This window comes from Musa acuminata, chromosome BXJ2-11 (assembly GCF_036884655.1).
Source record: "Musa acuminata AAA Group cultivar baxijiao chromosome BXJ2-11, Cavendish_Baxijiao_AAA, whole genome shotgun sequence".
Classification (NCBI taxonomy): Eukaryota; Viridiplantae; Streptophyta; class Magnoliopsida; order Zingiberales; family Musaceae; genus Musa; species Musa acuminata.
In genome coordinates, this window is record NC_088348.1 from 9,719,567 (window position 1) to 9,788,096 (window position 68,530).

A 68,530-nucleotide genomic window follows, 5' to 3' on the forward strand; every position below is an offset into this window, starting at 1 on the left:
ACAATATTTGATTCTAATATAATTTAAATAGAACAAAGCATAAATATTATGTGGAAGTAAACAACTTCATTTATGCATTCATTTTTAGGCCTTCCAAAATATCTTTTTAAAATTTTAACAAAAAAATAAACTATTTCATATTATCACCTGTTCTCAAAGCAGTAAACTGTAATTAAGCCGGAGTTTTATTTTTGGTGATTTTAAAAGATAAGGGGAAAAAACACAAAACCAATTATTATTATTATTATTATTATTATTATTATTATTATTATTATTATTATTATTATTATTCCGGCAATCTCTCCTTATCATACGTATTATATGAAGCTAATATTTCTAATTGTTGAAAGAGAATTAAAAGACTGGGCATTCATTAGCAGCCACCACCACAAGCTTCCCTCTCCAACCCAATTTATGTGTGTCAATAAACATACCTACAAGGACTGGTCTGCAACTTGTCCACGTTACATGGTCGGGTTTTGATCCCCTCAGCATGAGCATTCCGATAATATCTTCTCTCCTGCCTTCTTCCTCTCCCCACCTTCTCTCCTGAGTCCTCCATCGACATATATGATTATGATATGGTCACGAAATCGACCCGGGTAAAGTATCGATGAGACTATTAAACGTGAGGAATCACAAGTGACGCGAACGCGGCGCGCTTTGTCTGCTGCGGGTATCGTACTCGATGCTCCCGAGGGGTGGAGGGGCTCGAGGGGCCAGGCCTATTTCCCTTTAAGGCAAGTTCCCCTGTGCCGTGGCTCTTCCGGTTCTTGCTGGTGTCGTGCGGTTCTTGACCCGGCCTTTTACTTGTTAGAGTATTTTAACTGGTGCTTCTGGGTTAGAGGTGGAGACATGATTTCTTATTCGGTTTGGTGTTATCAAGTTTGGATTTTGATTGCTTGTCGACGAGAAAGTTTGGGTTTTGCTTTGCTTTGCTTTTTTTGATTTAGATGTCTGCGATTTGTAGGTTTTGTTTGGTTTACTGATCTAGAGATGAAATGTGGATGGAGACATTTCGTCCGATGTTGGAAACCTGATAATGCCTTCTGTTTGTGGATGGTAATATCGTCTGATAATGCCTTCTGTTTCCAATTGGATCCTTTGTGGTGATGCCCGTTGTCGGAAACCCAAATAAATCTTATTGTTTTAGATTGCTATCTAGCGGTGTTTGTTGTTTATCGATCATAGTTTGCTGAAAGAAGGTCCAAAATGAGATATTCGTGAACAAAATGTTGTTCTTTTCTATCTATGTTGTTTTTTCTTCGGAAAAGAAAAGATCTGTTACTTCAAAAATCTAAAACAGGATTACCATGCTCCTCGGAGCACAAGAAGTAGCCAGATCCGCTGGCCAGTCATGCCAACAAACACAGGAGGATTTAGAAACCATAGTGCCAGCAAACCAGTTGGCACTATGGTTTCCCTCACGAAAGACGTGACAAAATTTGCAAGCTTGGAAACATTGAGCTAAGCCAAAAATTCATTTTACACACATGATCAGATTCCAAGGAGGTTCTTCCTTTAAATTCAGAATTTTGATAAGAGTCTTTGCGTCTGATTTAACCACTAGATTAGAGATTCCTTCTTGTAGAGCATGATCCATTCCTTCTTTGATTACCAGTATACCCAGCTTTGAGATTATTGATTCCAGGAAGAAAGGTGCAAGGTGCATCCTGCCAGCTTACAAACTCTAATCTCAAAACCAGCTCCTCCATCTCCATCCTGCACAGCAAAAGAATCATCAGTGTTAAGTTTATACCATCCTAACTCAGGCTTAGACCCAGTTACAAGGATCTGATTTCTCACTAAACAACCTTCAGACAGATTAAAGGGTTTACAGCATGTAGCATAAGATGCAGTTCTGATGATAATAGAGATTGGGTGACTCTTAGCAACTTTAAGGGCGTCTCACTTTGGGCCAACCAGATAAACCAAAGACAGTAGACAATAAGTGCTATAAGATTCCAGCAGCTAGAATTGGTAAGGTCCTCTCCCTCATCCAACCAATCCCCCCTGATTGTTTTCATTGAGACTCTTGATTGTTAAGAGTGGACTATGCTGAATGAACCTACTCACTATGTAGAACTTGTTGAGGTCACCTGTGATTTCTTGGTATGCTTGGTCTGACTGTTTAAAATAGGACCTTGGAACAGGTTCAGAAACTAATATAAAACATACATTGTGGATGAAGGTCGACTGATGTTCACTTTACTGTTTATTTCTGTGTTGTGGATGAAGCTGTACATTTCAAGATACTGTTTGCAATTGAACTGTGCTTCTGTAAGTAAGCAAATCTTCTTTTTTATTTTAGGGAGCCAATTGGCTTACAACTTTTTTGACTGGAAGAAGCATATTTGGACCGATGGAGGGCACGACTGACATTAACTACTCTATGGATAGTTTAGAAGTAGATCCTCTGCAGTTCAAAGAAAATGATCACCTATCAGAGCAAACCAGAAGTTACAATTTACTTGAATCACCTCCTCCGGCAACTATTCCGGTGATCAATTGGTCTGAGCACATTTCTCGTTTGAGGTCTACTGAGTTTAACTTGGAATCGTTGGTTAGTCAAAGTGTTCACTGTGATTCGGAATCACTATATAGGTATGAATCATCATACAACAACCCACCTTCAAACTACCATCGAGACATGGTCAAAGAATTGACCCTGAGAAACTACAAGAGCCGAAGCCTGTCTGTAGTTGGTTGCTACCACAGTGAGGAAGATTTCCCACAAGAGGACTCGAAAGAAATGTTGTATAGAACAAGATCTTTGTTATCTGAAAATTCACCAACATTCACTAAACAAGTGGATGCTGGCAATTCCTTTTTGCCCCAAGTCAGCATCCAGACGCCTCCTTTAAGCAGACAATTTGGTCAGAATTTTTCAGAATTATCTGGTCTCGGTGACAAATACATTCTCTCAGACAATCATGCATTTATAGACTATACTGGTGCTGCACAAGATTGCAACCCGCAAGACTCTGGATTTGAACTGTTCTCAGTCACGAATGCATTGAAAGGGAAGGGAGTTGCATCGAGATGTCCAGATGATGTTAATTTTCAAACTTATGCTGATCAAAATGATCAATTGACAGCACAGACAGCTCCTGTTGGTTTCCAAAGATCCTGTGTTAAATCTTATTGCTTGTCTCCACTTGCTACCATCGGTGAGAGTTTATTGGGAATTCATGAAGAAGGAATTAGCTTAAGAAGTTTCCTTAAACCTCAAAGCAGCTTAAATAAAGTGGAGAGACTGCACATGTTCAAGCTGATCGTGGATCTCATTAGTAGCTTGCATTCTCAAGGATTTATTCTGAAGCATTTATGTCCATCACATTTTGTTATGTTGCAATCAAAACAAGTTAAATATGTAGGCCCACTCATTCCCCAAGGTCAAATGGAACTGTTAGAAGGCAAAAGAGAGCCAGATGTGGATCATTTGAATTTGAAGAACTCTTTAAAAAGGAGATGGAACTTGGTAGACGGAAGAGAGTTCAATGAAACTCTATTAACTAAGCATCAGAAAGTGTGTGAGCAATTCATATCTCCAAGCCATACTGGTGTCTTAAAAGGAGAAGTCGGTAAAGAGTTTGACCCACAAAATTTTCAAATTGAAAATTCTATCTGTGAAGTTTCGGGCAGGCTGCAAACTGGTGGAGCATCCAAGTCCCATAATTTTCCTGTAATTTTGGAGTTATCTTCTGGTGGCCATTATGCAGTGTCCGATGTTCTGAAATTGGAGGAGAGGTGGTATGCTAGTCCTGAGGAGCTAAATGAGGGTTCCTGCTCTTCTTCATCAAATATCTACAGTCTTGGGGTTCTTCTTTTTGAGGTAAGACAGGCGTTTTACTAGACTACTATATAGAAATTTTTTGACCATTTCTATCTTTATCATTGGTCAAATGGCTGACCAGCATATACTGAAGGGCAGGTTTTCCTTATAATACATAAATGCAGCAGAAATTGGATCATTACCATGTATTTTGAATTACATAGTTCAATTATGTTTATAGACAACGAGAACTTCTGATGCATGTTGTGCTTATGAATCTGCAAGGCCAGGATTTTTTTAATCTTTACTGCAATATTCATTTATGACTTGTCCACATATTGATTACACATTTGCATGCCTAGAGGACATAGTAATAGGTCATTTGGCAGCTAAGAAAATGACATTTGTGCTATAAGAAGCTAAATTTTCCTTCTAAAGTGAGGGTCATATATAGTCACATTCTCAAATATGTTTATAGACAGTGAGAACTTCTGAAGCATATTGTCTTATGAATCACAAGGCCTTTTTTAATCTTTACTGCAAGATTCATTTATGACTTGTCCATGTATTGATTACACATTTGCATGCATAGAAGACATTGTAATACGTGAATAAATCATTTGGCAGGTAAGAAAATGACCTTTCATCCTATAAGGTGCTAAATTTGAATTGTAAAGTGAGGATCATAGATAGTCACATTATCAAAGTAATATCTGAGTCAACAAAGATCAGTTTCACCTTCCACTTAGGGTTTGACAACATCTAGTTCAAAGATCATCTTTAATCAAGAAGGTATTAAAATTCCTAATAAATACCTATTCACAACCAAATTATTATGCATAACTCTAATTTTCATATTTTTCACTTTTTAAATAGTTGGGTCCAATTTTTTTTAGAGGAGGAAAAGTATCTGTCATTTGATATATAGGTGTATACATAATTAATATGACAGCATCATGTAATGTGTATGGAAAAACAAACCATACCTATAAGTCAAGAATTAGAATCTTTGAGATTTGTCAAATGGGAGTTCTCAAGTGCATTCTTTGGGAGTGTCTGCAAAATATGTTTCACACTAATGCTATGCTGGTGCTAGAAAGTGGGAAAAAGATAAAAAGGGAGAAGTGGGGGAAAGATCTTATCTTGTTTTGCTTATTCTACTATTTATTTCCTATTCCGCCATACATTTATAAAAGGACCATTTTTAGGCAACCGGGAGGGTTGCAATGAATGATGATATATATTGAAGGGCTTCATTATTGAGAGAAAACCCCTGAAATTAGTTCAATGTTCCACAAGATCTGAAAAGACAAAGGAAAACAATATCATCAAATTCATCCATACTCAAACTCCACATTTGGAGGGCAACGGTATTGTTACTATGTTAGCGCAAAACATGCCAACTAGTAGGGTTCACACTTCACACAAGTTAGCATGACAGTCTTTTCATTGGTTTATTTTCTTCGTAGCATTTAATTAGGTTGTCCGAATTGATTTGAGGCTTAGTAAGAAAACCTATGCTCAGTAAGAAGCCAAGCTGACGTATTATCATATCAAGTTTTTTAGGAAATAATTTATACAACAAGCATGTGGGGCAGGATTGAATTCCTTTGTTTTTGAGAAAAATATAGGTTGGGTTATATTTTGATCCAAGTTGAATCTGCCCTTGTAGAGAGCACTATGCTTGAAAAATGTGACCCCTCCATATATTTAGACTTGAAAAGCAACTAGAATAATCTGGCCTTCTATTAATTTTTTTATTCTTAAATTGATTTGTCAACAATTGCCAATTTGCAGCAACTGGCTGCAGCACAATAGTGTGACTCTCTGCTACTGTGATGCCTTCTACCTTACTTTTTGGTGTTGCCTGCTACCTAGCACATACTATACTAACATATGCTATAATACTCTTCAGCTCTTCTGCCATTTTGAATCACAGAAAGCCCATTGTGTTGCAATGTCTAATCTGCATCATCGAATTCTTCCACCAAGTTTTTTATCAGAACATCCCAAGGAGGCTGGCATCTGTCTCTGGATGCTTCATCCAGACCCTTCTTCCAGGCCAAAAATAAGGTAATCATTTGCCAGTAATATATCCTATGGAATGTGCTTCTTCGTATCTGTAGGCCCTGGATATTGTGTCAAGAATTCTAACAAATTCCTCAAGAGGAATTCTATCTTCTAGAAATGCCCTTGTTTGGTTTATTTTTCTGTTAGGTTTTTATGTAGGGAGCAATTTACTAGTCTATTTTGGAAGTCTTTATTGCAAGCATGCCTATTCTTTAAGGCTCATACTCATATTTGGTTAACATTGGAGAGTAATGGGTGTAAAAAGCTTAGGCTGTTCCCGGTTACAGGGTAGCTACTTGCTGGAGATCATAATTGGAAGTTCTGTGACTATTGATGAAATTCTTGTGACATCATTTTGCTTTCACTTTGATAACATCCTAACTCTCATAAAGTTTAATAATATTCTTTCACTTTTGGGAAGAGCTATCAAAGTTTTTGATGATTTAGGTAACGGAAATTGTATTTTTGTCATTGTTGAGATCATGAACCCCTGAAGGGCTTAACAGAAAATATCTATTAAGAACTATCTTAAAGGGTTTTGTTCTTGTATGTTCTTCATTTTTTTTCCACCGGTAGTGTTTGATCATCAAGCCTTTGGCAGACTGGAACAACAGGACATTCTAAAGACAGTAATTGTTAAGATCTTCAGATTAATTTTATCCACATACTTTACCCTTAATGAAGGAAATATTATACTTTTGTTATATGTTTCTATTAGCATTCCTGTGTAGACTGTTGACATACATTAGGACAGTATTACCATGCAGCTTACTGACTGACATCGGTTGCGTGGTGTCAACATATCTTTTTGTTCCATGCGTAAGATTTCCACCTTCCTTCATCCAGGCATATCCTAGTTTCTTTAATGATCACCTGAAATACATTTAGCCCAAAAGGTTTTATGTACCTTTTTTCCAATGCTTTTGGTGTAGTACCAAACAGAGTTGGGTCTTTTCCTGTTGGGGAAGTATTCTAGGGTTCATCTACCTGATGGAACATCGTTGCATGACCAACAGATATTGGTAGTATTGACACACAAATTCTATCAAATCTGACCTATTTGCCTCATCTACACCAACTTTCATACTTGCAATCAAGACTCTCCAAGTAATCTTCTCTATTGTACTCGTTTGCACATCTGCCCACAGTACTGCATCAAGTCTCAACATTAGCATGTTGAATCTCTCAGATGCCTGCAAATGTCTATTACAATCTTTATAGAAGGTTGTGGTGGTCTTCTAGTAGGCTATAGAGCAATAGTAATAAGAAACCATGACCTCAAATCTATATAAGAAACACTAGCCTCACTAGTCATAATAGACATCATTATTTTAAGTCATTATATGTATTTCATATTCTGCTGGTGCTTGATTTGGTTTTGCTTATTCTTATAATTTATTCATGAAAGAATATATGATTGTTAATTTGAAATATTTCTTCTCTGCTATAATAATAAGTATCTTTATCCATTGGAGAAACTTATACAGGACAATGTTCAAGAAGCAACTTTTTTATAAAGCTTTTTTTAATGTGGATGACAGTGATATTCTGCTATGTGACATATTTCGTAAAGATAGAGAAGCATCAATTATGGAGCAATTATCCACATCTGTTGATTGCGAACTTTCAAAAGCAGATTTGTTGTTGCATTTTCTATTAGCATTAAAAGAAAAGAAAGACAAGCAGACTGCCAAGCTGATGGAAGACCTTGGTTGCGTCAAAGCAGACCTAGAAGAAATAAAAAGCAGGCACTTCTCAACAGAACATGTTCATAAAGATTGGTTCTTGCAGACAAATTCTGCTGATATGTTAGGTGCATACACTTGCAAAGAACCACTACATATGAATTTAAGATCTGGATTGTCCGCAATGAGCACAGATGGAATAATCTCAACAATGAAGAACTTTGGTCTACTTGAAACTGCATACTTTTCCATGAGCTCTAAATCTGAGCATCCTGATATCAGCTCAATAGTTCGCCAAGATATAGATGTTCTAAGGCTCAAAAATCAATTATGTTCAGCTAAAAATGATGCAAGTCCCTCGTATATGGAAAAGGAGCCTTCTGACCAACGAGGATCCTTCTTTGAAGGTTTACGCAAGTATGCTCGTTATAAAAGATTTGAAGTTCATGGAAGTTTAAGATATACAAATATTCTCAACTCTGCAAATGTCATCTGCTCTTTGAGCTTTGACCAGAACGAAGAATACTTTGCTGCTGCTGGAGCGTCAAAAAAAATTAAAGTATTTGAGTTTGGTGCTCTTATAAATTCTACTGTTGACATTCATTATCCAGTAATTGAGATGCCGAGTAAATCAAAGCACAGTTGTGTTTGTTGGAATGGCTACATCAGGAACTATTTAGCCTCAACAGATTATGGTGGTGTGGTTCAGGTGTGTATTCACAGTGCATTTGTTTTCTCGTTGTACTCTCCTCATCACATCGAATACTGTGATCAATCACTCTTTTGATCACTATTTTTTTCCGAACTGCTTATTCTGATTGATGTTGTTGTATTTGGTTGCCTTTACAATTGAACATTGGCTGTATGAATCGGTTAATGTGGAATTTAGATTAAAAGGGTCATCCGTAGAGGATCAGGTTATAATTAGATTGATTAAATTTAGATAAACCTATGTATTACAATCTTGCACCAGTGCAAGGTTTGATGATGGTGATTTTGGCATCTGGTAAGGTTACTCCTTTGCAACGTAAATGTAAAGGGTTTGAATCATGGAAATAACCTCTTTATTGTAATGGTAAAATTCCATAAATATTAATTCTCTCTAGACTCTACATTAGTGAGCACCCCGTGACTCGTGTATTGGGCTGCTCTTTTTTGCCTTACATTCCAATGAGAATATTGACTTATTTTCAATGTTCTTGCTTAGTTATTCAATGTTGGTCTCATAGGTTAGTATAAGATAATTAATTATACTGAAATTGTATGTGCAATTGGTGCTTTTTAAGGATCAACGTTTTGGGTACTGGATCCATTTCAGTGATCTGGTTGGACCGGTACATACCAATCGTTACTGGTCAGTACATACGGGTATATGCTAATGTTTTAGAGAGGAGGAAAAAGGAGAAAAGGAAGGGATGGTGGAAGAAGAGGAAGGAAGAAGGGAAGCAATGGAGGAAGAGGTGGAAGAAGCAAGATTAGGATGGAGAAGGAAGCAGAAGGAAAAAGGGGAAGCAGTGGAGAAGGAGAAGGAAGAAGAAAAAAGAGGAAGCAGTGGAGGAGAAAAGGAAGAAGAAGAAGAACGAAAAGGAGATGAAGGAGAAGAGGTGCGGCAACGTCAAACAGCAGTGGTGGCGGCAGCGACATCACAAGAAGAGGACAGCGGCAAGAAGAGGGCTCATATTCGTGAACCCTAATTGCTATGTTTTTTAAATACTGAGTTAGACCGGGCCTAATGATGTTTTAGGTTTTTTTCCCTTAGTTGGACCGGATCGCCTAACATGAGGGCGGTTCATGTACCGGCCCACTCTCGGACCGGTGCATACCACTCGTTTCATACCGTTTCAAATGGTATGGTAGCCAATGGTTTATTGACCTTCTTGATTCCACAGTTTTTCTGTTTCTTTCTTCTTTTTATTTGATATGTTCATTTTATATTGTACAAAATTTCTTTCTCCTTTTTATTAGTTACGGACCCTTATGTTCATCTCATTGTTTTCATGAGTATGACATATACATAGTGGATATTGCATAATTTAGCCTCCTACATTTTGCAAATACTTAGGTTCTTCATTTAAATATTGCTCAATTTTTCCATCTCACCTGCCACACTTCATATCCAAAACCATGAAATTGAAGTCTCATGTTTCCTTAGAGAATCAATATACTTTCATTTAAAATCATGTCAACTCATAAAAGATTAAGTATGCACATAAGGATTTCATGCTTTCTGATATGACTAGCTTTTCTTGTAATTTTTTTAAAATTGACTCCAGTGTTTTTTTGAAGTTATGGGATGCTAGCACTGGTCAAGGATTTCATCGGTACTCTGAGCACCAAAAAAGGGCATGGTCTGTTGATTTTTCATCAGAAGCTCCAACTAAGCTCGCAAGTGGAAGTGATGATTGCTCTGTGAAACTTTGGAGCATTCATGAAGTGCGATCTCTTAATCACATTTTTATATTTAAGTATTCTTTAGCTTTGTTTAATTGAATATTAAATACTTCTTCTAATGGAATAAAACAAAACCAAAATTATGTTTAGCATGCCATAAAATTGATTGTTGCTTGTCCAAGATCCTTTTGTTAACATCCTTCTAAACTAGTCAGTGATATGGTGACATGATCTGTCCTGTTTTTATCTCATGATGTGTGTAAATCATACTTGTTATTCAAAATAAGCTAAGTTTGCAAAGTAGTGTGATAAATTAATAATGCTCCAGCACATTCTATTGTTTTTAAAATCAGCATGTCATGGCTGTTTTCTCTGTTCTTCAAGTGAAAATTGATGTAATATATCCAACTTGCAGAAAAATTGCATCAAGACTATCAAGAATGTTGCCAATGTATGCTGTGTACAGTTCTCATCACATTCGTCTCATCTACTGGGCTTTGGTTCTGCTGATTACCGAATTTACTGCTATGATCTACGTAATACCAGGATTCCCTGGTGTACTTTGGCTGGCCATGGAAAGACTGTAAGCTACATCAAATTTCTAGATTGTGATACCATTGTATCTGCATCTACTGATAATACCTTAAAGCTTTGGGATCTCAAGAAGACAACTGCATCTGGTTTGTCCACAAATGCCTGTAGCTTGACCATGACTGGTCATACTAATGAGAAGGTTTTCAGCTTGCTTTCTAGTTTTTACCTACCAAATACCACTTACATTTCCTACTGTTTAATTACTTTTGGGGTGTAATTAACTTTTTATTTGTCTGCAGCTTTTTTATATTTAGTTATAATGTACTGTTCTCTTGAAATGCAGAACTTTGTAGGCTTATCTGTTTGTGATGGGTACGTTTTATGTGGTTCCGAAACTAATGAAGTGAGTATACAATTTCATATTCATTTGGTACCTTGAACTTTTTATAACTTTCACAGATGATCTAGCATCATGCAGACATTTAAATGTCTCAGTGTGTCTACCGGCAACTCATACAAAAGACCATTATAGTTTTTGCCAGCAACTAATTGTCGAATTTACTAAAATTGCTCATACATAGAACTAAATATTGTGCAACAGAATGTGTGTTTCCTAACAACCTCTTCTAACTTTTTGATTTTGTTAATGTAGGTGTATGCATATCAGAAAACTTTTCCAATGCCAATAACATCACACAAGTTTGGGTATATTGACCCTATTACTGGCCATGAAATTGCTGATGATAACGGACAGTTTGTTTCGAGTGTCTGCTGGAAAAGAACATCAAATATGGCTCTTGCTGCAAATTCCAGTGGCTGCATAAAGTTGTTGCAAATGGTCTAGAATAAGAGAAACTTGGAGAAAGCAAGATCACTTCATTGTTTCTTCAAAATTCAGTAGCAGATGCTGATTTGAAATCCCTGGATCAGCCAAAATTGCTGCAAATCTTGGTGTTAACCTTGCTTCAAGCAGCCTCTACCTTGTGACCAATCAAAATCGGGCATTGACATAATGAGGTTATCAGTATATGTGAATGTTGCAGTTCTCACCATGTCTCAATAGCTTTTTGAGCTTATAGAAGCCGGAATGTCTTACTCAGAAATTGTCGGTTTTGTGTCATCTTTTTTACATCAGCAAGCTGGTCTATTAACTTAAACTGTGAACTGGAGCCCCTACTCCATCTTTTAGGAGCAGCTAGCTAGCTTCCCCAACTACAAAGATATGCTACGAATTGGTGTGCTCTGAGCTAAACAAAGTACTGTTGGACAGTGCAATTACGGAAGCAAGCAGACAAAGTAAAAGGCCATTTGCTTGGCTTTTTCCCTTGTGGCTCTACCCCTGTTTAAAAGGAAGTGTTCCTAAGTAACAGGACTTCAATCATCAAAGTTTTTGTCAATCAAGAACAAGTACATGAAAGCTCAGTTGGTTTGTTTCTGGTGAATGTAAAGCTTTTGACATCTGGATGGTGAGGCAGATGCAAGATCTGCAGTTTTACAGGTTGTGTGTATATTCAGCAATGAAAACAACATGAATTTTCATCGAAATCAGTTGGAGAAAATTTACAGGAAAGTTTTGCATGTTTTGTACAATTATCCTCATGGAGATTATGCTTGCATGAATGAACTGTTTTTTCTCTCTTTTTCATACTTTTCACCACAAACCACCCTTCCTCAGCCTCCACCAGCAGCTGCAGTTACTGAAAGCATAGTCAAGGTTAGTACTGTGTCTGGGGATCAAACAAGGGTTTGCTTCCATGCTCACTAATGTTATGAACAAGAAGAAGGCTATATATGCTTTGAACAAGATTTTTCCGGCACATCGTTCATTGCGACACCGACCAGTGCAGATCCAATCAAGGTGCAACAGCAATATTTCGTGGGTGTGATTGTGCATCAAGAAATGTGTTTATGATGAACTGGTTATTAGTTTCACATCAGAATCACATCATCCTCAACTTGATTGTATGATAGAGTTGGAACCTGCAGGGCAGCCAAACTTCAGTCATCTTGAATCATTACATTCTATCAGGGAGTGGAAGGAGACATCACCAGAACTTGCCATTGCAAGATGAGAAAGACAGGGCTGGCCTCACTCTCTTTTTCACTTTGCTTTTATGGATAAAATTTCTGACATTAATTCTTCTCAAAACTCTCATGGAAGGAATCTCATGCAGTGGATCAGCCTTTTTTTTTTTTTTTTAAATCTTATCTTTAACCTCCAAAAATGTTATCTTTGCTCCCAAATGTTGATTGTGGTGTCAACTTAGCTGAGGAAAGCATTCCAAGGAGAGGTAGGAATTCTAAGAACCCTAGAATGAACAACTGACTTATGACATGTAAAGCATCAAAAGAGAAGTATATGCCCTCTTCATTCCTTTCAGTCTATGGTCTGATGTGTGTTTTAGTTGAACAAACACCGCTCACCAGTGTAAAATTAAAAAGATATATGATAATACAAAGGAAAGATTAGCTCTTTTAGGGTTGTGGCAAATATGTTCTTTGGCCTACTTAATATAAATATGAAAATATTTTTGTTTTAGTATGCTTTTAATTGTTTGAACCAAATTGATCGGACTTATGCTTATTAAAGGAGATTATTTTTTGTAATCCTTTTTTATTATTTACACTCATATTTACACTCATTATTATTTACACTCATATTATTTACACTCATATTAAAATTTGGTAATAAATTTGGTAAAAAGGGGGGGGGGGGGGGGGGGGGGGGGGGGGGGAGGAAAAGAATAATAATAAAATTGATAATAAAGTAGTTGTAAATAGTAAAATAATATTTTATTTATTTTTTAAAGAGTTATTAATAATAAAAAAGAAACTATGAATAGTGAGCTTCCTATTAAATTATGGATTTATTCAAATATGTCTGTCATCTGATTTTATCCATACTTAGGAATTTCAGATTATTCTTTTATTTTTTTTGAACTTTAATGTTTATTTCTCTCGTATACGAATATTTTCTTAACAAAGGAGACGTCAAATGTCTCAATAAGATAATGATGTGACAGCCACATGACGATGATATGGTAGCGGTAACTTGACACTGTGGCAACCATACGCTTAATATAATGTGACGCGCACATTACACGGTTGCCACATCACTAACATACGGATGTTGTTGCACCATCATCGATATGACATCTCATAAAAATACTGTGACATCCTAATGATAAAGATGTAGTGGCAGTGTGATGACTGTCATGACATGGACACCAATGTCAATGTGACACTCTACTGGCATTAGGACAATGGCGTGTCAGCCACGTACCAATGGTGTGATAAGATTGGGTCACGTGGTTATCCAATCATTTTCATGCATGCGAGTCGTACCATCACCATATGATTGACTCTATAGTTACCATGTACTCATCACATTCATTGTTGTTTACGTAAAAGCAATTTAATTTTTATTGTTATTTGATAGACATTTAACTGGATTTAGACGAGACTAAATTGTAAGATATTTCATCATACAAATACTTATAATTTTACATAACATATGATTAATACATTGGGAATTATCTTTCTTTTATTAGCATTGATCATGTTTTGATTCTCAAAACTGATGGTTCCGATTCAATTCCAAAGACACAGTTGTAGTGGTTAGCACTTCAACCTCAAACCCTAATGATCATTTTGATAATGATCGGAGTCTAACCCTTACAGAATCCTGAGCGAGAAATCTGTGAATGATATTTAGGAGCAGAGTCTACAGAAGTCAACTACAAAAAACATGATCATTATACCATGATTCTATAGTACACACTATTCTAATAGTAGTAGTAGTAGCAGACATTTTTCTTCACACACAACTCCCACAAGGTAGTCTCAGATGGTCAGTCAGTGATCATACATCCATGATTCACATACCAACATGTATCCAAATAATTTTGCTGTTCATGTAAATCTTATTTTTCTTGGATAATCATATACTCAAATGTACCTCCAGAAACAATTGCCATCAGCTGCTTATTAGGAACACAAATTCATTAAAACTATATATAAAAAAAAAGTCCCAAATGTCCCATACAAGTAAACAAAAAAAATTAGTATTTCATAATCATTTGTGTAAATACAAGCTTTATGCGAAGCAAGTCGAAGCCGAACTCGAAGATCGATCCCTTCCAAATGCTTATATATGGGAAAACAAATACAAATCTGCTATACAGCAACAGCAAATGTCATCATCTCCTTTAGACGTACACCTAGAAAACCCTCTCAATGCAAATTAATCCTGAAATCGACAGGTAGAGGAACAAATTATAACTCTAGTATAAGACTGATCCATGACTAAAATTTTAATTGTACCCACAAAACACATCAGAGGACATTGTGAAGCTGAATATTTAGATTGACAACACAAACAAAAGGGAGCGCACCCACAATAGATGATATCGTCTAAAAAGTAATAGATGTTATCAATCATTAAATGTACCATAAGTAGTTATGAAAGTGATCCTTCTTCAACAGTACAGGACACACCCAGTAAGACTGGACTTCATTCATCATAAAATATATGGAACTTCAGAATATTATATATAATGTCACGCATCTTACAACTTGCCTACTTCATTATTTGGCACACATTTTTTAATAATCAAGAGAAGAAAAAATCATATAAGCTAGAAAACTATTTTGTACATTAGTACTTAATATGTTGATTTCCAACTGATTTGAGGCATAATCAATTAGACCCGGCATAATCAATTAGGCATAATCAATACCCAATACTATCCAATCTCAGTTTGATGTTCTCTTGATGAGAAAAAAATTGTGTATAAGTCAGCATCAGTTGAGATTGTTAAAAGGTTGTCCATAAGCATCAGTCCATCCACAGGTTCCATGGTTGCAGCTAATGAAACCTCAGAAACTAACAGACCACCACAGAAAATGCATACTTCGATCAACCAACGCTTCGTACCTACCTTTTCTAACTCCTATCCAACGAACGAGCCGAACAACCCTACCGAGTCATTTTCCAATTAGTAGAATTGTATCTTTGCTGTACGTTTCTAGGTAACCAGTTGATGACAGTATTCCTATTCTTAACAAAAAACACATCATATACCATATAAAGTAATTTTCTATGGGTACAAACTCCTTGAATGTAAAGGTTTGTTCAGTTGCTTGGAAAAGAAGAGTGATCTATTTTACTTTATACTTTTCTTAAGAAGCTTGTGACATAGCTACATCCAATAGCTGTATTACCCTTAGCTTTAACCTGGAATATAACTCCTATATTCCAAAATGAAATCTCAAAAGGAGTTCCTACATGTATCTGTAGCCTGTACAAAGGGTTTTGGAAGAGGGAGACATCCATCAGCGTTATAACAAGCGGTTATCATGACAGAATACCTAAATCCATAAAGACTTGCTTTCTTTATCTTCGTATCCGTACCCTACATTTTACAAGCAATGCTCCTTATATAATTAATGAAAATGGCCAACCATTGGCAGCTATGTTATCGGATTGAGTTCGAGCCCAAGTATCACCTCTCTCAGGGATAAGGGTAGTAGAGGACTAATAAAAAACAGCTCGAGCATCGCCAAACCTATGACATGATCCAGTCCTAGTTCGGTAGAGACACAATGAATAAACATCCAGTCATTCAGACTAATGGGAAGAATAAGGACATGGAAACCATTAAAGTTCCAAGAAAATCTTAAGATTCTGGACTTAAGCTATCAATTAAAACAAAAGTCAAAGGTTCAGCTGCTGGAACCAGCTCGACCCAAGGGACATAGGATCCAATAGAGTTTAGATCCAGATCAGATTGAGTCAATGTCAAGTCCAAGTAATCAGATCCAAGTGACAACGGTAGTCTGCCAATCAAACAAAACTTTTCTATATTTTCTATTAAAATACCATGCAACTGATTTAGCTAGAAATTATTGACGGATCAATCAGACCTAAATGCCAAGCCCAAGTTTCAAGCTATCTGGGAATTGCAAGTTCACATGTCAAGCAAAGCAATGAAAATGATGCCAATGGAGACCTTAAATTCTCCAATGATTTTAATTACTAATTCACATTTTCTCAAGTCTTTATGCCACAGCTCTTTAAAACAAAGAATATTTTCCTTATATCTTAAGCCGACACTGTGACATGGCAGGACAAACTCCTAAGTTTTACATGTTAATCAGTAGAACTAATCAAACCAACTAATTATGATGAAATGAGCTTGAATCAAACCACTATTAGGAATGCAGAACAAAGAATTTCATAACAAGCATATAAATAGAAGGCAGATGGATTTAGCAAAGAGTGATGACCGCAGAAAGTGACGAGAACTAGTAAATAGGAGAGGAGCGGCAGCTGACCATCTAAGCAAGTAGAAGCGGCACTTGGGCGGCGTCGCACCGCTCACCCCCTGCTTTAAGCTCACCGGGCCGCACCCCACCCGGATCGGCACCTTACCGGTACTCATACCGCCCACCCGGATCCCCACCTTCGTCCTCACTTCCACCACGAACCGCACTTCCTTGCTCCTGAAGCCGGCCCGGATCCTCTCCCCGGCCACCTCGTCCACCGCCACCCCCTTCGCCGCCGCCGCGAACCGCACCACCGTCCGATTCCTCCTCGCCTGCTCGAACCCCGCGATCGCCGCTTCCCCAACCGCCACGTCGCCGTCGTCATCCGCCACCGACATCCGCGCCTTCCCGTCACCGTACTCCACCACGATCCTCCCGTTCGGGTTCGACACCAGGATCCCGACCTTGGTGACGGCGTCGAGGAAGGTCCCGTCGGGCCTGACGGCGACGCGAAGCTGGGTGGCGTTGAGGGACTCGAGGCGGAAGGAGGGCAGCCGCGGCTGGAACCAGAGGTACGCGAGTCCGGCGACCACGGCGAGTATCGCAGCTGCGACGAGGGCCACCGCGGATGCCCAACAGCAGATGCGGCAGCAGGAGCAGCGCCGCGAGCGGCGGTAGCGCTGGCGGGGGAGCGGCTTCCCGGGCTGGCGGAACGCCGGGGGCAGCGGCTGCCGCCTGGGCGGCGGCCTCGGCGTGGCGGGGGCCGCCGCTGCCGGGTCACGGTACCCCGGTGGCTTCTGGAGCACCGGCTTCGAGGTAGGCTTCTCTTCCGCCATTTCCGTCAAAAATCTATTTCGATCCTCAATTCAAAGAATACATTCACATTCCTCCATAAATCCACATAATTTCTTGGAATTTACTTTCCCTCAAAATTTAAGATCATATCCAATAATATATAATTCAGATGCAGAAAAAGAGAAATAAAAAGGGAGAAATTTAGGGACGAAGGAACAATCCAACGGTGAAGATCTCATTACACGGTGCGTTGAGATGAGAGAGGGAACCCCAACCCCCACAGAACAGAAGGAAAGCGGAGGGCAGCGGCGACAATGGAAGAGAAGCGAAGCGAGGCGAAGGCGGAGGAGGAGAGTGCGCGGCGTGTCTCCCGTGGCATGCGAACGTAGCGAGGCAGGTGCCTCAAGATTCGCGCGATCCGGCGTGATCGCCCGGCGGTAGGCGGAGGACCAGTCTCAGGCGATATCGGGGAGAAGGGGAAGTTGGGGAGGGTGTGGTCTTAAATGCCAGGGTCGACGTAGGAGGAGGTGACGTGGAGTTGGCGGATGGGTCCCACGCAGCTTGTCGGTGATGCCGACGACTAATGAGGACCTTAATTCCCGTCCATAAACGTTAATCCAGTGCTACTACTGCCACCGTCCGCTCTTAGTTAATAAGATTAGGGACTTAATGATATCTAGTAAACTGGGATAAACTGAGTGACACGTCAGCAAACAGCTGTTGCAGAGACAAAGAGCACGCAGGCAAGGCAGATGAACATCCCCGTTTTGTCCCACACCGTCTCAGGTCGAACCAGGTGGTGCTGTAGCAGATACATGTAACTCTGCCTGTGCAGGTCTTACGTATCACGTCAAGAGTAGTGTCCAGCGAGCACGGGAGACGCTCCACGTTCGCCCACATGGTGGCGTCCCCTCCTCCTTTGTTCTCTTCCACCAGCCCCGGCAGCGGCGCGGAGAACCAACGACAAAGTACAGTAGAAGGAGGTGGACCACCAGGTGTTTGTTGTTATGGCGAGGCTGTGGAGTATGTGGTTTCACGTCCAAATCCGCGGCTAGGGGAGGATGGGATCTCGTTGTTACGGCAGATGGCAGGTCCGTTCCTTCCCCCTCCCTCGTTCGTGTTTCTCCTTCAGCCGATGGACCACACCAACGCACAGACGCTGAGAGAGAAGAGAAATAGGCATCGTGGGGACACATATTAGTGCTTCTTTACCATTCTTTGTTCGAAGAATGTTAATTTCTATTACATGTGTAAGATCAACAGGGCGAGAGACTGGTGCAGTCCATGTTTAGCATGCAATCTCCTGCTTGAACTTGGCCAACTTGGCGAGCTCATCGGCGGCCTCCACCAGGTGGTCGAGGCGAGCCACGAACTCGATGAGCAGCGACGTGAAAGTGGCGAGGGACAGCGCGGCCGTGCTCTCCAGCGCATGCATCCGGGGAATCGACTCCCCGCTCATGTCCTCCTCGAAGTCGTCCACCTCCCTCGACGGCCATGAATGGAGCCGCCTCTGCTGCTTCTTCATCGTCTCGTGGTACGTCTCCGCCTCGGCCTTCTTCCCGTCCGCGTCGGTGCCGTTCAAGGACGAGACGTGGGAGAGTTTAGCGGGTGGTTTGGTCGAGCAATCACAGACGTCGTGGCTCAAGGTGAGGAGGTAGGAGTGGAGGTCGATGGAGCGCTGAAGGCGTTCGGTCGAGGCGTGGACACGCTTGAGTAGGCTGGTGTGGAGGCTGTGCTTCATGTTGCTGAGGTCTTTGGCCAAGCTCCGCAGTAGCTCCGCCGCCTGGTTCGTGGCATCGAGGATCTCGGTCCGGAATGTGTACCTGAGGTTGTAGGGCGCCTGACGAAGAAGACACTCAGTGTAAGTGGCCTCATTATTAGAATACTTTTCACCCCATCTATTCTTACATCTATTATCAATTTAGCCTCAAGCTTTCTTTTTCTTTTCCGAAGGAGAATTAGTCCACTTAAATTATTTTGAATCATAGTCTTATTTTTTTCTATAATAATAAAGGATTTTTTTTTTATTTTTTGAGTTCAAATCTAATTTTATTTTGTTTTTTTTTTGTTGAAATAGATGTATTTATTATCTCTATTGATAAATATGTCGAGTGATCAATGGACCATTATTCCACTTCGGTTTCACATTCACATCGGATCAGGTTCTGATGCCAATTAGAGAGGATACGAATCTATTCTCGGGCACAGCGGTTGCTGGTGTCATGGAAACATATTACGCCTATGATTTGGACATCCAACCACAATCCACTGAACTGCATATTTCTCTAAAAATTTATGAGTAGAAGAATTAAGAGTATGAAAATAAAATTTTCTTAATCCAAAAATAAAGATAAGGTGATGTACATCGATCATTCTATGATCTTTTATATATAGCCAATTATTAGGAATTTTTTTATTTTAAAAAAAAACATCATTAACAATTAGATGTATAATAAAATAATTATTTAAAGAAATTTATATGTTATGATTAAACAAGATGAGTTGATTGATATTATGATAGGAGGAGAAATAAAGAGAGACACAAGAAGATTTTTGCTATGAGATGATCTTTAATTTAATGAGAGATATTATGTGCATGATGAAAGTTGATTCTTATAGAGGATGTCAGATAGTTGGCAGGCAGATCATCATCTTACTGGTGAATCAAGAGATTAATAAAAGCATGTAAAAACCAGATTGGATGTCACCGTGTGATACCTGTATCTCCGAGTGAAGGCAGCCATGCAGTGCCATCACCTCGTAAGCGCAGTGCCGAAGCACGGCGCCGACCTTGACGTACTCTGCCCACGGGTAGAACATCTGCATGAATCTCCCGTGTGGAGGTTCCCATTTTGCAGAATTGGCCTGCGAGATGGACCACTCATCACGCATCTGCTTCAGTTTCTTGGAAGATTGGTTGGCGTATCAATGACAGAACTGCGTACCAAGGAATCGAGCTTCGCCGAGGAGTTCAACGTCGACCGGCATTTCCGAAACGCCGGCTCGTCCTGGAAGTCGTCCATCACCGTCTTCGCGAACTCCGGGTGGTCCGACCCATCGTCGCTCAGATACTTCTTCACGCACTCTATACACAGGAGGAGGAATGAGATCGAGGAGTCATCGGATGCGCGAAGAATCAAGAGAAGAAGAGCAGTCGACCTTCGAGGGAGTCGGCGACGGAGTCGAAGTGGCCGACGAGCTCCCTGTGAAGCTGCTCCCCGGCCCATATCGGGAAGATGAGGACGTTGACGAGGACGGCGACGATAGCGCCTATGGCGATCGAGTAGAGCCGATCCATGGCGGTCCTGATCGGGTTACCCATGCGGTATCCCGACACGATGATCAAGCAGTAGGTGAAGAGGATCACCCTGAAGCCGTACTCGTAAGGCACCAACGACGGCCACAGCTTCATGAACGACGTAATAGATCCTGCGTACATGCATGGTATGGTATATTGCAAGACGTGACGGAGCTAAGCACGGTATGCGTAAGAAGGGCGTGGGATTCGAACTCACCGACGAGGAAGATGCTGAGGCCAATGACGTAAGGCTCTGCGACGTGGCCACTGGACATGGCCACTTGGATCACCACGACGGCGAAGACCCCTGCCAGTAAACTCCCTAGTGCTCGATTGAACCCTCGATTGAAGGTTGCACCTGCGAGCCAGTAACGTTCACTTCGTTAGATCATCCTTAGCATGAGTTTTGTTTACAGCTCGAAGGCGTGCGTGCATGGACGAGGCAGTACCGACGGTGTACTCGAACATGATGGCGACTGTGAGGATGGACCAGATGATGTTGGCGCCGAAGACTTGGTAGGGAGCTCGGAGGAGGATGAGCAGCGATACGAGGAGACAGGCCAAACCTACCTTGAGCGAGAAGGTCACCCTGTTGGTGTCCTCCCTGGCGAACTGCCACACCTCCATCATCCATTTCCTCAGGGGGATGGTGATGGCCTCGTCGCCTTCTCCGCTCCCGGATTTCCTCGCAGTTTCTCGTGGCACTGCACTCGACGGCAAGCCGATATCGATGCGAATGCTGTTGCCCTTCTTTCCGTTCATCTTCTGACGACAAAACCTATCTATTGCTGTGTGCTGCCTCCTGAAATGAGTGGAGTGATGGAGCTGAGCTGAGATGAGAATATAAAGGATGTTTGCTGATGAGATGGTGGTGCAAGTAGATAGAACAGTGGTGTCGTGGCACACCTGTAACGTGATATGGAGAATTATACCTATAAATAATACAAGGAAAGATGCATAGGAAACATGAGGGATTAGAGGGAGATAGATGCTCGAGCACAAAAATGCTGTTTTGGTTGATGGATAATTGGAATCTAAACATTTGCTGTTTCCCATCGACAACACATTCTTCTTTCTTGCTTTCTCATCCTGTTTTGCAACAATAAACTATTCTCTCATACTTCAAAAGAAGAATGCTAAACAGGTGACACTACAGTTTCATTCTATTTAGCATACCCGGATGCTTAAACACATGACATACGACATAGCAGTCAAATGAAATAGATAGATATCAAGGGCAAAAGAAGAGGAAGGGTTAGTGATTGAATGGTAGCACAGCATAACAAATGGAATCAACCTCGTCATATCTAGTAATATAATTCCTAGGATTAAAAGTCACAAGAGACACCATACCGAGAGATGATTGTTGGGAAGAATATTAGCTGTCTTCATTTCATGGCATCTGGTTCTGAAAGTACCCTGTTGTTATTTATTTTCAAGTACTCTCACCTCAGCTGCCAAAAAATGCTTTACACATAAAACAAGAAACCAAGGAGACAAGAAACGTTAACTGGTGCAGGTGGTTCGTTTCTGATGAGAATGTTCAAAGTTGGGTATATACCTCCCAGAAAAATGGGAATTAATTGCCCCAACACTGCAAATTGCTGGGAATTAACATAAACATGGGGAAATGGCAATGACAGCTTTCTTAGTGGAGCTATCTTTTGCATTATTAGCAATTTGCAAACGGAGAATAATGTTGGGTGCACATGAAACCTGAGAGGATTTAAGATAGGAGGACTAACTAAACCATCTTCCTTCACTCTCATCTACTACTGCATCAACCCACATTTTGTTAGTGCAGTCACAAACATCAGCCAATGACAACAAATTACACTGTTAAGCTAAACCTAGCAATGAGAGAACAAAAGAAGAAAGATTAGCAAGAAATAGTGACAAACAACCGATGTTAGTGCATGTCTTAAAAGCCTTCACGTTTTATTCTATTGCCAAAGATGCCCACTGTCATGTAGCAGCAGCAGTTTCTGAGAGGAATTTTAACATCAACAAGTGAAGCAAGCAATTCAAAAGCTGCATAAAACTCGCAAAAACTACATACATGTTGCAGGTCCCCACAACCAGCTTTCAAGAGGATATACAAAGCTTGGACCAATAAGTTCCACCTTTGGCTGCAAGAGGAAGTCCACAGAAAATTCCGACAGAAATCACTATGCAACTATCTCATTCTGTCAGTAATATGTAGCCAGAAAGTCTTGAAAATGCAGAAGACCAAACTGCAACTGATTTCTTTTGTTTCCACTAAACAAATCCTTTTCCAGTTAACCAAGATCCAACAAGACACAAATTGCTTAGTACCAAACAGTTCTAACACGTAAAACCTCTCCTTTTGTTGCATATTCTGTTCTTCATGTCTGAAAATGGGAGGATAACCTCAGAAAGGACCAAATTCCCCCCACCCTTGTTTTTTAAGTGCCAAGATAAAGCTTCATTTCATAGGTTCAAGTGAGATGTTTGCACATTCTTATGTTATATATTAATCCAATTTTAAAGAATGCCATAGAAGATTATGGGCGAGGTATCCTATTCCTCTATGCAGGGACCTAAAAATGGGACTTGATCCTCCCAGAAGTTATTACCAAGTCTATCCAGAAAAATAAGCAATATAGCTCAAAGCCATCAAACTTCTAAATGGATGACTTGATATATGATCACTTTATTGTGTACTCTACTTTAGATGAAGAGTTCCCAGTTGTAAAAATAAAACAACAAGAAGCCGCAATGCCCAAACTATTTCTGATCCGCTATTTATGGGCATTCAAGTTCTATCCAATTCAACAACTATAAGTTCTGAAACACTTATTTCTGTTCTGGAGAAATAGAAAAGCCATCTGAGTGATAGTGGATTACCTGATGTGAGCAATGATTGCTGCTCTGGACTGGTCAAACGTACTATTACTGAGAGACAATGATGGCTGCTTTGGGCTGGTCAAACCTACTATTACTGAGAGACAGGAGACTCGCCAGAAATAATATCATTGTTAGCCTCTCCTTGCTTCCAACATCGGAAGAGCTCGAGACGTCGAGTATCCCTCTGAACGATCTGTTGATCAAGGATTGAAATATTATATAATACTAAAGTTTTGATATTCATTCGATATAATAAAATATTATATATCAAGCGATATATTGTGATATATCATATTTCTCTTTTTTAACGATGTCCCATCTTTTTTTTCTTATGTCATATATATATATATATATATATATATATATATATATATATATAATATCATCTGATAACGAATGATTTATATACCGATTTATTGATGAACCAATACGTATTGTACCATTCGTTACAGAAGATATTATTCGAAATTGAAGATCTAGTGATTGACTTGTTTACTGAAACGATATTATAAAATGACACATATTTACTGCTAAAATAAGGTCAAGCCCGAGAGTAAGTACATGTTAATTAGTAAAATATAATGGCTTCTTTCTTATGACAGTACCAAACTCAAGTCCTTTTCCGCCGCCAACTTTAGTTACAGAAACAATGTGAACTTTTTTCTGTAAATGTGGTAGAACCAACTTCTGTGGCTCAGAGTGCAGCCAAGACACTACAGAAGAAGACAAAGAAGCTATGAACTTTACAACTTGAGAAGAAGACAAAGAAGCCTTTTTGCCTTATGATGAGAAAAATTGTGTCAGGAATAATCACTAAATCAGTGAGCCCTATTAATTCATAATTATACTAAGCCAAAATCCATCTGATAGGATTCCAAATATTATCTCTTAACAATATATGACGAGTACCTGATAGACAGGAACAACAAAATTTGATGAAAATTTGCAAGTCAACTTACATCAATGTAGGACAAACTAACTGCTTTGTGTACTAACAGCCTTATTACCGTAAGTAAATGTATACAATTTTGTTGCAAAGTTTGAAGTCAGACTAATGCATTCAATGAGATGTAACAAATTGCCAGAAATTTACAAGAGAAAGGTTTGACTATATGTCTGTACATTTCCAAATGCACAATAAATTTTTGATAAGCATGACAAAAACTAATATTAACGTCAATTTTGGCTGTCAACCCAGATATGCTGACTCTGACTCCACTTAACTCGTTCACCAAAAGCTCATTGTCAAGTAATAGCAGCAGTTTTTGGAGAGACTAAACATCAGTAAGTAAAGCAAGCATTTAAAAACTGCTTAAATCTCACTGAAGTGATGTACAAAGTGAGATCATTTCTTTTTTCTCTTTTCCCGATAGAGGTTTACTTTTCTGAAGCTATACTTCTAAATGGTCTACTGAGCAGAGCGGTGGAATCATACATCTGATCAAACAAATCCACACCGTTGTAGTATTGCCGCAATCCAATCACCTTATATGCATAAAAGAAACTACATGGCTCATGAGTATGAATTATTGAACAAATAGGAAATTTTGATAGATTATCCTACATGGCTCATGAGTATGAATTATTGAACAAATAGGAAAATTTGATAGATTATCGGTCAGCTCACTATCACGGACAAAGATCAGTCTCTCCGAAACCTCCTATGGTCCGTTAATACATACAAAAGAGAAAACGAGTTAGATAAAACACCTCATTCGGGATCCACAAGCAATCATTTTAGAAAACACTTTATGACCAATCAAATTACAAACAAACTTTACAAGCTCTGAATGATCGCACAACAAAGGATCCAAAATGGTCCACTACAGACCGAAAGAAAATGGGGCTACTAAGCCTACTACCAACCCTTTACATATTGTGCAAAGCATAAACAAACCAAAAGACACAGACATACATAAGCATTAAGTCGAACACCCCATTTACAATTTTGTCTGTGACATTCTCCCCCACTTATTCCTTCGACGTCCTCGTCGACGCCTTTGTCGACATTGCAACTCCTCGCCTTTACTGAGTCTTCAATCTTCTGTTTTAGCTACAATGCGCCTCTTGGCTCCTAGCTGCTCTCCGCTGCTGTTGTTGAGTAGTCAAACTTTTAATCTGCCATGATGCTTCAACTCGCCAATGACTAACTCTAGTATGAGGTTGGATGAGTTGTGTTGATCATTATTGGTTCTTGCGAATCCTTCATATGAAGGAAAAGATCATCCTTAGTATGCGCTAGTGTCTCAATTACCTAATATCGTTTGAACTAGATAGATGCCTGTTAGAACTTTAACGAGTATCGCCTCGCAAACTTTTGAAGTTTTTGGATCCTTCCTCCATAAAATTTACCATTCGACTCTTCTTTCACTTAGTTGTCACTGTTAGGAACGAGCCGGTACTAAGAGGGGGGGGTGAATTAGTGCAGCGGTAAAATACGTCTTCAAAATGGTTCCGAAAAATCTCTTCGTACGATAAAACCAATTTCGGAAATGCTTAACTTTAAAAGCAAAGTAAGAGCGTATTGAATGTAAAGTAAGTACGGAGGTAAAGTGGTTTGCAGTAAAGATAAATTGCTTAAAGTAAAATGTAAACAAGATTTATAGTGGTTCGGTCGTCGTGACCTATATCCACTCCTCTGATTCCTCTTCCGTCGAGGCCACTAGCTTTAATAGGCGAAGATCAACCTCCTTCTTATACCCCTCTTCTCCTTTTACCGGGTTTAGGAGAAAACCCTTACAAGCACACACACTCCTCTCTAAACAGAATTCTAACACTTAGACTAGAGGAGGATTCTCACAAGAGATTTCTATAGTGTTTTTCCCTTTTTAAATTCTCTGTGCTTGTGTTTGTTAACCAGGGATGAGAGGGGCACTTATAGGTTTCAAGTTGATTCAAACTTGGAGCCTAAAAAGGTCTCATCCCAGGTTTCCTGAGTACTGGCGGTACCACCGTCGTTCTTGGGCGGTACTACCGCCGCAGGATCTAGTACTAGGCGATACCACCGCCGAACAAGGGCGGTACCACGACCCAGATTTTCTGGGGTGATGTTCCCCAGGCGGTGCCACCGTCGGCCAGGGTTCAACACCATGGTTGGGCCTTGAATCCAGCCCAAACCAGCCCACCTTCATGCCCAGTTGGCCCCTAACAGAGTTGATGGGATTACCTCCCAATCACAACTCTAATTATGTGCTAGCTACGATTCCTAAGACATAATCTAAGCAAGATAAGTCCGTTTTCTTCCGGCGAGCTTCCGACGATCTTCCAGCGATCTTCCGACGATCTCTAGGTAATGTTCCGGTGGACTCCCGGCAAGCTCCTGGACTTCACAACGATCTTCTTGGTGAGTTTCAACGATCTTCTTTAGCAAGCTCCAGGACTTCTCAATCAATTTCGGCAGAACTTCTGACGAACGTCCGGACTTCCGACGAACTCTCGAACTCCCAACGAAATCACGTTCTTGACTCCGGACTTCATTTTGCTTTATGCCTTGCTATCGTAGTTAATCTTGCAGACATAAAAAATACACTTCGATCTAGACAATTATTACTAAGCATGAATAATGTCGTCCGACATGTCATTGGTCCATCGACGCTTCGTCCAATTCTTCGGCGCATCGTCCTCTCTTGTGGCCTATTGCCCAATCGGCCAGTTGACCTCCGCAACTTCAATATCCTTGGCGCAATATCTGCTCTTCTTAGCCCAATGCCCGAATCCATGGCCCGAAGCCTTCTGTCGATACGTCGACCGATCCTTCGGCCCGACATCTAATCTTTTGACATTTTTCTCTGCCCAACATGATTCTTCCTGCTTTAGTTGTCGCTCCTTGATCAAAGCACCATGCTGTCACGGACAAACTTCGAAACAGGGTGTTTGATGTAATGCTTATGTATGTCCGTGTCGTTTGGCATGTTCATGCCTTGTACAACAGGTAGAGGGGCGGCCGAAGGCTTAATAGCCCCATGTTAGTTGGGTTGGTGGCCTCTTTAGGCTTGTAAATAAAGGTTGTGTCATGTGGACACGCACGAGAGCTTTTCGGTCTGTAATGGACCATTTTACCCTTTGTTGTGCCACTGTTCAGAGCTTGTAAAGTTTGTTTGTATTTTGCATTGTCTATGAAGTGTTTTTCTGACAAAAAAAAAATTAAGGGAGTGCCCACAGAAACAGGCACTCAATGCATTAACGGCTTCCATCCACCCCCCCCGATCGGACAAGGGCAAAGCTGTTGCTCTTAGTTCGAGCAGTTCAACAAACGCATTGCTCCCATTCAGGGTCCTTGCGACTCCTCATCGTCGCTGCTGGATTCTGAACTGCTCGAACTAAGAGCAACAGCTTTGCCCTTGTCCGATCGGGGGTGGGTGGATGGAAGCCGTTAATGCATTGAGTGCCTGTTTCTGTGGGCACTCCCTTACCATGTGCGATCCTCCGCACAAGAAGCATCCTCCAGGTTTTGAGGCCATGCCTTTCGGGTTCGGCCCTTTGTGGGAGCTCTTCTTCTTCTGTTCGCCCCCAAGCTCCATCCCTCGAGAATGTTTTGGAGGGCGATTGCCTGAAGATTGTTTCCTTCTCGCTGGGTCTTCAGAGGAAACAAAGTCGGTGAGCCTTTCTGCAGCTGCAATTGCCCCGACCACATCGGTAACATTCCTTCGATTCAGCTCCTGTTGAGCCCATGGTTTCAAACCATCAAAGAAGCTGAACAACTTGTCCTTCTCGGACATGTCCTGTATGTCCAACATTAGTGCAGAAAACTGCTTCACATAGTCTCGGATGGTGGTACTTTGGCGGAGTTGTCTCAACTTCCTTCTTGCGACGAACTCGGTGTTCTCCGGTAGGAACTGAGTTCTCAACTCCCGCTTCAAGTCTTCCCATGTGTCGACTCGACACCGACCTTGTTGGATTTCCTCCCAACGAGTTCGCCACCAAAGTTTCGCATCTCCATTCAGATACATTGTTGCTATAGAAACTTTGGTATCTTCAGAATCGGGCCTCGTAGCTCGGAAGTATTGCTCCATGTCGAACAGAAAGTTCTCGAGCTCCTTGGCATCTCTGGCCCCTCCGTATCCATGGGGCTCAGGTGCCCTCAAGTTTTGTGGCGGTGCAACGCGGGTGTTGCCTCCTCCCGTATTTAGCGTTCTTGTGAGCATAGCCACCTTTGCCGTGAGTTCCGCCACAACGTCCTGTAAGTGCTGCACGGAGTCCTTGGTGTCATCGGACAGTCGGTCGACTAGGGCCTCGACCTTGTCGATCCTGGACTCCGCTTCCTCTTGCGATCTCTCTACCCCAACAAGTCTTTGTTGGCCATGGTAGAGTTCTTCCATGCTCGCTTCCAGAACATCCAGGCGGGTTTCCGCCGTCGTGAGTCTCTCCTTATGACTCTTTTTCCCAGTTAGCGCACCAGATTGCGCTTCCTCCACTCGCGGAGAGTTGCCAACTTCTCGCTCATCCTGTTCGCTGCCGCGATCCTCGTGAGCGGCTCCAACAGCATGAGAGCGAGTGTGCACATGCAGCCCACCTGCGGCTGCTTGGGGCAAGGTTCCGGCATGCCCCGTCTTGCTTGATTCGCCACGATGCTTTGCCATGGTGAAGTTGCGAAGTTCGTTCGCTGTTCGATCGAAGAGCTTGCCCGCTCTGATACCACAATGTCACGACCTTAGCTGGAATTGCCTAAGGCGTGCGGCACCCTTGCGGCCAAAGACGCGAACTTAGCTTGCGTTGCCTTCAGCAATGCGCACCTGCCAATATCCCGACCGAAGGTCGAGTTTTGAGAAATACTTCGCCTTGCCCAATTGATCGAACAAGTCCGCAATGAGCAGGATGGGATACTTGTTCTTCACTGTTCCTTTGTTGAGGGCTCGGTAGTCGACGCATAATCGGAGGCTCCCATCTTGTTTCTTCTGAAAGAGAACTGGAGCTCCGAAAGGTGCTTTTGAGCTGCGGATGAGACCACCGCTTAGAAGTTCACCTAACTGCTTCCTGAGTTCGGCCAACTCTGGTGGAGGCATGCGGTAGGGTGGTCTTGCTGGAGGCTTCACTCCTGGCTCCAGCTCGATATTATGATCCACGCCTCTGCGTGGAGGGAGAGTCTTCGGCAACTCGGGCGGCATAACGTCTTTGAACTCTTTTAGAACGTTCGCCACCATAGCAGGTTCTTGAATGGCCTCTTCGTTGAGTGGCTCTAGCTTCATAGCAGCCACGAATGTCAGTTCGCCCTTTCGCACCCGTTTCTTCCATTGTAATGCCGAGATGTGTTGGGGCTCCTTGGTTCCTCTCCGAGAGACGGGAACCACGCAGGGGTCATCGCCTCCCATCATACATAGGGAATTCAAGAACGGCATCGGCACCAACTTCGCCGCGTGCATAAACTCCATTCCAAGAATCACTTGGAAGTCGTCCAGTGGCACGGCCATCATGTTGGTGTTCCCGCTCCATGTTCCGATTTTGATGGGAACTCCCTTCGCTAACCCGGAGATTCGCCTGGCCTCCGAGTTCACCGCTTTCATTCGGCTTGGGCTCTTCTCCAATGTCAACCCAAGTCGCTGTGCTTCACGATCGGCTATGAAGTTGTGGGTAGCGCCCGTGTCCACCATTGCACGGGTCGTTTGGCCATTCAGCTTGATGTCCACGTACATCAGTTCACTGCTTCCTGCTTTTTGTGCCTTTGTCTTCATGTTCTCCCCCACTTGACCCCACATAGCGTTCAACAAACGCATTGCTCCCATTCGGGGTCCTTGCGACTCCTCATCGTCGCTGCTGGATTCTGAACTGCTCGAACTAAGAGCAACAGCTTTGCCCTTGTCCGATCGGGGGGGGTGGATGGAAGCCGTTAATGCATTGAGTGCCTGTTTCTGTGGGCACTCCCTTACCATGTGCGGTCCTCCGCACAAGAAGCATCCTCCAATTTTTGAGGCCTTGCCTTTCGGGTTCGGCCATTTGTGGGAGCTCTTCTTCTTCTGTTCGCCCCCAAGCTCCATCCCTCAAGAATGTTTTGGAGGGCGATTGCCTGAAGATTGTTTCCTTCTCGCTGGGGCTTCAGAGGAAACAAAGTCGGTGAGCCTTTCTGCAGCTGCAATTGCCCCGACTACATCGGTAACATTCCTTCGATTCAGCTCCTGTTGAGCCCATGGTTTCAAACCATCAAGGAAGCTGAACAACTTGTCCTTCTCGGACATGTCCTGTATGTCCAGCATTAGTGCAGAAAACTGCTTCACATAGTCTCGGATGGTGGTACTTTGGCGGAGTTGTCTCAACTTCCTTCTTGCGACGAACTCGGTGTTCTCCGGTAGGAACTGAGTTCTCAACTCCCGCTTCAAGTCTTCCCATGTGTCGACTCGACACCGACCTTGTTGGATTTCCTCCCAACGAGTTCGCCACCAAAGTTTCACATCTCCATTCAGATACATTGTTGCTATAGAAACTTTGGTATCTTCAGAATCGGGCCTCGTAGCTCGGAAGTATTGCTCCATGTCGAACAGAAAGTTCTTGAGCTCCTTGGCATCTCTGGCCCCTCCGTATCCATGGGGCTCAGGTGCCCTCAAGTTTTGTGGCGGTGCAACGCGGGTGTTGCCTCCTCCCGTATTTAGCGTTCTTGTGAGCATAGCCACCTTTGCCGTGAGTTCCGCCACAACGTCCTGTAAGTGCTGCACGGAGTCCTTGGTGTCATCGGACAGTCGGTCGACTAGGGCCTCTACCTTGTCGATCATGGACTCCGCTTCCTCTTGCGAGCTCTCTACCCCAACAAGTCTTTGTTGGCCATGGTAGAGTTCTTCCATGCTCGCTTCCAGAACATCCAGGCGGGTTTCCGCCGTCGTGAGTCTCTCCTTATGACTCTTTTTCCCAGTTAGCGCACCAGATTGCGCTTCCTCCGCTCGCGGAGAGTTGCCAACTTCTCGCTCATCCTGTTCGCTGCCGCGATCCTCGTGAGCGGCTCCAACAGCATGAGAGCGAGTGTGCACATGCAGCCCACCTGCGGCTGCTTGGGGCATGGTTCCGGCTTGCCCCGTCTTGCTTGATTCGCCACGATGCTTTGCCATGGCGATGTTGTGAAGTTCGTTCGCTGTTCGATCGAAGAGCTTGCCCGCTCTAATACCACAATGTCACGACTTTAGCTGGAATTGCCTAAGGCGTGCGGCACCCTTGCGGCCAAAGACGCGAACTTAGCTTGCGTTGCCTTCAGCAATGCGCACCTGCCAATATCCCGACCGAAGGTCGAGTTTTGAGAAATACTTCGCCTTGCCCAATTGATCGAACAAGTCCGCAATGAGCGGGATGGGATACTTGTTCTTCACTGTTACTTTGTTGAGGGCTCGGTAGTCGACGCATAATCGGAGGCACCCATCTTGTTTCTTCTGAAAGAGAACTGGAGCTCCGAAAGGTGCTTTTGAGCTGCGGATGAGACCACCGCTTAGCAGTTCACCTAACTGCTTCCTGAGTTCGGCCAACTCTGGTGGAGGCATGCGGTAGGGTGGTCTTGCTGGAGGCTTCACTCCTGGCTCCAGCTCGATATTGTGATCCATGCCTCTGCGTGGAGGGAGAGTCTTCGGCAACTCGGGCGGCATAACGTCTTTGAACTCTTTTAGGACGTTCGCCACCATAGCAGGTTCTTGAATGGCCTCTTCGTTGAGTGGCTCTAGCTTCATAGCAGCCACGAATGTCAGATCGCCCTTTCGCACCCGTTTCTTCAATTGTAATGCCGAGATGTGTTGGGGCTCCTTGGTTCCTCTCCGAGAGACGGGAACCACGCAGGGGTCATCGCCTCCCATCATACATAGGGAATTCAAGAACGGCATCGGCACCAACTTCGCCGCGTGCATAAACTCCATTCCAAGAATCACTTGGAAGTCGTCCAGTGGCACGACCATCATGTTGGTGTTCCCGCTCCATGTTCTGATTTTGATGGGAACTCCCTTCGCTAACCCGGAGATTCGCCTGGCCTCCGAGTTCACCGCTTTCATTCGGCTTGGGCTCTTCTCCAATGTCAACCCAAGTCGCTGTGCTTCATGATCGGCTATGAAGTTGTGGGTAGCGCCCGTGTCCACCATTGCACGGGTCGTTTGGCCATTCAGCTTGATGTCCACGTACATCAGTTCACTGCTTCCTGCTTTTTGTGCCTTTGTCTTCATGTTCTCCCCCACTTGACCCCGCATAGCGTTCAACAAACGCATTGCTCCCATTCGGGGTCCTTGCGACTCCTCATCGTCGCTGCTGGATTCTGAACTGCTCGAACTAAGAGCAACAGCTTTGCCCTTGTCCGATCGGGGGGGGTGGATGGAAGCCGTTAATGCATTGAGTGCCTGTTTCTGTGGGCACTCCCTTACCATGAGCGGTCCTCCGCACAAGAAGCATCCTCCAGGTTTTGAGGCCTTGCCTTTCGGGTTCGGCCCTTTGTGGGAGCTCTTCTTCTTCTGTTCGCCCCCAAGCTCCATCCCTCGAGAATGTTTTGGAGGGCGATTGCCTGAAGATTGTTTCCTTCTCGCTGGGTCTTCAGAGGAAACAAAGTCGGTGAGCCTTTCTGCAGCTGCAATTGCCCCGACTACATCGGTAACATTCCTTCGATTCAGCTCCTGTTGAGCCCATGGTTTCAAACCATCAAGGAAGCTGAACAACTTGTCCTTCTCGGACATGTCCTGTATGTCCAGCATTAGTGCAGAAAACTGCTTCACATAGTCTCGGATGGTGGTACTTTGGCGGAGTTGTCTCAACTTCCTTCTCGCGACGAACTCGGTGTTCTCCGGTAGGAACTGAGTTCTCAACTCCCGCTTCAAGTCTTCCCATGTGTCGACTCGACACCGACCTTGTTGGATTTCCTCCCAACGAGTTCGCCACCAAAGTTTCGCATCTCCATTCAGATACATTGTTGCTATAGAAACTTTGGTATCTTCAGAATCGGGCCTCGTAGCTCGGAAGTATTGCTCCATGTCGAACAGAAAGTTCTCGAGCTCCTTGGCATCTCTGGCCCCTCCGTATCTATGGGGCTCAGGTGCCCTCAAGTTTTGTGGCGGTGCAACGCGGGTGTTTCCTCCTCCCACATTTAGCGTTCTTGTGAGCATAGCCACCTTTGCCGTGAGTTCCGCCACAACGTCCTGGAAGTGCTGCACGGAGTCCTTGGTGTCATCGGACAGTCGGTCGACTAGGGCCTCGACCTTGTCAATCCTGGACTCCGCTTCCTCTTGCGAGCTCTCTACCCGTACAAGTCTTTGTTGGCCATGGTAGAGTTCTTCCATGCTCGCTTCCAGAACATCCAGGCGGGTTTCCGCCGTCGTGAGTCTCTCCTTATGACTCTTTTTCCCAGTTAGCGCACCAGATTGCGCTTCCTCCGCTCGCGGAGAGTTGCCAACTTCTCGCTCATCCTGTTCGCTGTCGCGATCCTCGTGAGCGGCTCCAACAGCATGAGAGCGAGTGTGCACATGCAGCCCACCTGCGGCTGCTTGGGGCAAGGTTCCGGCTTGCCCCGTCTTGCTTGATTCGCCACGATGCTTTGCCATGGCGAAGTTGCGAAGTTCGTTCGCTGTTCGATCGAAGAGCTTGCCCGCTCTGATACCACAATGTCACGACCTTAGCTGGAATTGCCTAAGGCGTGCGGCACCCTTGCGGCCAAAGACGCGAACTTAGCTTGCGTTGCCTTTAGCAATGCGCACCTGCCAATATCCCGACCGAAGGTCGAGTTTTGAGAAATACTTCGCCTTGCCCAATTGATCGAACAAGTCCGCAATGAGCGGGATGGGATACTTGTTCTTCACTGTTACTTTGTTGAGGGCTCGGTAGTCGACGCATAATCGGAGGCTCCCATCTTGTTTCTTCTGAAAGAGAACTGGAGCTCCGAAAGGTGCTTTTGAGCTGCGGATGAGACCACCGCTTAGCAGTTCACCTAACTGCTTCCTGAGTTCGGCCAACTCTGGTGGAGGCATTCGGTAGGGTGGTCTTGCTGGAAGCTTCACTCCTGGCTCCCAGCTGCTCTCCGCTGCTGTTTCTGAGTAGTCGAACCTTTGATCCGCCATGCTGCTTCAACTCGCCAATGACTCTGACTCTGGTGTGGGGTTGGCTGAGTTGTGTTGATCCTCGTTGATTCCTGCGGATCCACCAAAATGAAGGAAAAGACCATCCTTACTACGCCAGTCTCTCAAAATTTCTCCATGCTGCTTGAACTGGGTGGATGCTTGTTGGAGCTTTAACGAGCATCGCCTTGCAAACTTCTGAAGTTTTGGGTCCTTCCTCCACAACATCTGCTCATTGACTCTTCTTTCAGTTAGTTGTCACATCCAAGTAGGTTCGCATCACTTCCGCTTTCGATTGGCATTTCATTGGGAAATGAAGCGGACAATCTACTCTCAGTAGCACTGATCACCGTTGGTGAGGATTTGACAACTGTTGTCTTCCATTCTCTTCGAAGGGTCTTTGAACTTGTGCAGAGCTCCTCAGCTGGATAGATAAGAGAATTGGGGTACTCGGTTTCGCCCATTCTCTTAAGAGTTGAGAAGGCAAAGGTTGACTTCGCCCGCCTCCTCGAGGTTGTACTTCATGCATCGAGCTAGTTACTGGCCTTCGCCTGCTCTTTGCTCACACTTCTGAAGCACTTGAAGTGTTTGCACTCCTTGCGTTGAGTTAGCTACTGTGATTCACCTTCTCAATGCCATTGAACTTCTGGAATGCAGGAAGTTTTCACCCCAACTTGGAGTAATTCTCTGATAGATGAGGTCGCCTCTGGGATTGTACCGTCTTCTCCATCAACCCTGCCGCCTACTCCACTGAGTAGCAAAGGTACAGCACCGCGTACTGCTTGCTTCGTTCCTTGGTCGTGCACTCTTGCATGACCCGAAGTCATTCACTTACGGCCTGCAAGGTATAGCACACGCGCGACCGTTTGAGAGAAAACGGGCATGGAGATGTAGAGAAAAGAGTCGCTCAGAGGAGCGGGCATCTAACATTGGCATTCAGAGGAATGGCCAACCCTTCGCGCAAGAGGCACCACGAGAACAGGCAAGCTTGGAAGAATGCGGAGCACACAAAGGTTGGGATGACTGAGTTTGAGCTACGGCTCAACGTTGACAACTTTACTTGATGGTGCTCAAGGCAAGCGAGGCGCTTGGCAAAGGACGAGACCATGCAAAGTGGAATGAGTTGCTCAGTGACCGAAAGAGTTGTGCAAAGCTCACAGAGGTGAGGGGAATTGCTAACTCGAAGAATTCGGTACTCATGCATGGGCTTGTATGCGGACGATGGATTGTTCGTGGCCATCCCAAGGCGGTCGAGACTCGGCGCCATGGAGCATTGAAACTTTCTCTTCGGCATGCGAAGGATACGTCCGGAGGAGGCTGAAGTGTGCAACGAGTTCAGTATGTTGCTAGGCCTTGAGGGGTGCAGCGGTGGCTGTATTGACGTGGAGGCGCAATCTAGCAAGTGCGTTTGCAAGAGGCAGAACAATGCACAGTTTGTTCAGCAGATCGGAGTAGTCCAAGGGGATGGTGGTCTCCGAAACGAAGAGAGATGTTGCTCCAACGGGATAGTTACCCAAGAGGGATAAGTCTCGGCTCTCCAGAGGGAGAATCATGTGAGACAGACTTCACATGTTGAGGAGTACCTCACAAACAACAACTCCACGAAGCTCAATGGACCGAGCAAGCAGCGAGGAGTTGTCACATGATCTCGCTCGAGAGAATGCATGGGTGGATGCATTGCGAGATCAAGTGGGGGAGCGACCTAAAGCAACTTAAATGAAGGCACACTTGGAGTCGATGTAGAGATCGGACTCAAGGGAGGGCTGACCCGTGGAATGGTGGGCGCGAGGGCCACCATCGACTCAATGCAAAAACGAGGAGCGGAGCAACTTGGGTGTAACTTGGCGAAGTACCCAAGCCGCATGAAGGGAGCCAACAGAGAAGTTGGAACATGGAGCAGAGGCACAGTGCTTTCCTTAGACAAAGGTCAAGGACATGAACTCTTGTAGAGGTAAGAGCAGGATTATGTTTTTCCATGGGTCCTTCATTCTGACGGAGTGGACTCATCTTGCATGGTGCCAAAGACGAAGGGAGCTTCTGGGCACATGCACCTTATCTCGGAGGAGCATTTGATGGAGGAACTAAGGCGACTCAATTTGCGGAGGCGAAGTTGGGTTCAAAAGGCCTTAGCACGGGGCAAGAGGACGTAGAGGCGGGTACTCTTGAAGAATATGCCACAGTGTTGCCATTCAAGTTGCCATGAAGGAAGCAGTGCGCAGCGGAGATTGTGCTGGTAGGGGCAGAGGCCCAGGATCTAGACAATGGTGCACTAATTACAGTGAAGTCGGTGGACCTCGGGAGCTACTAGGCGACGGACTGTCCTAGAGCGGTGCTTCATCTTGGTGTGACCCAAGAGTGGGTGGATGAAGGTCGATTGCCAAAGGAGCGAACAAAATCGAAGGTGGAAGAGATCCTGCGATGTATTGGCAGAGGCCACACATGGAGGGTTCACAATTCGAGTTTATTCCACAAGGATCAGAATGCAATGGAGGTGTCACCAAGAGGCGACATGGTGCAGCGGATCGTGGTGGAACAGTTCGTGGCAATGCGACACACACGACATAGTCCCGGGAGGGACTGGATCATATGGAGGTATGATCGGGAGCTACTGGAAGCTCTACTTCGGTGAACAACACGACGGCAAGAAGGGCTATGGATTCAAGGAGTGAAGGCCATGGTACCGCAGAGGCGGGTCTTCCGGGCGTGCATCGAATTTTGCATCGGATGGAAACCTTGGTCATCAGCATATGGGGGCTGTGTTCCACTAAGGGAAAAGTTCGAATGCAAGTACCAGTGAGTCCCATGGGAGGGACTTGATCATGCAGAGGTATGATCGAAGCAGCTGGAGAGTTGGACTGCTCCAGAGCTCATCTTCGCTTAAGGGAGCCCGGCAAGTCAGAGGACAAGGCCGAGTAAGCGAACGTTGCTACCAAGGAAGCTAAGGAGAACAGAATCAGTGCAAACCCTACAATGTGATGGCAGAGGTCATGCATGAGAGTTGTAGTCTGTCTTTCTATCGACCAAACAGACTGCTTGAAGAACACAGAGGTGTTGAAGCAGGAGGTCGAAAGGGGCGAGGAAGCGACGACGAGTCCAGCGGGACTTAGCTACCCAAAATCAAGCATCAGTCAGAATGGAGGTGGACTCAGAGGAGTGCCACGGAGACATATCTACTGATCGTGAAGAAAAGGGATACAGATGCGAGGAGACGGATAGTAGGGCCATGGGCATGGCAGCGCCATGGTACCGCAGAGGCGGGACTTCCGTGAAAGTCATTGATCCCTTGCTCTCACGAAGGGAGAGCGCTTGGTCGTGAAAGGGGCCGAGGAGGTGGAGAATGCAGAGACAATCTTCAAGTACCGAGACAAGGCTGAAGGGCAGAGGCCGAAGAACTTCGTAAGACCGGTGTCAACAAGTTTCTCATCAAGATAGACGTAAGTGAAGGACTTCGGGTCATGCAAGAGTGCACGACCAAGGAATGAAGCAAGCAGTACGCGGTGCTGTACCTTTGCTACTCAGTGGAGTAGGCGGCAAGGTTGATGGAGAAGACAGTACAATCCTAGAGGCGACCTCATCTATCAGAGAATTACTCCAAGTTGGGGTGAAAACTTTCTGCATTCCAGAAGTTCAATGGTATTGAGAAGGTGAATCACAGTAGCTAACTCAACGCAAGGAGTGCAAACACTTCAAGTGCTTCAGAAGTGTGAGCAAAGAGCAGGCGAAGGCCAGTAACCAGCTCGATGCATGAAGTACAACCTCGAGGAGGCGGGCGAAGTCAAGTAACCTTTGCCTTCTCAACTTTTAAGAGAATGGGCGAAACCGAGTACCCCAATTCTCTTATCTATCCAGCTGAGGAGCTCTGCACAAGTTCAAAGACCCTTCGAAAAGAATGGAAGACAACAGTTGTCAAATCCTCACCAACGGTGATCAGTGCTACTGAGAGTAGATTGTCCGCTTCATTTCCCAATGAAATGCCAATCGAAAGCGGAAGTGATGCGAACCTACTTGGATGTGACAACTAACTGAAAGAAGAGTCAATGAGCAGATGTTGTGGAGGAAGGACCCAAAACTTCAGAAGTTTGCAAGGCGATGCTCGTTAAAGCTCCAACAAGCATCCACCCAGTTCAAGCAGCATGGAGAAATTTTGAGAGACTGGCGTAGTAAGGATGGTCTTTTCCTTCATTTTGGTGGATCCGCAGGAATCAACGAGGATCAACACAACTCAGCCAACCCCACACCAGAGTCAGAGTCATTGGCGAGTTGAAGCAGCATGGCGGATCAAAGGTTCGACTACTCAGAAACAGCAGCGGAGAGCAGCTGGGAGCCAGGAGGCGCATTGCAGCTGGAGCAGAAGATTGAAGACTCAGCAAAGGCGAAGAGTTGCAGTGTTCACAAAGGCTTCGACGAGGATGTCGAAGGGATAAGTGGGGGAGAATGTCACGGACAAACTTCGAAACAGGGTGTTTGATGTAATGCTTATGTATGTCCGTGTCGTTTGGCATGTTCATGCCTTGTACAACAGGTAGAGGGGCGGCCGAAGGCTTAATAGCCCCATGTTAGTTGGGTTGGTGGCCTCTTTAGGCTTGTAAATAAAGGTTGTGTCATGTGGACACGCACGAGAGCTTTTCGGTCTGTAATGGACCATTTTACCCTTTGTTGTGCCACTGTTCAGAGCTTGTAAAGTCTGTTTGTATTTTGCATTGTCTATGAAGTGTTTTTCGGACATGTTTGCTTGTGGATCCCGATTGAGGCGTTCTCTTTAACCCGTTCTCTCTTTTGTTGGTCCTAAGGGACAATGGGAGGCTTCGGGGAGGTTGACCTTTGCGGACGGACACGCAAGGGTGCCGCACGACTTAGGCAAATCCAACTAAGTCCGTGTCAGGTGAGCGGCCTGCAAGAGTTTTTATGAGTGCAAGGACTTCGGGTCATGCAAGAGTGCACGACCAAGGAACGAAGCAACCTGTTTATGTGGGCACTCCCTTAATTTTTTTTTGTCCGAAAAACACTTCATAGACAATGCAAAATACAAACAGACTTTACAAGCTCTGATACCACAATGTCACGACCTTAGCTGGAATTGCCTAAGGCGTGCGGCACCCTTGCGGCCAAAGACGCGAACTTAGCTTGCGTTGCCTAAGTCGCGAGTCACCCGTGCGGCAAAGACGCGAACTTATCTTGCGTTGCCTAAGTCGCGCTTCGCCCTTGCGATCTTGCTCCGCAAGGATCAGCCCACTTTGTAACCTCTCGCAGGTCCCGAAGGACCTGTAAAAGAGAAAGAGAGTTAGATCGAAAGAACGAGCAACGGACAAGTCCCGAAGTCTCGCGAAAAGGAAAGCTTTACAAGCAATTCGTCGAACACCTTGTGTGCACAAGAGAAAAGAGGGAGAGGGAGAAAAACAAGGCTTTCAAGGATGAACGAACAGCTGCAAGCCCACAAACAGCCGCTCACCTGGTACCGGGCGTTGAACACTCTTTCGCAAGTTCACACGTGACCTTTACGGGAACTTGGTGTTGCGTCCGGGACCAGGTGAGCGGCTGTTTGTGGGCTTGCAGCTGTTCGTTCATCCTTGAAAGCCTTGTTTTTCTCCCTCTCCCTCTTTTCTCTTGTGCACACAAGGTGTTCGACGAATTGCTTGTAAAGCTTTCCTTTTCGCGAGACTTCGGGACTTGTCCGTTGCTCGTTCTTTCGATCTAACTCTCTTTCTCTTTTACAGGTCCTTCGGGACCTGCGAGAGGTTACAAAGTGGGCTGATCCTTGCGGAGCAAGATCGCAAGGGCGAAGCGCGACTTAGGCAACGCAAGCTAAGTTCGCGTCTTTGCCGCACGGGTGACTCGCGACTTAGGCAACGCAAGCTAAGTTCGCGTCTTTGGCCGCAAGGGTGCCGCACGCCTTAGGCAATTCCAGCTAAGGTCGTGACAATGCGTCACTCAAAACGCAGATCAGATTAAATCATAAACACTATCAATTAGTTTCATCATCAAAATTCGAGATTCAACAGTCACTTCCAAGTAGATTCGTATCACTTCCACTTTCGATTGATATTCTGTTGGGAAATGAAGCGGATAATCTACTCTTAGCAGCACTGATCACCATTGGTGAAGAGTTAACAACTGTTGTCTTCTATTAGATATCTTCGAATGGTCTTTAAACCTGTACAGAGCCCCCTGGATAGATAAGAGAATTTGGGTACTCGGTTTCACTCATTCTCTTAAGAGTTGAGAAAGTCAAGATTACTTGAATTTGCCCGCCTCCTAGAGGGTTATACTTTATGCATCGAGCTGGTTATTGGTCTTCACTTGCTCTTTGCTCACACTTCTGAAGTACTTGAAGTGTTTGCACTCATTGCGTTGAGTTAGTTACTATGATTCACCTTCTTAATGACATCAAACTTTTAGAATGCAGGAAGTTTTTAGCCCAACTTGGAGTAAGTCTATGATAGTTATGGTCGTCTCTGGGATTGTACCGTCTTCTCTATCAACCCAGCCACCTACTCCACTGAGTAGCAAAAGTACAACACCGCATATTGCCTGCTTCGTTCCTTGGTTGTGCACTCTTGCATTGACCCGAAGTCCTCCACTTTTGACTATCTTGATGAGAAGCTCGTTGACACCGGTCTTATGAAGTTCCCTGGCCTCTGCCCTTCAGCCTTGTCTCGGTACTTGGAGTTTGCCTTTGCATTCTTCATCTCCTCGACCCCTTTCACGACCAAGCGCTCCCTTCCATGAGAGCAAGGGATCGATGACTTTACGGAAGTCCCGTCTCTACGGTACCATGACGCTACCATGACCATGGCCCTACTATCCGTCGTCTCGTATATGCATCCCTTTTTCCGCGATTGATAGATCTGCCTCTGTGGCACTCTTCCAAGTCCACCTCTATTCTAACCGATGCTTGGTTTTGGGTAGCTAAGTCCCTCTGGACTCGTTATCGCTTCCTCGCCCCTTTCGACCCCCTACTTCAACACCTTTGTATTCTCCCAATAGTTCCCCTTGGTCGATGGAAAGACAAACTGCAACTCCCATGCATGGACTCTGCCATCATGTTGTAGGGTTCGTACCGATTCTGTTCTCCTTAGCTTCCTTGGTAGCAACGTTCGCTTGCTCGACCTTATCCTCTGACTTGTCGGGCTCCCTTAAGCGAATATGGGCTCTAGAGCAGTCCAACTCTCCAACCGCTCTGATCATACCTCTGCATGATCAAGTCCCTCTCATGGGACTCACTAGTACTTGCATTCGAACTTTTCCCTCAATGGTACACAACCCCCATATGCTAATGACCAAGGCTTTCATCCGATGCAAAATTCGATGCACGCATGGAAGACCTGCCTTTGCAGTACCATGACTTTCACTCCTTGAATCCATAGCCCTTCTTGTCGTCATTTTGTTCACCGAAGTGGAGCTCCCAGTAGCTCTAGATCATACCTCTGTATGATCTAGTCCCTTGCAGGACTAAATTCGTGTGTATCGCATTGCCATGAACTGTTCCACCATGATCCGTTGCACCATGTCGCCTCCTGGTGAAATCTTCATTGCATTATGATCCTTGTGGGATGAACTCGAATTATGATCCCTCCATGTGTGGCCTTTGCCAACACATCGCAGGGCTTCTTCCACCTTCGATTGTGTTCGCTCATTTGGCAATCGACATTCGTCCACTCGCTCTCGGGTCACACCTAAACGAAACACTGCTCTAGGATAGTCCGTCACCTAGTAATTCCCGAAGTCCACCGACTTCACTGAAATTGGTGTACAATTGTCTAGATCCTGGGCCTCTGCCCCTACCAGAACAATCTCCGTTGTGCACCTCTTCCTTCATGGCAACTCGAATGACAACACTATGACATATTCTTCAAGAGTACCCGCCTCTGCGTCCTCTTGCACCGTGCCAAGGCCTTTTGAACCCAACTTTGCCTTTGCAAGTTGAGTCACCTTGGTTTCTTCGTCAAATGCTTCTCCGAGATAAGGTGCATGTGCCCAGAAGCTCCCTTCGTCTTTGGCACCATACAAGATGAGTCTCACTCCATTAGAATGAAGGACCTATGAAACGACATGATCCCGCTCTTACCTCTGCAAGAGTTTATGTCATTGACCTCTGTCCAAGGAAAGCTCTGTGCCTCCACTCCATGTACCATCTTCTATGCTGGTTCCCTTCATGCGGCTTGGGTACTTCGCTAAGTTACACCCAAGTTGCTCCGCTCCTCGATTTGCATTGAGTTGATGATGGTCCTCACGCCCACCATTCCATGGGTCAGCCCTCCATTGAGTATGATCTTCATATTGACTCTAAGTGTGCCTTCATTTGAGTTGTCTTGGGTCGCTTCCCCACTTGATCTCGTAATGCATCCACCCAATGCATTATCTCAAGCAAGATCATGTGACGACTCATCACCACTCGCTCGGTCCGTTGAGCTTTGTGAAGTTGTTTTGAGGTTCTTCTCCTCAACATGTGTGGTCCGTTGCACATGGTTCTCCCTTTAGAGATCCGGGACTTATCCCTTCCGGATATCTATCTCGTTAGAGAAGCTTCTCTCTTCACTTCCTTCTCTTTGAAAGTTTCGAAGACCACCATCTCCTTGAACTACTTCGCTTTGCTAAACAAACTGTGCATTGTTCTGCCTCTCGCAAACGCACTTGCTAGATTACGACTCCACGTCAATACAGCTCCCGCTGCACCCCTCAAGGCCTAGCAACATGCTGAACTCGCTACACACTTTAGCCTCCTACGAACGTATCCTTCTCATGCTGAAGATAAAGTTTAAAGGTTCTATGACGCCAAGTTTCGGTCGCCTTGGGATGGTCACGAACGCTCCATCGTTCGCATACAAGCCCTTGCATGAGTACCGAATTATTTGAATTAATAATTCCCCTCACCTTTGTGAGCTTTGCACAACTTTTTCGGTCGCTGAGCAACCCATTTCACCTTGCATGGTCTCATCTTTTACCAAGCGTCTCACTTGCCGTGAGCACCGTTAAGTATGGTTGCCAACATTGAGCCGTAATTCAAACTCAGCCATCGCAACCTTTGTGCACTATGCATTCCTTCTAGCTTGCTTGTCCTCGTTGTGCCTTTTGCGAGAAGGGTTGACAATTCCTCTGAATGCCAATCTCAAATGCTCGCTCCTCTTAACGACTCCTTTTCCCTACATCTCCATGCCCGCTTTCCCTCAAATGGTCACGCGTACTAGCTGCCCTCAACGTAGCCTCGTTAGGTTCCCCACGTTTGCATGCCAAGTGTTTCTATGATTGCTTGTCCTGCTCTGATACCATATGTCACAGACTTAGTTGGTTTTGTCTAAATCATGTGACACCCTTGTGTGTCCATCCGCAAAAGTCAACCTTCCTGAAACTTCTATGGGCTCTTAGGACATACAAAAGAGAAAACGAGTTAGAGAAAGCATTTCACTCGGGATCCACAAGTAATCATTTCATGAAACACTTCATAACCAATGCAAATTACAGACAGACTTTATAAGCTCTGAACGGTCGCACAACAAAGAATCCAAAATGGTCCACTACAGATCGAAAGAAAATGGGATTGCTAAGCCTACTGTTAACCCTTTACATGTTGTGCAAAACATGAACAAACCAAAAGACATAGACATGTATAAGTATTATATTAAACACCACATTTATAATTTTGTCCGTGACATCGCATCATCTGTTCCTGCAGCTTTAGTGATAGTCATGAAGAGAATCATAACATTGCTTCTATTTGGAAAAAGAGAAAGAAGTGAAAGAAAGCTAATCCATTTGCAACAAATAGTTGTTTTCACCAACTCTAAATATTTACCAATACAAACAAATGAAAACAAAAACTAATACACTATGTTACAGTCTCTACGATCTTATGAACTCTCATGTTGGGGTGACATTGACCTTTGTTTCCATTGGAATAACAGGCCTACTAAATATTAAATATGCATACAAGGCAATCATAGGAATACGAGGTATTACTAACCGGCAAAAAGAACAAATAAACAACTTGAACTTGGTCTTCAAGTGAAAGAAGACTAAGAAGCTTTACTACATATTGCCTGGTTGTGATACCATAAGTCAATGGAGATAATGCATTCACAAATTAGCCTCTCAATTTACAGCTTAAGAGGCTCTAATTCTTGAGCGGTTACACCATCTTCGAAAAGAGTGTCATAGCTCAAGCCTCTCACGACATCAAAGAAATGAGCAACAGCCTCTTCTGGGGTATTCATGAGAACCCCATGACCCAGATTAAGTATATGCCCCCTTCCCCCAGCACACCTCACAACCCTGCACATTAACATTTCAACTGGTCACATACTACATTTGGAAGCTTAGCTTCAAATAAAAATTCATTATGAGTTTGAAACACACTATCAATGCAATGGATAACACGGATTTCTTCCAGTAGGGAGGCATAATCCAATGCATGGTAAAGATATTTCTTAGCACAAAAATCAGTTTTAAAGCCAGGGTTGTGCTAATGCACCCCACCTCTATCACCATGTTATGTTATCACACTGCACACTCTGAAAGTGTCCACGTTGGCATTGCATATCTTGCATTAGAGAACTGTCCCAAGTAGCTATCCTATAGTAGTTAAACTGACAAAAGAAGGGCCCAATGCAAAGGCTCCCACCAATGCAACGTATGGGGCGAATAAATGTTGTCAAAGAGATTGTTTTCATGACCTGAACCTTGATCATGTAGATCACAGAAGAACAACTTTACTACTAAAAAACATAAAAGAGATGTTAATCGAATTGCTATGCTGAAGTAACATTGAACTACTACATAAAATGGGATGACTTTGGTGATGACATACAGTGACAGCCCTTGAACACAAACAGTTGAACAATAGATTGATTGGAGAAGCATGTTTTCACTAATGAAGACTGGAGAAAGCTCCTGAATGAAAAAAGGATAAAAACTAAATTTTGATTTTTTTTTATAGAGTAAAAATAACAGAAGAACAAATAATATAATGTAGAATGCAGAGGTTGTTTTGAAAAACAAAATGATCCCTGATAAGTGTACAAGAGCTCCAACGAAACAAAGGGCCATAAAATTTAGTAGAACAGGTTGACTCATGGTCATTTTTGTCAAAATTGGCTGACACAAAAGCCTGATCATTTCTTAAGTTTTCATTGCACCTAAATAAAAAAATGATTAACTTAAGTTTCTCTGCAAGTCTAAGCTGCATTGATTTCATCTCAAGAATGTTCAAACATCAAACAGAGATATCACAAATTCCTTAAAGGATTCATAAAATAAATTTTGTAAAAGGAAAGAGCTGAGGGGAAATAGGTTATTTGGAATATTAAAATCATAAGAAGAAACGCCAACCTGCTACTGGTGAAGAAAATCAAAGATATCAAACACATACTTAGCTAACTAAAAACAAATGGCACTGACCTATGGATTTCATCAGTTAAAACTGGGAGTGGGGAAAAAAGATAAGCAGGGTCAACATTTCCCTGCACATTAACATTATAGCCAAGACGCCTCCTTCCATCTGCCATATCCACTGTCCAGTCGAGCCCAATCACATCAACTCCAATTCCAGTCATGCGCTCCAGTAGACCACCATTACCATTTATATACAATACAAGTGGTATCTGAGGGCATTCTTTCCGGACTAAACTCACTATCTGCATATTGAAAGGTAGACTATATAATGGCCAAGTTGGTAAAGTGTCCTTTTTGTGATCAAAGCATTTAATAATACTTCCAGGTTTAAAAAAAAATGAAAAGGTGTCAAATTCTTATAAAACTTTCAGTAAACAAAAACGTTGGATGAAAATCAGAAATGAACATATTCAAACAATCCTTTTGTTGACTTTACCTGTTCAATATATGGTTTTGACCACTGTTCCCAAATATTAGGTGGAAGTTGTCCACCCCAAGAGTCAAAAATCTGTATGCACTGAGCGCCTGATTTCACTTGGAAAATGACATAGTCGGATATTGCTTGTGTCAAATGAGAAAGAAGAACCTTGAGAACACGAGGTGCAGTGTGGCACATGCGTTTTATAGTCGTATATGTGCGAGTACTACCCCCCTCCACAACATAAGTAGCGATGGTCCATGGTGCCCCAACAAAACCAAGCACTGCTGCTTTCTCCCCAACCTATGTCACAAATGAAAGATTAAAATCACAAGTTAGACAATATGACATGTATGTCGGCAACTTCATGCATACAACCAGAAAGATAATATTTATATCCAACCAAAATTTGTCATAAAGCCAGTGTAGTTAATTTCATGCATACAACCAGAAAGATAATATCAATATTCAACCAAAAATTATCACAAAGCCAGTGAAGGAATACATTGACACCGGCCAATGATCACACTTCCCATAATGCAACTAAATTAAATGGATATTTATATAGTACCTGGTATCAAAAATGACGGTTTACCATTTCTACTGACTGTTTTATGCTAATTTGGTGTACAAATTGTCAACGTCAGAACCAAAATTTTAACAATTTTATGATATTTTCATTGATGTACCAAAGCTAATCATACCATACCAGTTGGCACATACTGTTCCAATAGGATTCCAGTATGGAAACTGGTGTCAATACCTAGACCTTGACCAATAAGTAATACTAACCAATTAAAGGATAGAAACTCAATTGCTTTGGCACAGCAGCTAAAGGTTTACACATCCAAGACGTATCCAATCATAATTGATGGTCGTAAAGCACAACTAAAAATTAAGAAAGCACCATAGAAGTGGCTAACGACGTCAAATTCAATTCAAACCCCTAAAGCCAATGCTTGATGACGAAACAAGAAAATATGAGAGAAAATAGAAAAAAGATGGCACAGCACACAAAGTTCTCCTGATAATAGATTTGTGGAGGTTGCAAGCAAGAAACACATGTTTCTATGACTCATACTATGATCAACCAAGTTTCCATGATAACAAGGCTCAGTAGACATGTAGAAAGAGCCACCTTATTCAATGCGATTTAAAAGAGGGAAAAAAAATGAAAACCCAGTAGACATTTAAATAGAAACATCTGAAAAGCTAGTAGAGTTTTTCCAACTTCTTTTCAGTATGCATTTACCATAACAAACATATACGTGTACCAAAAGAAGAAAAATTCAATTGGTTGATTTGATATTTAAGTGAATTAACATTCCAATTGCTATATTTGTGTGTTTTTAATGCAACTTGCTACTATAATTTTGAATGATAACATATAAGACCAAGGAGATTGTGTTACATTTTAATTCTTTTGAATGTTATGGAACATACAAAACTGATATTTACCTCCTCACGCAAGATCGATAGAGACTCCCCCACAAATTGAAGCTTCTCTAGGTCAATAGGATGCAAGCATTTAAGCGCTTCCTCATCACAAATTGGTGAATGAATAATAGGGCCTTTTACTTCTTCTATATCAAAAGGAACACCAAATGCAGGTAAAGGTGTAAGTATGTCAGAAAAAATAATAACCCCATCTGGCTGAAAAGCTTTCCAAGGCTGCAAAGAAATTTCTACAATGAGGTCAACCGTCTCAGATCTCTCTCTGAAGGATGGATGTTTCTTGGCAAGCTTTTTGTAAGCATCCATGTACCTTCCTGCTTGGCGCATCATCCATGCTGGAGGCCGACTTATGGCATTTCCTCTAGCAGCCTGAACTAAAAGTGGATCTGAAAAGAATTTATTTAAACTTAAATAGATACCCATCTTTAAATTTTCTTAAAAAATGTTTATTTGTGTCTGCAAAATTTCCAAACTAATAAATCATTGTTGTTTAAGAAATATAGATATAGCCCTCCAACAATGTAAAAAAACAAAACATGCATTTAATGTCGTATTGCAAGATAGAGTCCACTAGATGCCTTTAGAAACTTGTTCTAATTCAACTCTACTTAACAAAGGCTCCAGGTACCCATGCATAAGTTGAACTGAACCAATCAAGGTGGAGAGAGATGTTAGATAAGTTTAGCAATACCAAAATGTTTAGTCAAGAAAAGGTCCTTTACTGAGGATAATGATAAATTATCTTATTAGAATAGTCCCATAAGAGAGGGGAAATAATCTAAATATAAGTATAAGAGTTCCACCTTGCCAAAGTTTTTCCACTAGAGATACGTAATCACATGACAGATTTTTGTCAACATGGGAGGCTCCGTTACATGTTTTAGGCATCCTCAAGATGTTATACTGAAATTAATATTTAAATCTAAAATAGGAGAAAAAACAGAAGTGAACAATAATGAAGAACAAATTTGCTTAGGTAAGTTTAATCTTATTTAGGTAACATAAGTTCCAAGTTGTAATTCTTTTTCTTTAAGATGTAATTTTGCCATTATTTTTTCTTTCCTTCTTTGATAGTGTTTTAAAAGTTTATTTTAAGTAAAGGGTAAGTGGTAATGATGGGATTCAATCATTGGATATTGCTATCAACAATTAAAATATTTTCCTGGTAAGCCAGCTAGCATCTTAAGAAATTTATCGAATGAGGATTTGAACCCTTAACCACAAGTACACTATCATCAAACCAATGCCTTAGGTGTCAAAAATTTTATCTTATGAGGTTTTGATCTCTAAACCTTTGGTAAATGAATATGTTATACTACCACAAGACCACATACCAATATTAAGTGTCAAATTATCAAAGTAGGTTTTGAACCCTCAACCTTTGTTCTCGTACATCAACACTACACCAAAATTTTAGGTGTAAAATTATGGACCGACACCAATGTTTTAGGTGTGTGTTTTAAAAGTTTAAATGTAGTAATAAGTGCCAACAAGTTCTATTTTAGGTATAGTTTGGGTTTGGGAACTTGGATCCTGCCACTCTGGAAACAGGATAGAATCTCACAAGGCATTGCTTCGCTGAATTCAATTGACCTCATTTAGACCTTTTCCATGCACCTAATTCAGTGTCAACATAAGTCCAGCGATCCTTCTCATAAAAGTTCAGAATGGACGAAATCAAATTTCACAAACGACACCTGCAGGTGGCCAAATAAAGAAGGAAAATCTCCAAATCTTGAGCAAACAGCAAAACAAAACCCTCAACCTTCATCGGTCAGTTCTCATCCACTGGGCATATCCATCGTGACTATTACCAAAAATTTGTGCAAGCGAACAACAAAAATCATAACTACGAACAAGAAACAGAAACAAAATGAGAACAAAATGGCACAATGGTGAAGGAAACTACGGGGTCATACCAGAACAGAGGCTTGCCCTAGGAGATCTCTGCCGTCTGGAAAGAAGCCGAATGCTTCGGGTCTTCACATTTGGGAGCAAACCGAGCCGGATATAAGAGTCGAGAGAGCCCGGAGCGATCAAGAAATCACTACCGAAATGGAAAATCCAATACCGAGTCAGTGAAACTTTAAGGCAATATATCTCCTCCTACTGCTTATTGAAGAGAAAGATAGGAACCGAACCTTCTGATAGGAATCGAGCTCGAATACATTTCGCCTCTTAGCAGCAAGAGAGATCGGAAAGATCGACAATCAAATTGGAGGAGAGGGTCGTAGTGACCAGAAAGGGAAGACTTCCTTGCGCGCTCTCCTCCTCCCCTTATCCCTTCTTCTATCCCCTCGTTTTCATTTGTTGCATACCGGTTGAGCTATTTCGTGCTGCCTCGTTATTGGGCCAAGAAAACTGGGCTACGTCTTGCCTTCAAATTGACCGGAGGCCGCTATTTCCGCACGAAAAAGATATAATATATTTTTGGACGAATTCCTGAAAAAAAAAAAAGCTCTTAAAATTTTCTCCTGAAAAATTTAAATTTTAAAAATTTTCACAGAACATATCTGATTATATGAAAAAAAAAAATTATCCTTATAATATTTAAAAAAATTATCATTTAACCCTTAGCCACTCAACGATGATGGTCCATCGCACAAGTATTGCAAGGGACGACGGGATGACAAGGGCTGCTAAAGGGAGGCAATTAGCTCTCGTGCAACGGAAGGTTGTGCCCAACTCTCATGTAACGAACCCTTGCGTGAATGTTACGAGTAGAGAAGGATAATAGAAAGGACAGTGAACAAGGCCTCATGTAAGGGCTACAAGCGGAAAGGATGATAAGCCCTCGTGTAAGAGTTGCAAATAGTGACAAGACAATGAGGCTCCACAACGAAATGTCACGGACAAAGTTCTAAATAGGATGTTTGATGTAATACGTATGTATGTCCGTATCTTTCTGTTTGTTCATACTTTGCACAACATGTAGAGGAACGGTTGAAGGCTTAACAACCCTATTTTAGTTAGGTTTGGTGGCCTTCTTAGGCTTGTAAATAAATGTTGTGTCATGTAGACACTTATGAGAGATATTCGGTATGTAATGAACCATTTTGACCCTTTGTTGTGCAATCGTTCGAAGCTTGTAAAGTATGTTTGTAATTTGCATTAGCTACGAAGTATTTTCTAGGATATTTACTTGTGGATCCCGAGTGAGGCGTTTTCTCTAACATGTTTTCTCTTTTGTAGGTCCTAAGGGACCATTGGAGGTTTCCGGGAGGCTGACCTTTGCAGACGGACACGTAAGGGTGCCGCATAACTTAGGCAAAACCAGCTAAGTCCGTGACAGATGGCATCAGAGCGGTGAGACAAGCACTCATAGAAACACTTAGCATGCAAATGTAGGAGACCTAGCGGGGCTGCGTTCAAGGCAATTAGCACACGCGCGATCGTTTGAGGGAAAACAAGCATAGAGATGTAGGGAAAAGAAGTCGCTCGGAGGAACAGGTATTTGAGATTGGCATTTAGAGGAATGGCCAACCCTTCGCGCAAGAGGCACAACGAGAACAAGCAAGCTTAGAAAAATGCATAGCGCATAAAGGTTTGGATGGTTGAGTTCGAGTTACGGCTCGACGTTGACAACTATACTTGATGGTGCTCAAGGCAAGCGAGGCGCTTGGTAAAGGATGAGACTATGCAAGGTGGAATGAGTTGCTCAATGACCGAAAGAGTTGTGCAAAGCTCACAAAGATGAGGGGAATTGCTAACTCGAAGAATTCGATACTCATGCATAGGCTTGTATGCGGACGATGGAATGTTCACGGCCATCCCAAAGCGATCGAAACTTAGTGCCATGGAGCATTGAAACTTTCTCTTCGGCATGTGAAGGATACGTCCGTAGGAAGCTAAAGTGTGCAACAAGTTTAGCATGTTGCTAGGCCTTGAGTGATGCAGCATGGGCTATATTGACGTGGAGTCACAATCTAGCAAGTGCGTTTGCAGGAGGCAGAACAATGCACAGTTTGTTCAGCAAATTAGAGTAGTCTAAGGGGATGATAGTCTCCAAAACTTTCAGATAAAAAGAAAGTGAAGAGATATGTTGCTCCAACGGGTTAGATATCCAGGAGGAATAGGTCTCGGTTCTCTAAAGGTAGAATCATGTGCAACAGACCGCACATATTGATGAAGAGTATCTCAAAAATAACAACTCCACGAAGCTCAATGGACTAAGCAAGCAGCGAGGAGTCATCGCATGATCTCGCTTGAGAGAATGCATTGGTGGATGCATTACGAGATCAAGTGGGGGAACAAGCCAAAGTAAAATAAATGAAGGCACACTTGGAGTCGATATGAAAATCAGACTCAAGGGAGGGCTGACCCATGGAATGGTGAGCGCGAGGGCTACCATCAACTCAATGCAAAACGAGGAGTGGAGCAACTTGGGTGTAACTTAGCGAAGTACCCAAGCCGCATGAAGTGAGCCGACATAGAATATAGAACATGGAGCTGAGGCATAGAGCTTTCCTTGGACAAATGTCAAGGACATGAACTCTTACAAAGGCAAGAGCAGGATTATATTGTTTCATGGGTCCTTCATTCTGATAGAGCGGACTCATCTTACATAGTGCCAAAGATGAAGGGAGTTTTTGGGCATATGCACCTTATCTCGAAGAAGCATATGATGGAGGAACTAAGACGACTCAACTTGCGGAGGCGAAGTTAGGTTCAGAAGGCCTTGGCACGGGGTAAGAGGATGCAGAGGTGGGTACTCTTGAAGAATATGCCACAATATCATGGACTTAGCTGGTTTTGCCTAAGTCGTGTGGCACCCTTGCATGTCCGTCCGTAAATGTCAACCTCCTTGAAACCTCCCAGGGTCTCTTAGGACCTACAAAAGAGAAAACGGGTTAGAGAAAGCACCTCACTCGGGATCCACAAGCATCATTTCGGGAAACACTTCATAGACAATGCAAATTACAAACAGACTTTACAAGCTATGAACGGTTGCATAACAAAGGGTCAAAATGGTCCACTACAGACCAAATATCTCTCACAAGTGTCCACATGACATAATATTTATTTAACAGAAGGCCACCAAACCCAACTAAAATGGGGTTGTTAAGCCTTCGACCGTTTCTCTACATACTGTGTAAAGCATGAACAAACAGAAAGACACGGACATACACAAGTATTACATCAAACATCATATTTAGAACTTTGTCCGTGACATTCTCCCCCACTTATTCCTTCGACGTCCTCGTCGAAGCCTTTGCCGACACTGCAACTCCTTGCCTTTGATGAGTCTTTAATCTTTTGCTCTAACTGCAATGCACCTCTTGGCTCCTAACTGCTCTCCGCTGTTGTTTTTGAGTAGTCGAACCTTTGATCCATCACGCTACTTCAACTTGTCAATGACTCTGACTCTAGTGTGGGGTTGGCTGAGTTGTGTTGATCCCTATTGGTTCCTGCGGATCCTCCAGATGAAGGAAAAGACCATCCTTACTATGCACCAATCTCTCAAATGCCTCATACTGCTTGAACTGGGTGGATACTTGTTGGAGCTTTAACGATCATCACCTCGCAAACTTCTGAAGTTTTGGGTCCTTCCTCCATAAAATTTACCCATCAACTCTTCTTTCACTTAGTTGTCACTTCCAAATATATTCGCATAACTTCCACTTTCGATTGACATTCTGTTGGGAAATTAAGCGGATAATCTACTCTCAGTAGCACTGATCACCATTGGTGAGGATTTGATAACTATTATCTTCTAATATCTTCGAAGGGTCTTTGAGCCTATGCAGAGCTCCTTTGCTGGATAGATAAGAGAATTGGGGTACTTGGTTTCACCCATTCTCTTAAGAATTGAGAAAGCAATGGTTACTTGACTTTGCTCGTCTCCTCAAGGGTTGTACTTTATGCATCGAGCTGGTTATTGACCTTCGCCTACTCTTTGCTCACACTTCTAAAGCACTCAAAGTGTTTGCACTCCTTGCATTGAGTTAGCTACTGTGATTCACCTTCTCAATGCTATCGAACTTCTGGAATGCAGGAAGTTTTCACCCCAACTTGGAGTAAGTCTCTAATAGTTTTGGTCGCCTTTGGGATTATACCGTCTTCTCCATCAACTCTGCCACCTACTCCACTAAGTAGCAAAGGTACAATACCATGTACTGCCTGCTTTGTTCCTTGATCGTGCACTCTTGCATGACCCGAAGTCCTTCACTTTCAGCTATCTTGATGAGAAGCTCGTTGACACCGATCTTACAAAGTTTCTTGGCCTCTGCCCTTCGGCCTTATCTCAGTACTTGGAGTTTGCCTTTGTATGCTCCACCTCCTCGGCCCCTTTTATGACCAAGCGCTCTCCCTCCATGAGAGCAAGAGATCAATGACTTTCACGGAAGTCTCGCCTCTACAGTACCATAGGGCTGTCATGCCCATGGTCCTACAATCCGTCGCCTCGTATCTGCATCACTTTTCTTCCCGATCAGTAGATATGTCTATGTGGCACTCCTCTGAGTCCACCTCCATTCTAACTGATGCTTAATTTTGGGTAGCTAAGTCCCTCTGGACTCGTCGTCACTTCCTCGCCCCTTTCGACCCCTTGCTTCAACACCTATGTGTCCTCCAAGTAGCTCCCTTTGGTCGATGAAAAGATAGACTGCAACTCCCATGCATGGCCTCTACCATTACATTGTAGGGTTTGCACCGATTCTATTCTCCTTAGCTTTCTTGGTAGCAACATTTGCTTGCTCGACCTTATCCTCTGACTTGTCGGGCTCCCTTAAGTGAATATGGGCTCTGGAGCAGTCCAACTCTCTAGCTGCTTCGATCATACATCTACATGATCGAGTCCCTCCCATGGGACTCACTAGTACTTGCATTTGAACTTTTCCCTCGGTGGAACACAGCCCCCGTATACTGATAACCAAGGTTTTAATCTGATGCAAGATTCAATGCACGCATAGAAGACCCACCTTTGCGGTACCATAGTCTTCACTATTTGAATCCATAACCCTTCTTACCATCATGTTATTCACCGAAGTGGAGCTCCCAATAGCTCTTGATCATACCTCTGTATGATCTAGTCCCTCACGGGGCAATGTCGTGTATATCGCATTGCCATAAACTGTTCCACCATGATCTGCTGCACCATGTCATCTCCTGGTGACATCTCTATTGCATTTTGATCCTTATGGGATGAATTCGAATTGTATAAAGGGTTGGCCATTCATTTGAATGCCAATTTCAAATACCCGCTCCTCTAAGCGATGTTGGGAAATTTTGGGGGCGACATCACATGCGCAGCGGAAGAACAAGTAAACAAAATCCCCGATTCCCAAAAGGATGTTCGTCGTCGTGCGAAGATTGATGCGCAAAATCCGCGTAACTTAAAACTACGTATAGAGTAGATTGTGTTACCTAGGGAGATTGTATATTCCTGTTTCCTTGCAGATCCTTAGGAGAGGGTGAAGGAGGTCAAGCGTCCTCCTCTCTAGCGGTGATCCACATAGCAGGGCAACGACGACGCTCCTCAAAACTCCAGGCCTACTTTGAGGTGGAGAGGGAGAGGAGAATAGGAAAGGCAAGCAAAGGCTCTAGCCCATGAGGCTCTGAATCCCTCCTATTTATAGAGGTCCCCTGTCAAACCATAATGGGTCCTCCCCTAGTGGGTATTGGATCTGCATCCAATAAGACAAGGGCTCCATCGGATATCTCATATCCGAACCTCTACTCATCGCAATGCCTACCATATGTGTGTGACCCTCTAGGCCCAATATCGAGCTGGCCGTGAGTCATACCTGTCAGAACTCCTTCTAACTCAGTAAATTATTATCTTTGTAATAATTCACTCGACTCATCGACTACAGATGTACTAGGCCATACGCCGTAGTCCCCAGACGATACAGGGGAATCCAATCCATTGGACCTATCTGTCCTCAGTTACCGTGTACCTATAGTCCCTCATCCATCTAATATCCCAGAGACCGTATATCGAGCATGGTGCTGTCAGACCCATACGATTTCTACTCGAGTCTCGCTCTAATCGGATTCTCTCGGAGAACTCTTTCTCTCTCAACCCAAATGACCCTGGCCAGGGATTTGTCTGAGCAAGAACACATGGGATATTCCTCTCATGATGCCGAGAGTGGATGATCCTCTATCGACACTCAATAGCCCTCGTAAGGTTGACTACCACTCCCAATGACCAGTTGTACTAGATCTGGGACAGCCAAACCTATAAGTCTGGTATCAAAGAGTGGAACACTCATATAGGACATCCTTGGTGTCTTAAGTCTAAGGATCAGATATACTACTAGGACTACGGAATCGCTGTCTAACAATAAGGCATCATCAACCATCCAACATTCCGTAAGCGGATCAATCAGTGAACTCATTCTCCAATAAGCACATGTACTGTATTCCTAGTGTCCCTATACGAGTAGCTATGAGATCAGCTGCATCCATCATATGGACGGGTATACAGCACGCCAGTCTGTCCGGTTATCACGATGTCCCTCTTGAGTAACCTATGACCGAGATTATTTAGGATATGTGTTTAAAGGTGAATCGATCTCATTATCATGATCTCATCACGATCCGATTTCCATTGCACAAATCCAAGGACATCACAATATATGTATGCATTTATGCAATAGTTATAAAGTGATATACGCCAAAATATAATAAGCAAAAAGATTCTGTATCAAGTCACATGTGTCATCACTCACGTGATTGGCTTGCTAGGCACCTATGACTAGTAAGCGACTCTTGTTCCCTATATCTTCATGTCCGTTTTCCCCCAAACGGTCGCGCGTGTGCTGACTACCCTCAACGCAGCCCGTTAGGTCCCCCACATTTGCATGCCAAGTGTTTCTATAAGTATTTATCCCGCTTTGATACTATCTGTCATGAACTTAGTTAGTTTTGCTTAAGTTGTGCGGCACCCTTGCGTGTCCGTCCGCAAAGGTCAGCCTCCCTGAAACCTCCCATGGTCCCTTAGGACCTACAAAAGAGAAAACGGGTTAGAGAAAGCGTCTCACTTGGGATCCACAAGCATCAATTTAGGAAACACTTCATAGACAATGCAAATTATAAACAAACTTTACAAGCTCTGAACGGTTGCACAACAAAGGGTCAAAATGGTTCCCTATAGACCGAATATCTCTCATAAGTGTCCACATGACACAACATTTATTTACAAGCTTAAGAAGGCCACCAAACCCAACTAAAATAAGGTTGTTAAGCCTTCGACCGTTCCTCTACATGCTGTGCAAAGTATGAACCATGGACATACACAAGTATTACATCAAACATCCTATTTAGAACTTTATCCGTGACAATAGTATTGCCATTCAAGTTTCCATGAAGGAAGCGGTGCACAGCGGAGATTATGCTGGTAGGGGCAGAGGCCTAGGATCTAGACAATGGTGCATTAATTGCAGCGAAGTCGGTGAACTTCAAGAGCTACTAGGCGACGGACTGTCCTAGAGCAGTGCTTCATCTTATTATGCACGAGTCAGCACTAAGAAGGGGGGGGGGGGTGAATTAGTATAGCGGTAAAAATTACGTCGGTTAGAAAAACCTTCGTACGATAAAATCTGATTTCGATGAAAATTGTTTCGGAAAGATCTTTAGATTGAAAGCATATGGAAGTGTAGTTGATATAAAGCAAGGAAGGCAATTTGTAGTTAAGATAAATGGAAAAATAGAAATGCAAACCAATTTATAGTGGTTCGGTTATCGTGATTTATATCCACTCCTCCGATTCCTCTTCCGTCGAGGCCACCGATATCCATTATCGATCTTTCTTTAATAGGAGAAGATCAACCTCCTTCTTAGACCCCTCTTCTCCTTTTATCGGGTTTAGGAGATGACCCTTGCAAGCACACACACTCCTCTCTAAACATAATTCTAATGTTAGATCTAGAGGAGGGATTTCTCAAGTGATTTCTACAGCGTTTTCTTATTTTAAAACTCTCTATGCTTGTGTTTGTTAACCAGGGATGAGAGGGGTATTTATAAGCTTCAAGTTGATTCAAACTTGGAGCCTAAAAAGGTCTAATCCCAAGTTTCCTAGGTACTAGTGGTACCACCATCATTCCCGAGTGATACTATCGCCTAGGATCTGGTACTGAGCGGTACCACCGCCCAGATTTCCTGGGGTGATGTTCCCTAGGCGGTGCCACCACTGGCCAAGGTTTCAACACACTAGTTGGGCCTTGAATCCGACCTAAACTAGCCTAACTTCGGGCCCAATTGGCCCCTAACAGAGTTGATGGGATTATCTCCTAATCCCAACTCTAATTATGTGCTAGCTACGATTCCTAGGACATAATCTAAGTAAGATAAGTCCGGTTTCTTCCAACGAGCTTCCGACGATCTCTCGATAATATTCCGGTGGACTCCCAACAAGCTCCTAGACTTCACGATGATCTTCTTGGTGAGTTTCGATGAGCTTCTTTGGCAAGCTCTTGAACTTCTCGGTTAGTTCCGGCAAAACATCCGATGAACTCTCGAACTTTGAACGAAATCGCGTTCTTGACTCTGGAACTTCATTTTGCTTTATGTCTTGCTATCGTAGTTAATCCTGCACACATAAAAACACACTTCGATCTAGACAATTATTACTAAGCATGAATCATGTCGTCCGACATGTTATTGGTCCATCGACGCTTCGTCCGATTCTTCGGCGCATCGTCCTCTCTTGCGGCCTATTGCCCAATTGAACATTTGACCTTGCAACTCTGATATCCTTAGCACAATATCCGCTCTTATTGGCCCTATGTCTGAATCCATGGCCCAAAGCCTTCTATCGATATGTCGACCGATCCTCCGGCCTGACGTCCAATCTTTTAACACGTTTTCCTCCAGCCCAACATGATTCTTCTTCCTTTAATTATCACTCCCTGATCGAAGAATCCTATGTCACTCAAAACGTGGATTAAATCATAAACACTTATCAATTGGTTTCATCATCAAAATTTGAGATTTAATAATCTCTCCCTTTTTTATAATGACAACCAATTGATGACAGAGTTAACCTTAACTCCTGGAGTTTAAACAAACTCCCTCTATTAATATACCATATTGATAAAACCTTGAATTCAAGCTAAATTCAAGTCATTATAAATTTCATTATGAATATTTGCAACACATGATCATGCATAACATGATCATACTTCTCCCCCGTTGTCATCAACAAAAAGGAGAAATTTCAACTATTAAGTGTTTGGATATAATGTCAAATCATTGCATGAAAAACATAATATCAAGTTTTATCATCATGTAATCTAGCAAAAATTTTATAGCATTTTAAAAAATGCAAGCTAGCAATTTTGAGATGTTCAAGAAAGCAACTCTTGCTTCTTGAGATATGTAAGTTTGTCAATTTTGCTAGATGTGCAAGTTAGCATGTTTTGCTTCTTGAGATAGGCAAGATAGCACTTCTTTCTCCATATAATTTGCAAGCTAGCAAATTTTAGCTTCTTCTTGACTTGTGCAAGCTAGTTAGCTAGCAAGCTAGTTATCTCCCCCATCGTCATTGTCAAAAAGAAGGGAAGAATATAATTTTGTATCTCTTTTTCCCTTACAATAATTTTCAAAGCATGACAAAGGTAAAGTATCAACCTTATTTCAATATATTTGTGCATCATTATGGTTTCAACTTGAAATATGCATAATTTTAAAATCTTACATTTCATTTTTCATGCATGATACCAAAAATAAATCAATCATCACTACAACTCATTATGCACATTGTTAAAATGTAAAATCATCAAACATATACAAATATTTATTTTTAAAATATTCATCATTATTTTGAGTATATCATACATGATACTAAGACATTCATAATACATCATTTTAGCAACAAATTATAGTATTTCAAATCATGATGATATCTAAATGTCATTATATCCTATCATGCATTATCATAACTTCTCATTTGTATAATATCATGAGTATTGCATGATTTCATATCATCACATGAAAATTAACAATAAAAATTGGTAATGAGATATACAAATCATGAAGATAAATTGTGAATAACAAGAGACATATATGATTCTTTTTAGATAACTCAAATAGCGAAAAGAATGAATCATAGTAAACAATTTTGATTTATAAAAATAATTCTCAAGTTATAATTCCAAGAAATCAAGAGAAACTATGATTCATTTTAAGAAATCTCATCTTAAATAAAATGATGAAAAGAATTCTTAGGAGATCATAAAATAAAAGATATTCAAAAGAAATTTCAAGTCATGAATTTCGAAAAAGATATTCTCTTTAGTAAATCGTAAACGAAACTTAGGAGAAAAATATTTTAATTCATGCATATAAAATCTTGATTTAAACATAAGAAATCTCAAGTTATAAATCTCAAAAAATCAAGATAAAACTCATTCATATTCAAATCATCGAATCAAAATCATTTTCAAGAGATTAAAAACAAAAAGATAGATTCATCAATCTCTCCTTTTTAGATAAATGGTAAGAAGAAAGATAGGAGTTCAAAATTAAGATGATGATTTCTAAAAAAAATCACAAGTTATAATCAAGAGAAAACTCATCATTTATCTTCAAATCATTCAACTTGTTAAATCAACAAAGTCACTTTTAAGAAATTCATAAAAATGATACAAATAGATTCATCAAAATCAATTTCATGGTTCACAAAATTCATAAATTGATTCATTATTTTAATTCCAATGATAATATATTTTCCTTTTTATGTGTTTCATTTTAAGTGATTGATTTCATATTAGCATGCCTTTTTCATTTATGTCAAATCAAAAACATATATTATTTTTAAAACTGAAAAAATCACTTTCATTATGATAAAAATCGATAATCCATAAATCGCAAGAATCATCATGTATAATTTGGAGAGATAAACTCATTAAGCATGATTTAAAATCATCTTCAATTAAAATCATCATCACAAAAAAAAATAATACATTAAATATAGGATTAATCATTAGATTTAAATCTAACATTTAGTTATATTTTCATCACTAAAACATCAAGCATGATTTCATAAGGCATTTAAAATCATTTTGTTTGTTTATCATGAAACATGCATTTTTTATTATCATTTTCAAAGCTACTAGCATGATAAGCATGATTCCTAATTTTTTATATTTTCATTATATTATTAAACATATAATTTTTAAGAAAAATAATTATTCTAAACTAAATTAAAAATAACTAATGAAAAGCATTATGTAATTTCAAAGTAAACTAAGGGAGTTTCGTTTGACTTATTTACCTCATTGTAGAAAGCCGTTAAGGTGTAGTCTGTCATCTCGCCTTTATTGATTTTCTCCTTGTCTTCAGATGAGCTTGATTCGTCTCAAAGAGCTTCATTCTTTTTGCATTCATAGTAAGTAGTTACGTTCTTTTTAAATTTATTTTTATTCTTTAACTCCTGTTTCATGAACCTTTTAAATTTCATAGTGAGGAGTTCATGTTCACCATCACTTGAGCTTATGCTCGAGTGGTCTTCAATTGTTTTAAGTTTGAAATCATTCCTGTTCTTTGGAAGGTTGTTCTCGAGTTCTTTTTTTGTTACATTGTTCATTTCGTAGGTCATTAAAGGCCCAATTAGTTCTTCGAGTGGAAGGTTGTTTAGCCTCTTGTATGGTAGTTACTTTTGAATTCCAATCTTTAGAAAGAGAACATAAAATTTTGTTTACAAGTTTAAAATCTAAAAAACTTTTACCAAGTGATTTTAAACCATTGACGACATCCGTAAAACGGGTGTACATGCCAACAACAGTTTCACTTGGTTTTATATGAAACAATTCGAAATCATATATTAAAAGATTAATCTTTGAAACTTTTAATCTACTAGTGCCTTCGTGTGTGGTTTCAAGAATGTGCCAAATATCGAAAGTCATTTCGCATAAAGAAACTCGATTGAATTCGTTTTTGTCTAAGGCACAAAATAACGCATTCATAGCTCTAGTATTTAGAAAAAACGTCATCTTCTCCAAATCATTCCAATTGTTCATTGGAAGAGAAGACCTTTAAAATCTATTTTCAACCATATTCCATAAATTTAAATCAATCGAAAGCAAGAAAACTCTCATTCGAGTTTTCCAATAAGTGTAGTCCATCCCATTGAAAAAGAGAGAACGAATAAGAGAAAGTCCCTCTTGAAATCCGAAATGAGTCATTTCTTTTGGGTGTTAAACCAAATGAGAAAATACGAGGCTCTGATACCAACTGTTAGGAACGAGTCAGCACTGGGGGGGGGGGGGGGGGGGGGTGAATTAGTGCAGCAGTAAAAATTACATCGGTTAGAAAAACCTTCGTACGATAAAATTTGATTTCGATAAAAACTGTTTCGGAAAGATCTTTAGATTGAAAGCATACGAAAGTATAGTTGATGTAAAGCAAAGAAGGTAGTTTGCAGTTAAGATAAATGACAAAACAGAAATGCAAACCGATTTATAGTGGTTCGGTCGTCGTGACCTACATCCACTCCTCCAATTCCTCTTCCGTCGAGGCCACCGGCATCCACTATCGATCTTCCTTTAATAGGTGAAGATTAACCTCCTTCTTACACCCCTCTTCTCCTTTTACCGGGTTTAGGAGACAACCCTTATAAGCACACACACACTCCTCTCTTAACAAAATTCTAAAGTTAGATCTAGAGGAGGGATTTCTCAAGTGATTTCTACATCGTTTTCTTACTTTAAAACTCTCTATGCTTATGTTTATTAACCAGAGATGAGAGGGGTATTTATAAGCTTCAAGTTAATTCAAACTTGGAGCTTAAAAAGGTCTCATCCTAGGTTTTCTGGGTACTGATGGTACCACCGTCGTTCCTGGGCGATACTACCACCACAGGATCTGGTACTAGACGGTACCATCGCCGAATAGGGGCGGTACCACCGCTGGCAGCATTGCTGTCGACAGTACCACCACCCAAATTTCCTGGGGTGATGTTCCCCAGGTGGTGCCACCACTGGCCAAGGTTTCAGCACCTTGGTTGGGCCTTGAATCCGGCCCAAACCAGCCTAACTTCGGGCCCAATTGGCCCCTAACAGAGTTGATGGGATTACCTCCCAATCCCAACTCTAATTATGTGCTAACTACGATTCATAAGACAGAATCTAAGTAAGATAAGTTTGGTTTCTTCCGGCGATCTTCCAACGAACTTCCGACGATCTCTCGGCAATGTTTCGACGGACTCTCGGCAAGCTCCTAGACTTCACGATGATCTTCTTGGTGAGTTCCAACGAGCTTCTTTGGCAAGCTCTTGGACTTCTCGATTAGTTCCGGTAGAACTTCCGACAAACGTTCAGATTTCTGACGAACTCTCGAACTCCCAACGAAATCACGTTCTTGACTCCGGGACTTCATTTTGCTTTATGCCTTGCTATCATAGTTAATCCTGCACACATAAAACATACTTTGATCTAGACAATTATTACTAAGCATGAATCATGTCATTCGGCATGTCATTGATCCATTGACGCTTCATCCGATTCTTCGACGCATCGTCCTCTCTTGAGGCCTATTGTCCAATCGGCCAATTGACCTCGCAACTCCGATATCCTTGGCACAATATCCGCTCTTCTTGGCCCTATACCTGAATCTATGGCCCAAAGCCTTCTATCGATACATCGACCGATCCTCCGACCCGACATCTAATCTTCTGACACATTTTCCTCCAGCCCAACATGATTCTTCCTGCTTTAATTGTCTTTCCCTGATCTAAGCATCTTGCGTCACTCAAAATACAGATTAAATCATAAACACTTATCAATTGGTTTCATTATCAAAAATTCAAGATTCAACACATCTAGTGTGACCCAAGAGTGAGTGGATGAAAGTCGATTGCCAAAGGAGCGAACAAAATTGAATGTGGAAGAGACCCTGCGATGTATTGGTAGAGGCCACACATGGAGGGATCACAATTCGAGTTTATCCCACAATGTGCAATAGAGATGTCACCAGGAGGCAAAATGGTGCAGCGGATCGTGGTGGAACAATTCATGGCAATGCGATACACACGACATTGTCCCGTAAGGGACTATATCATACATACAGAGGTATAATCAGGAGCTATTGGAAGCTCCACTTCGGTGAATAACATGACGACAAGAAGGGCTATTGATTCAAGAAGTGAAGGCCATGGTACCGTAGAGGTAGGTCTTCCGTGCGTGCATCGAATTTTGCATCAAATGAAAGCCTAGATTATCAGCATATGGTGGTTGTGTTCCACCGAGAGAAATGTTTGAATGCAAGTACCAGTGAGTCCCATGGGAGGGACTTGATCATCAGAGATATGATCGAAGCAACTAGAGAGTTGGACTGCTTTAGAGCCCATATTCGCTTAAAAGAATCCGGCAAGTCAGAGGATAAGGTCGAGTAAGCGAACGTTGCTACCAAGGAAGCTAAGGAGAACAAAATTGGTGCAAACCCTACAACGTGATGGAAGAGGCCATGTATGAGAGTTGTAGTCTATCTTTCCATCAACTAAAGGGGGCTACTTGGAGAACACAAAGGTGTTGAAGCAGGGGGTCAAAAGGGGCGAGGAAGCGACGACGAGTCCAAAGGGACTTAGCTACCTAAAATCAAGCATAAGTTAGAATGAAGGTGGACTCGGAGGAGTACCACAGAGACATATCTACTGATTGTAAAGAAAAGGGATGTAGATGCGAGGCCAAGAATAGTAGGGCCATGGGCATGGCAGCGCTATGGTACCGTAGAGGCGGGATTTCCATGAAAGTCAATGATCCCTTGCTCTCATGGAGGGAGAGCGCTTAGTCGTAAAAGGGGCCGAGGAGGTGGAACAGGCAGAGGCAAACTCTAAGTATCGAGACAAGGCTGAAGGGTAGAGGCTAAAGAACTTCGTAAGACTGGTGTCAACGAGCTTCTCATCAAGATAGCCAAAAGTGAAGGACTTCAGGTCATGCAAGAGTGCACGACCAAGAAACGAATGTTGGGAAATCTTAGGTGTAACATCACATACGCAGCAGAAGAACAAGAAAAAATAAAATCCCCAATTCCCAAAAAGATGTTTGTCATCATGCGAAGATTGGTGCACAAAAATCCGCGAAACAAACTACATATAGAATAGATTGTGTTACCTAGGGAGATCGTATATCCCTGTTTCCTTGCAGATCTCTATGAGAGGGTGAAGGAGGTCAAGCGTCATCCTCTCTAGTGGTGATCTACACAGTAGGGCTGCGACGATGCTCCTCAAAACCCAGGCCTGCTCTGAGGTGGAGAGAGGGAGGAGAATAGGAGAGGCAAGCAAAGGCTCTAGCCTATGAACCACTGAATCCCTCCTATTTATAGAGGTCCCCTATCAAACCCTAATGGATCCTCCCCTATTGGGTATTGGATCTACATCCAACTAGCCAAGCCTATTAGATTAGTGGATCTCTATCCAATAATCTCTTATAGGCTCTTATTGGATCTCATCCATAGGATCCAATAATTTAAGGGCTTATTGGATATCCAATAAGATAAGGGCTCCGGCGGATATCTCATATCTGAACCTCTACTCATCGCAATGCCTACCATATGCATGTGAGCCTCTAGGCCCAATATCGAGCTGGCCATGAGTCATACCTGTCAGAACTCCTTCTATAATAATTCACTCGACTCATCGACTACGGACGTACTAGGCCACTACGCCGTAGTCCCCAAACGATACAGGGGAATCCAATTCATTAGACCTGTCTATCCTTAGTTACCGTGTACCTATAGTCCTTTATCCATCTAATATCCCAAAGACCGTATATCAGGCATGATGCTGTCAGACACATACGGTTTTTACTCGAGTCTCGCTTTAATCGGATTCTCCCGGAGAACTCTTTCTCTCTCAATCCGAATGACCCTGGCCAGGGATTTGTTTGAGCAAGAACACATGAGATATTCCTCTCATGATGCCAAGAGTGGATGATCCTCTATCGACACTCAATAGCCCTCGTAAGGTCGACTATCACTCCCAATGACCAACTGTACTAGATCTGGGACATTCAAACCTATAAGTCTAGTATCAAAGAGTGGAACACTCATACAGGACATCCTTGGTGTCTCAAGTCTAAGGACCAGATACACCACTAGGACTACGGAATCGTTGTATGACAATAAAGCATCATCAACCATCCAACATTCCGTAAGCCGATCAATCAGTGAACTCATTCTCCAATGAGCACTTGTACTGTATCCCTAGTGTCCCCACACAAGCAGCTATGAGACCAACTGCATCCATCATATGGACGGGTATACAGCACACCAGTCTGTCCGATTATTATGATGTCCCTCTCGAGTAACCTATGACCGAGATTATTTAGGATATGTATTTAAAAGTGAATTGATCTCATTATCGTGCTCTCATCACGATCTAATTCCCATTACACAGATCCAAGGACATCACAATATATATATATGCATATATGCAATAGTTAATATAAAGTGATAAATGCCAAAATATAATAAGCAACAAGATTCCATATCAAGTCACACGTGCCATCATTTACGTGATTGGCTTGTTGGGCACATATGACTAGCAACGAAGTAGGTAGTATGCGGTGCTGTACCTTTGCTACTCAATGGAGTTAGAGGTAGGGTTGATGGAGAAGACTTCGAGTGCAAGGAGTGCAAACACTTCGAGTGCTTCAGAAGTGTGAGCAAAGAGTAAGCAAAGGCCAGTAATCAACTCGATGCATGGAGTACAACCCTTGAGGAGGCGGGCGAAGTCAAGTAACCATTGCCTTCTCAGCTCTGAAGAGAATGGACGAAACCGAGTATCTCAATTCTCTTATCTATCTAGCATAGGAGCTTTGCACAGGTTCAAAAACCCTTCGAAGATATTAGAAGACAATAGTTGTCAAATCCTCACCAATGGTGATCAGTGCTACTAAGAGTAGATTATTCGCTTCATTTTCTAACAGAATATCAATCGAAAGCGGAAGCGATGCGAATCTACTTGGAAGTGATAACTAAGTGAAAGAAGAGTCGATGGGTAAATTTTATGGAGGAAGGACCTAAAACTTCAGAAGTTTGCGAGGTGATGCTCGTTAAAGCTCCAACAAGCATCCACCTAGTTCAAGCAGCATGAGGCATTTGAGAGACTAGCGCATAGTAAGAGTCATCTGAAGGATCCGTAGGAACCAACAGGGATCAACACAACTCAGCCAACCCCTCACTAGAGTCAGAGTCATTGGCGAGTTGAAGCAACATGACAGATCGAAGGTTCAACTACTCAAAAACAACAGCGAAGAGTAGTTGGGAGCCAAGAGACGCATTGCAGTTGGAGCAGAAGATTGAAGAGTCAGCAAAGGCAAGGAGTTATAGTGTTAGCAAATGCTTCGACGAGGAAATCGAAGGAATAAGTGGGGAAGAATGTCATAGACAAAGTTCTAAACAGGATGTTTGATGTAATACTTGTGTATGTTTGTATCTTTTTGTTTATTCACGCTTTGCACAACATATAGAGGAATGGTCGAAGGCTTAACAACCCCATTTTAGTTGGGTTTAATAGCCTTCTTAGGCTTGTAAATAAATGTTATGTCATGTGGACACTTGTGAGAGATATTTGGTCTGTAGTGGACTATTTTGACCCTTTGTTATGCAACCGTTAGGAGCTTGTAAAGTCTGTTTTAATTTGCATTGGCTATGCAATATTTTCTGAGATGTTTGCTTGTGGATCCCAAGTGAGGCGTTTTCTTTAACCCGTTTTCTCTTTTGTAGGTCCTAAGGGACTATGAGAGGTTTCGGGGAGGTTAACCTTTGCGCACGGACACGCAAAGGTGCCGCACGACTTTGGTAAAACCAGCTAAGTCCGTAACAGAAAAGCGATTGAAGGGCAGGGGGAAAATTGTTTATTTTAGAAAAAAAAAATTTACGTGAAAATCCTAAATTAGAGATTTTTTTGAGAAGTCATAATATATATATCATGAATTTTCACCCAAAAAAACCCTAAGAAATAATGATATTATATTTTAACTCTTTTGCTCCTTAGATGGTTTTGTAAATATATCAAAAACATTATAATCATATTAAAAAATAAAAAGGATAAGTTTTTTTTTATTTTCGTTAGAGCTATTTTGGGATTAAGACCACTTGAAAGAAATAAAGAACAAAAAGGATATATCAACATGAAAATTATCTGAAATATAAAGATTTTTTTAAAAAATATGCCACGTTATTAGTTTGGGCAGACTTTTCCATAATTAAAGGGTTTCGATGACTCTCTATCACTAGTGAGGAATGAGAAAACCGCTATTTCATAGAGATAACACACGGATGTAAAAGTTTTAATCAATATCACAAGCGAATCTTAAAGCACGATGAATCCCCAAACTGTAGCTCCAACTAGTCAACGGATTTCGGCACCATTATCAGCAGTGCTAATCTCAAAGCTCGGGATGCTCAATGGATGGGGATCTAGCACCTAAGGTTTGGAGCGAGATTAACGGACTCACTTTGGTACTCCGTTATATAAATTAGTCGAAGTGAATGGAAAAGAAAAATGCCAACACATTTTATTAATTTATACGTGAGGGTTCTACTCTAAAAGTGATGTCATTTTGATAAAGACTAATTAATTTTTTTTAAAATTAATTATCTTTAATATTTTTATTTTTATTTTTTTTAAAACTTATATTTTTATATTTTGAT

At 42.4% G+C, this 68,530-nt stretch overlaps 4 protein-coding genes across 13 annotated transcripts; 1 reads left to right on the plus strand and 3 right to left on the minus strand.

Annotated features, from left to right (window-relative positions):
* The first annotated feature begins 460 nt into the window (after positions 1-460).
* On the plus strand, positions 461-12,835 carry LOC135627986 (protein SPA1-RELATED 2-like). 6 transcript variants are annotated; one of them, XM_065134483.1, is made up of 8 exons: positions 461-847; positions 2,312-3,835; positions 5,691-5,848; positions 7,321-8,239; positions 9,817-9,963; positions 10,337-10,654; positions 10,799-10,858; positions 11,108-12,835. In XM_065134483.1, exons 2-8 carry the CDS (start codon positions 2,363-2,365, stop codon positions 11,297-11,299), a joined length of 3,267 nt encoding a protein of 1,088 aa, XP_064990555.1. In that variant the 5' UTR covers positions 461-847; positions 2,312-2,362; the 3' UTR covers positions 11,300-12,835. The 6 variants fall into 6 exon arrangements, with proteins under 6 accessions (XP_064990555.1, XP_064990553.1, XP_064990550.1 ...); XM_065134481.1 differs by having other exon boundaries at positions 461-744; positions 2,316-3,835; XM_065134478.1 differs by lacking the exon at positions 461-847 and adding an exon at positions 917-1,062.
* Positions 12,836-14,455: 1,620 nt separating this feature from the next.
* On the minus strand, positions 14,456-17,698 carry LOC135626212 (NDR1/HIN1-like protein 6). The gene is made up of 2 exons (XM_065131366.1): positions 16,792-17,698; positions 14,456-14,704 (listed from the first exon to the last, which is right to left on the minus strand). The coding sequence occupies exons 1-2, from the start codon at positions 17,556-17,558 to the stop codon at positions 14,689-14,691; spliced, it is 783 nt and encodes a 260-aa protein (XP_064987438.1). The 5' UTR covers positions 17,559-17,698; the 3' UTR covers positions 14,456-14,688.
* A 1,004-nt stretch (positions 17,699-18,702) lies between these two features.
* LOC135626211 (aluminum-activated malate transporter 9-like) lies at positions 18,703-21,657 on the minus strand. Its single transcript, XM_065131365.1, has 6 exons — positions 21,265-21,657; positions 21,033-21,173; positions 20,677-20,946; positions 20,463-20,602; positions 20,236-20,382; positions 18,703-19,357 (listed from the first exon to the last, which is right to left on the minus strand). Exons 1-6 carry the CDS (start codon positions 21,575-21,577, stop codon positions 18,806-18,808), a joined length of 1,563 nt encoding a protein of 520 aa, XP_064987437.1. The 5' UTR covers positions 21,578-21,657; the 3' UTR covers positions 18,703-18,805.
* A 1,075-nt stretch (positions 21,658-22,732) lies between these two features.
* LOC135627987 (uroporphyrinogen decarboxylase 1, chloroplastic-like) lies at positions 22,733-50,266 on the minus strand. Of its 5 annotated transcripts, XR_010492745.1 has the most exons (8): positions 50,074-50,266; positions 49,852-49,979; positions 47,936-48,318; positions 46,496-46,780; positions 46,066-46,301; positions 23,684-23,876; positions 22,875-22,944; positions 22,733-22,800 (listed from the first exon to the last, which is right to left on the minus strand). XR_010492745.1 is itself a non-coding variant. In XM_065134485.1 (7 exons), the coding sequence occupies exons 1-6, from the start codon at positions 50,100-50,102 to the stop codon at positions 23,729-23,731; spliced, it is 1,209 nt and encodes a 402-aa protein (XP_064990557.1). In that variant the 5' UTR covers positions 50,103-50,266; the 3' UTR covers positions 22,733-22,944; positions 23,684-23,728. The 5 variants fall into 5 exon arrangements, 4 of the variants coding, with proteins under 4 accessions (XP_064990557.1, XP_064990559.1, XP_064990556.1 ...); XM_065134485.1 differs by having other exon boundaries at positions 22,733-22,944; XM_065134487.1 differs by lacking the exons at positions 22,733-22,800; positions 22,875-22,944; positions 23,684-23,876 and adding an exon at positions 24,234-24,592 and having other exon boundaries at positions 50,074-50,265.
* Between the last annotated feature and the right edge of the window lie 18,264 nt (positions 50,267-68,530).

Coding starts and splice junctions, on each gene's coding strand:
- LOC135627986 (XM_065134478.1), top strand. CDS start 997: ATGAAATGTGGATGGAGACATTTCGTCCGATGTTGGAAACCTGATAAT. Junction 3,836..5,690: donor TTGGGGTTCTTCTTTTTGAG/GTAAGACAGGCG, acceptor AATACTCTTCAG/CTCTTCTGCCATTTTGAATC. Junction 9,964..10,336: donor AACTTTGGAGCATTCATGAA/GTGCGATCTCTT, acceptor TCCAACTTGCAG/AAAAATTGCATCAAGACTAT.
- LOC135626212 (XM_065131366.1), bottom strand. CDS start 17,558: ATGGCGGAAGAGAAGCCTACCTCGAAGCCGGTGCTCCAGAAGCCACCG.
- LOC135626211 (XM_065131365.1), bottom strand. CDS start 21,577: ATGAACGGAAAGAAGGGCAACAGCATTCGCATCGATATCGGCTTGCCG. Junction 20,947..21,032: donor CCTCAGCATCTTCCTCGTCG/GTGAGTTCGAAT, acceptor GCATGTACGCAG/GATCTATTACGTCGTTCATG. Junction 20,383..20,462: donor CGGCGAAGCTCGATTCCTTG/GTACGCAGTTCT, acceptor TCCATCTCGCAG/GCCAATTCTGCAAAATGGGA.
- LOC135627987 (XM_065134484.1), bottom strand. CDS start 50,102: ATGTATTCGAGCTCGATTCCTATCAGAAG. Junction 48,319..49,851: donor TAGGGCAAGCCTCTGTTCTG/GTATGACCCCGT, acceptor AATTCTTTTCAG/ATCCACTTTTAGTTCAGGCT. Junction 46,302..46,495: donor CAAAACCATATATTGAACAG/GTAAAGTCAACA, acceptor TTCAATATGCAG/ATAGTGAGTTTAGTCCGGAA.